The sequence below is a fragment of the Zosterops lateralis genome (assembly GCF_965231275.1).
Source record: "Zosterops lateralis genome assembly, chromosome: 3".
NCBI lineage: Eukaryota > Metazoa > Chordata > Aves > Passeriformes > Zosteropidae > Zosterops > Zosterops lateralis.
The window spans coordinates 19,658,955-19,731,043 of NC_139764.1; the positions used below are offsets into that span (position 1 = coordinate 19,658,955).

The window sequence follows — 72,089 nt, forward strand, 5'->3', positions numbered from 1 at the left end:
TTAGGCTCATCACTCAGTCTTGTATTTGAGCATTTTAGGCTGGTCTAAGGGTAAGTATTAGAGTCAAGAAATCCCAACAGTGGGAAAATCCCAGCCCATGTGATGGGGCATAAGAGGGGTCTGGCCGTGCTGCTGGGATGTCTCTGACAGTGTCACCCAATCAACTCCATCAATTTTTGTCTGTCTGGACAACCTGAAGTTGCCAGGAACTAGGCCAGTGGCTGAAGCACCGAAGGCTGAGGGGTGGAACAGCAGCTTGACCTCTTTGCTGAATGAAGAGCAGTTCAGACTTGGATCCACAATCTGTGTATCTATGGAGTCAGTGGAATTTGTGATTCCAGCTATCTGTAAGAGTCATCCTGTGTGTTTTACATATTGCCATAAACCCTTTTAAACCTGTACTTCTAGTTTTGATTACAAACCCACCAGGAAGTAGCTGGCTAAGCATGTAGAAGCAGTGGCTCAGGAGGCACATAAAAAGTAGACAAATCCAAAATGGGCACTAGATAGAGCTGCCCAAAAGAGGTCTAAGATGTGATATCAGATGTAGTTTTTTACGCTTTACTGTGACCACAATTTCACCCAGAAGGGTGAAGGAAAGCACCCACTGTCATGCATCTGTTGTAATGCACTGGTGGAACCTTCTTGTCCTGCCCTACACAGTTCAGCTGTGACCCCACTGCTCTGTCCTTTTCTAGTGAAAAACAGAAAGTGCTTCTTTTCTTTAAAGCAATAGAGGCACAGAATCTACCTGAACCTCCTTGTCAGATGATTTCCTTGAAGCTGTAAATCAGCCTGTGAAATTTTCTGCGTGCACCAGGAGCTAAATGAGCTAACCTTCTGTCAAGCAGTGAATTCTGGGACATTTTTTCCACCTTTGCAAACATTAGTCTGTTTAAGTGAATCAAGTACTTAACATGGCATGATGAGGAGGAACCCTGGGGAAAAACTAGTGAGCTCATAGTCCAAAACTGATGCAGTCATAGTACTCAAAGAAAAAGAACGAAAAAAGCACTCAAATTTTCCACTATGATAAAACCAGAAGCAAGTGCTAGAGTAAGTAGGTTTTGACATCCATTGTTCAGTGTTGCTAGAGTGTTATTTTTTTCTATATAGCAGAACAGTGGTTAATTCATAGCCCTTGGGATTTTTTTTCAAGCATAAATCACTATAGTTTTTTTTTCCCCCCACTATATCAATAAGTGGTTTGTAAAAATCTGCAGGGAAAAATAAACCATACAAGCTGGCAAGTAGTTTTAGTGGCATTTAAAACAACTGTGGTAGTTATAAACAGTAAACAAAACATAGTAACCAATTCAAACACTAGAGATTGTTGTATCATAGAAGTATAAATCATTAACTTAATAATTTCAGCAGCAGTGACTCAAGTACAAAATTAAGCCAACAGTACCCCCTGTGGCAATAATGAAGTACTGTATTTCTTACAGAAAACTGACACAACTGTGGTCACAGTTTGGAAACCCTCTGAATTCGATCCCTGGAAGAGTGACCTCCAAGTAGCTTTTGCACGAAGTACTTTTAGAAGGAGTAATATTCCAGACATATATTCATAAGCACAGTCCAGAGCCCACGAGCAATGGAGATGAGGTTAGACGTATTTCAAGAAGAGACGCGCAAATATGAATGTGATGGAGACCACTGTTGGGATTCAGTTCTGTGTTTTAGACAACACTCCAGGCTATTTTTCTGAAGAACCAGTGTTACAAAGCAGAAGATTATAACCTAGAAGGGCCTGAAGACGCAGTGTTCACTCTGGCTAAACTCCTGCTACGGTAGCGCTGACGGGTTCAGTTCCAAATATCACAGCTGGCCCTTTACGAAACACTGAAGCATATCTGAAAGGAAACTACACTCTCCTCCCTTCAGCCAAATCCATGCTACATCTCTTCTGACTGCTTGGAAACGAAGCTCAGAGTGACTAGGCTTCTCTCTAGGCATTAGTCATGGGTCAAAAGTTAGGTGGTTGAATCTTAGCTTTAAATCTCCTTTAATTTTCCAAGAAAACTGCAGAACTTCTAGGACGCATGAATGTTGCTCAGCCAAAACTGCTTTTAATTTTCATCTGCCGATTTTGATACCTTTTCAAAGCGATGAGAAAATTCACAAAGTGCTGTCAGAATTGGTAGGGAATGCAGTTCACTTTCAACTTCTTTGGTTTTTAATTTCTCTGCTATTAGTCTTTCCAGTACAGAACTTTGGTGACAGGAACAAATAATACATTTCTGATGTTAGATGATGCTATGGAGGGGCAGAAAAAAAATCATGTGATAACACCCTCACTTCAGAACTGCCTTTTCTTTAAGGATTTCAGAATTTCTGAGAGAATTCATGTAGAGTTCCAAACTTCTACATGCAGATTTCTACATATGAAAATACACAGAAAAGTAGTCTTTGGTCAAAGCCCAGACAGCAAAAAGTAGCAAATATCACTGTTGAAAAAAAAAACCAACAAACAAACAACAAAAGGATAAAATGCAACCATTCAAAAACAAAAAGACAAGACAACCAAGAAGCAATCAGAGAGAAGTTCCAAACTCCTTTTCCAAGTGATTGACATGTCCCAATTAAGTATTGTCTTCTTCTCCTTGTTTCAGTGTTATTTATGCACCAGAAGCCTATTACAGCATGAAATAAGGCACCAACCGATGTAGAGTGAAGTTATAACCTAACTATAAAGCAAGAAATTGAAAAGTTGAATCAAGGGTGAAGGGACACTTTTAACTTCCACACTACAGTAACAGTTCTTGAGTAGATATGGGTTTTCCTCATAGAAATCTATGTCAAACCTCTCTCAGATGTCCTCTGTGAAATTGCATGGTGGCGCTTTGTTATTTCAGCATAGTCCCATAATTAACGCTAGATTTTTCTTCTGTTACATATGTTCCCTGGCAAACATTAATGCTCACAAGAAATGTAAAGTCTTTACCCAAACCTTAGGGATGACACAGCCTGAAAAGTAGGGGACTAATTGCAAACATTTCTGCATGAGAATCCAGACTATTGACTCAGGCCAATACATCCCATATAACATACACTTTAGCAAATAAAGGTGACAAAAGGAATTTTCAGAAACAGGCAACAGTGCTGTGTACTCCAGGACTTCCCTCCAATTTCTAAGATTATATCTTAGGAAAAAAAAAAAAATAAAAAAAAAAAAAAAAAAAAAAAAAAAAAAAAAAAAAAAGACATAATCATTATCTACAATAGTTTTAACAGTATTACCTTATCCTCTTGCCTGAAAGCCATGGAACAATATGAGGTCTTTCTTCTTGGTGTATCAGAGAAGAGAAGATGCGGCAAAGTGCCTCTACTGCTGGTAAGTAATCTGAGTAACCAGTGGGGACTGAGTCAAGCCTCAGCTATCCAAAAGCCTTCCTCAGAAATCCTTCTCAGAAGGACAGCCTTCTGAGAATTAAAGTACAGAACAAGGAAAAGAGACAAGAGTCAGGATGAGCACTGTGAAGCTTGAGAGATAAACTTCTGTCAGGAAAAGCAAACAGTGGAAAAGCTGATGTCCCAAAACCGTGGCAAAGTCATCAAAGCCATCTGCAGGTGATACAACTGCAGCAAGTCCATGTACCTGAGGAGCCCCTGGGTTAACTGTAATGGGCAAATGTCAACAGCAAACTGGACCCAGGACTCTGCCAGCTAGCCCAGATGATTGCTAAGGACTGAGGGGTCATGAGTGGAAGGAGTACTTTGGTATTCTGTGAAGCTTTAAGATGATGTAATTTACATACTCAGAGGTAACAGAATAGAATCCCTCATCCTCAATGATCCAGAGTCTCGGATCACCTTCCAGAGTGATCACTCAGATCTAGATCCACTTAATACTACTTACAGAGTAATCAGTTGCTGCATACATTACCAGTTATCACTAAATCTAAAATGTATGTGAACTGTGGAAGTGAGATATGGAAAAGGAGGAATCCAGTTCATACACAAATACCATTCCATTGTGTTTACCAGTAACATGCACAAAAAATATCAATTACCTTACTTGGTCTGAGACTTTCCCCTTTCAGATGTGCCTTATTGTTTGCTTTATTTCTGAAGCTGTATTAACCAAGAAAATCCTGACAATGGCCAACTATCATTGCTGTGTATCCAAACTGAGGATTAAAAACACATTTAGCCAAAAGCAGAAGATTTAAGGATATTTACCAGCTGAAATATTTTTCTGGTGTAAACCATGGTTACAGATCTTTGCGCACAGAAGGATTTTGCATCACTCACCAGGAAAAATCCCATCACCAAGAAGATTTCTTGGAGGAGACTGAAAACTAAATGGATAGCCAGGCCAATTATGCAGCTCTAGTTATTAGTAAAAAGCTGTTTAAGAGGAAGAGGTGGTTTATGGACCTTTGCACTTGGACAATACATCCTGGGCTGGGATGAGTTTGAGATTATTGGAATCTCAAAGTGGTTATCTAAAAAACTGTAGATACTAACCAAGACTCAAACTGTGATCCCTTGGGGAGACTGGGAGAAATAAATAATGTAGAATTAGGTGCTCTACCTCAGGGCACACCTTAGCTTCCTGGAATTAGTGGGATTTCCTTTATCAGTGTAGACTATCCATTTTTTCACAACAGAAACCAGGTCAGCCCGCACAGCTGCACTGGGGTAGCCCATTATTTGCTTAGAGGAAAGCATTAAAAAAAAAAACAACAAAACAAACCAAAAAAACTGAAAACAAACAAAAAACCAAACCAACAAACAAAAAAACACCCTCCTTAAGTTCACAGGTTTGTAAAGCATTGTAAATTAAAGCCTTCCCTTTAAAATGTAGGCTAATGAGGATCACAGAAAAAAAAAAAAAAAAAAAAAAAAAAAAAAAAAAAAAAGCGCCTTGTTTTGATGTACATAGGCAGCAAACATCTTCACATCTTCAGACACTGGGGCTGGTTTAACACACATCCTTGTGAGAAAATAATTAGGTTGCTAAGTGTGAGTCAAATGTCACTTACATTATGAATAGTGCATGTCTGTGTGATGAAGAAATGCTGACTACATATGAGTTCAGCCTCTTTAGTAAATTTTCAGGCAAACCTTCTTGAAGTTACTTAATACATGTCAACAGCTTAAACTGTAAGCAGAATTAAAGAGAGAAATTTGGTCTCTGAAATACATCCTTTTAGGATCCAGAGATTGTTAAATCAGCAAGTTATGTCTATCATTAATCTTTCCAGAATGAAAGTGGTTTATTTGTGTCCAAGTATATGTGATAATGTGGAATAATGCAATAAGCAAAGCTGGGTTTCAGGCAACACTGTAAGGGTATGATAAAGGACACACTGCTGTTCTCCAGCTCCTCTCAAGAAACAATAAATCTTCTAAAAAGATTTATATTGGAATCATTGTGTGAGATGTTTAACAAAATGGAAAGCTAAATGAGGTAAAATTACAAGGTTGGTGCAAGACAAGATGAAAAATATCTTCATTTATCCACTTCCTTATAAATTCCCCTAAATCATGTTAATTTACCTTTAGAAAATAACAAATGTCCTTGATATGCCACAGTAATTAGTCACTGTGTGAGTGTACAGACTGGAAAACAAGACACTGTTCTGTAAGGACGCTTGTGAAAGCACACTCATGTTTCTCTTCCAAATTTTTGTCCAGGATGACATTTCCTTGCAGTTATATGACCTTCTTGTTCCCCCTCATTTTTCAAAAGAGAATGTAAAGAAAACTTAACCTAATGAAAAGTCTGTTTTATGATAACTCTGATGAAGAACTACTAGTAAGGACTTTGCAAACAATCTTGGTTCCCAAAAACATTATTCTGATCACCTAGAGAAAGAGCTCATCATCAGAAAGGTCTAAACCAAACCTGATTGCAGTTCATGTGCTCTCATTATTTTGGTCATATGAACATTCTGTTGCAGTATGGCCCTCTTTTATGCACATCAACACATCAACTTGTTTGAGTTGCTTTTTTTCCAAACATCTCACTAAAATTTGTACAACCCATATTCCATCTCTCCATTATAGATAAAATGTCTGCAGGAGACAAAGAAAAGATATTAATAAGCATCTACCCAATATTTAAGGTTACCTTTTGATGCTGTTTTGAAATGAAATTTGAATTGAATTTTTTTTGGCACCAGAAACACCCAATACAGAATGGAAAAACAAATCAAATGGTGTTAGAAGCAATCATTTTCTCAAGCACCACAATCCCTATGCTTTAACACTCAGCATTTCTAACTTGCTTCTTTGCTGAAACACTCAAACACTTCACAAATATATAAGGTAATCATGTATTAGCAACACTTATATATGTTCACAATAAAATTTGCATTGACATGGCAACTGGGAGTGCCCATTAAAGTCAGACCCCATACAAGGCACCATTCAAAGGAGAGAGAAAAATCTAAGACAAGTTGTCATAATTGCACAAAGAGAATAGTACAGCAAAGATAAAAAAAAGCATTATGAGTATCTGATTTTAAGAAATCACTGAATGGCTACAGTTAAAAGAGGTAAATCTACATCATCCTCTCCTACTCCAGCTTCATACTACAGCTTGATGTCTAGATAGGGGGTAAAACTTTTTTTGAGGCAACTGCCTTTTTTTTAGGGGAAAAGCAGGGACTTTTGCATTCCACTATATTATTTTTTTTGTCTCTGAAAAAATGAAGCATATTGATGATGCAAACATTCTCTGGGCATTTATACTGTGAATCAGAAAGGTGGAAAACACCTTGACATGGTCTAAGGAGAGAATATTGCCCTGCAGCCCTTTAAGAAACCCCTCTTGGGCCTAAAGCCCTGATTATCTCTTGCATAACTTACCTGTTCCAAAGAATTTGAATTATTCCATAACCTATGCCTTGCAACTGCCATGAGAAGTCATATGCAAATTTTATTCTAGTACTTGCAAAGTTACAAGAGTTTTTTAGCTTCTGTTGTACTCTTCACCCCTCTTTAATGTGAAAGCATCATGATCTATTATCTTTCTAATATCTTAATAAAACTAATGGCTACTCCATCACTGAAATGGTTATTTTATGTAATTGAGCAGAACTGACCTGGATCATATTATTCAGAGCTCATGCAAACTCCCTCTTTGAGGTCACTTCCCAGTTCATATCTGGTCCAGATAGATCCTGACTGATATTTGAAAGCATAATGACAACAAAGGGTCTGACATAGGATGGTCAAAGGATGGAAAATAGAAATACTGCTCACAAATGCAACATTGACTACAAGGCAGTTCTGCTGCTCTAGAATCCCTGTTTCCATGGATCATCTCCAACTTGCTCAAACATGGGACACAGTATATTATCAGTCATGCTAAAATGTGCATCCCTGCTATGTTCCCCTGCATTTAGTGGGGACGTCTAGAGTGGCTTGAGAACAACAGCTAAATATCCCATTCTACGAAACATGGAAGGATTTTTAAAGTATCATAACACAAAATAAATATAGTTTTGGTAATTATGCACCTGACTTTCTTGAGGGTGCATTTAGAGTACTCTTTTTGTCCCTTACTCCATTCAAGAAAGACATCAACAAACCAAAATGAACACTATGGAGAGACACCATAGCCTGGAGCATAGAAGTAAGAGAAGAAACAAAGAGGGTCACGAGAAAAGGAGTGTAAAATTGGAATTTAACTCCTGTCTGACATTCCTTGTGAAGGGCTGAAGATAGAAGATACAGAGCCAGACTTTTCTCAAGCAAAGGAAAAGGAGGCAACACAGATCACAGGAAAAATATCATACCTGAATATTAGGAAAACAAAAATCACAGAGAAGGCAGTGCAGCACTGTAAGAGTCCACAGGTATAAAATTTGACACCTTCACTTTTGTGAGAGGAGCCCGGTCACGGTTCACCAGCAGATTCTGGTCTGCAGGGCCTGATTTTCTCAGAGGGAGTAAACATCAGCTGTTTCCACTGAAGTCTGTAATATATGTCAACATTTATTACTTTGAGGAAATTAAAGGTAGGTCACTCAAGATTCAAGGACCAGATTTTTAAATCTCCTTTATGGAGTGTACTGGACATTGAAGACAATTGCAGACACATCCCTGTGTTTGGGTATTCTAAAACTGTTGCTAAAAGCACCATAGAAAATCAGCCTCTCATTGTTTGATGCATCTCTTTTGTTAGGTCAGATTTCTTTTGCTATCCCACAGCGCTATATGTGGTGCTGTGTTTATTTTCCAGGTCAAGGAGTTTCATGCACTGGAAACCTAACTTTGAAGAAATAATACAAGAGAAAAAAAAAAGAGATAATCTTAAATCTACCAAGTTTAAAGGGAAGAGAAAAAAAGTTCAGTTCACATGATTAACTGTCATAAGCACAGTACATACCATCAGAGGTGCCAAAGCCTGACTTGAAAGGTTTTAAATGTTTCAAGCTGTGCAAGCATGCGTTTCTTCAAACAGGCAGAACTGATTATGATGATCACAGGCAAAACCTTAGTTAAACAGAGGATGTGCAATTTTTGTAAATCGTTATACAGCAATTACTAACTATTGAAATAAATGGCTTGCGTGTTTATTAGCATTAGAGTCTTTTTTTCTTCCCTCTGTATCCCTGTGAAGAATAGGGAATGCTTCAGGTGATGAAGACAATTTTCGCCATCAGTACAGGACAAGGCAACAAGTCTGAAGAAAATCAAACTTGACCAAGAAGTGCTATTTAGATTTCAAAAAGTTTAGTAAACTTTGGGATAGTTTCAAATAACTCTTTTCTAACAGTTAAGGTCAAATTTTCTTTTTCACCTCTTTATTACCAAAAATATAAATACATTCTAGTCATACCAAGAAGCTGAATGAGCATTTGTTCCTTAATGTGTCAGGAACTGAGCACACTCCTGTACACACAACATTTTAGATGAATGCAAAGAAGCACAGAAATGATGGAAGTAGGGATAAGGTCATGCAATCCTTATTATATTTTACTATTTGTGTTCCTAACGCTAAACAAAACCTTACTCAGTTGAGCTTTATATCCTTTTTTAAAACTTATTTAAATTGGCACAGACGGTTGTTTGGACACTCCTAAATCTTATTTAACTTGCACGAGAGACTGAATTGACAAAAAGGTATGAAGCAACATAAGAGTTTAAACAGAGCTTTGTAAGGGGTCAATTTTGTCATTTTGAAACTTAAGTTAAACTGGCATTGCTTTAAAACTGTAGAGGAACATGTTATTCTAGCCACATAGTGCCTTCAATCAGATAAATGCTACAAAATGCCCCCCAAAACACCATCTCCAAAACACCATGTTCCCCAATCACCAGCAGATCAGAGAGAAGGAAGCATCTGGAGGCAGAAAAGGAAAACACCTGAAGATGGAACTTCTCTTTACATAGAAGATGATGGGAGTTCACATCTTCATTTTAGGTGAAGGCTTGCTCTCCTCTTTGCTGGCAGTCTCCATCCCATTACATGGCCAAAAAAATCAGTAGTTCCCAGGAACAGGAGGTCTGCCTGTGCAGATCAGGTTGCAAACTGAGTCTTAAAACATGTTCTTGGTGTGTTGTGCATGTCTGAGACAGAAAATTCAGGAACAATATTCTGAACTTGAACCTAGGAAAACAATAAAGAATCAATCTAACTGCTTTCCACAGAAAGACAAGGGTTGTTTTTTTTCCCCCAGAGAATCTTGTCTTATGATTTGCTCTCCCAGTTGGAGATAACTGAAAGAGGACTTATTTTTAATAAATGAAAAATTTATTTTCTCATTTTTTTTAAGTATCTGCCCTGTCTGTAGCCAGATTATAATGCAGCCCTCAGGTTGTGCTTCACAGAACTGTGACTTCTTAGGCTGGTCCACGGTTAAGTCCACTGAAATAAGGTGATGTTCAAACACTACACTCATTAAGACATGTTTAATGCTTTCCTGAGGGAATTCCTGACCAGTTAGTGTTAGAGCATCTTGAATAAGTTGAGATATTTGGTCCACTTTTATTGGAAAATGAGAAAATTTTATTTGTTCAGGGTGACAAAACAACCTGGCTCAAATGCCTGGCTCTTAGTCATAGTTTCTCCTTTCTTCTATTTCATGATTTATTTCATGAAGTACGATCTGTAACCATCAATAAAAGGTGGTCTGGGGTGGTTTCTTTTCTTCCTGTAGGCAGAGCATCTCATAATGAACTGAACCACCAGTTTACCAGTATCTGATCTACTCTCTAGGTACAGGATCTGACCTCCTCTTTAAATACAGACAAACACTCCCATCTATCTATGCTCAGCTCTTTACCTGTACTCTGTACACATATGTATCAACTTCTGCATGTGTTATTTAGAAGAATAATATACAACCTTTGGTATATTGAAGTTGTCATTCCACAGTATCCTTAGATTTGTAATGGAAAAAGCCAGATCCAAAGGGAAATCTAAGTTGATTAATACCAGAAAAGGAATAAATGAGATTGGAAACAGAGTGGATGCTTGAAAATCTTACTTGCTTCTACCCAGGGTCACTAATTTAATTTTCTCCTACCGTCCATGTGGTTTTTGTTTTTTAATTTCCAGGAATTCCTGACTGTTTATTCTATAGTGAACCAATGGGGTTTTGAGGCCATGCTATGTTGTGGGAAATGTCTCAGTAGTATGTGTTCTTTGTTAAAAATTGCAGAGGAGCTGCGTTGGTGTAATTGAACAAACACTAACTATCTCACTTTTAAAAGGGAGCATAATCTGCTCATCAATTAAAGCCAAATGTCTGCTTAATGGTTAAGACACTGCTATGTGTCATCCTCCCAGTATTCATCAAAGAAGTGTTCCATAAGTGCCTTGAAACCTAATTGCCAGTGTTAAGAAAAAAATCTTCAAATAGATTTGTGAAGGCAGATGGCTTGTTTATATACAATATTAATATGAACAGCATTTTTCTAATAAAGTGGCGTGTGATCTATCCAACATGTACGGCACAATGAAGACAAACAAGGAGTGGGCTACACACACATACATCACTGGGTTCTGGTCACACAAAGTGCTGTGCTCTCTGCCCGAAGCCTGGCCAAGGCTGTGCTCCCTCCCATCCCAACACCCCTCCTGGATGAGGAGGGGAGCTGGGGCTTCAGCCTCATACCTGGTAAGATGATGGCCACCCTGTTCAGTTTTGCCCTTGCCACATCCCTTCCTGCTTTTAACAAAATCAGAACGTTACATATAGATGAAGTCACACAAGAAGTAACAGAGGTGCTGCCAGTTAAATGTCTGTCCCTGATCTAGGTCCAACCTCACTTGTCCTTCCTTGCCTCCTCCCATTGCTAATATTCCTCCCAGTGCTTCACAGATGTTTTCTTATCATGCTACTGAGAGGTTATTTTTCAAGCGGCTTCTCAGAGCAGATGTTCTACAGACACGTGCTGTTTAGCCTTCTGTTGACGTTATTTCTCTTATAAAAGAAGTGTTACTGCCACATTGCCTTTTTTAGAAAAAAAGAAAAATAAACCCCAGAACTTCAAATAAAGAAACAAATCATTGGGGTTTTTAAACACCTGCTGATAATCTGATAATATTCCAAGAGAAGCCTAGATGCTGCATTTATGGCTGTACACTTCACAAGGCAGCTCTTTCAAAATATCTCTCACTCAGAAACATCTAGTCTTTACCCAGTTGCAGAACAACTCATCTAATACTTAGCAATAAAGGTTGCATAAAAAACAAACCTGTAACACAGGTATGTTTAGACATACACCATTCCACAATTATATTTTGTTTATTTGTTTTAACACACACCCCACAAAAAAAAAAAAAAAAAAAAAAAGGTCCCAAAACAAACAATGCATAATTTGGTTTTCTGACAGCAGGTGAACCAATTCATACTCTGTGAATCTTTATCTCTGCCCCTTCCATCAAGTTCATATACTAGGGTATGTTCTTCTAGTTACTTGGTCCTAGCAACTTTCAATTCCCATTTTTATAATGTTTCCTTCCCATTACTATTACAGATATATTTATTTGCTGCAGTTCTGCTCAGGTTTTCGAAGGGTGTTTGTAAGTGCTGCACTTGCATGCTAGTTCTCAGGTCAACAGTTGCAAATTAGCAAGGAACAACTCATTGCAGAGAAGTTTTGTTGGAGGCTGATTTTCAAAGAGAAATGTGCAGCACAGCAGTCATGTGGAAATAAAGCTACATTGGAGACACTATCTGGGTGGAGAAAATAAACAAATATTATACGAGTTTGGGAACTACAACCAGTGGCCAGATTTTCCCCAACAAGTATAAAACTGGAATTGCTCCATGAATTAAAACTTGGTTTCATGGGAGCTGTGCCAGTTCAAGCCAGCTGAAGATCTAGCCCACAGCCCACAGTTTTGGCTTTGACCAAATTGCACATCCTTTCACTACACGCCCTTGATGTGGAAGCACAGCCTTGAAGAATGAGCATGAGAGCAGAAAATCTTTACTCGAGCCACCTCATGCCCCTGCTCCAGTTGGCCTTTCTATACAACCAGTTCATTAAACAATACTTCAAGTGCGTGATTCATCCTCTTTTATGTCAGTGAAATTGTTGGATCCAAGCCAGCATAAAACTGGAGCCACACAGAGCTTCATTAAGCCCAAGGCTTTTGAAAGGGTTGATCAGCTAAAGCTTTTACAGTTCCTGTTAACACTAAGCACCAAATGTGTTTAACTTGCAGAGATTTTTTTGACTTCCAGAAATCTGGGATATGAAGCTGTGGGATAGTGGCAGTGTGACAGTGACAGGTAACTCAGTGAATGGGTTTTGAGACAGTCAATCCACCAAGCAGCCTTCTGTAACTCTCTGACTTCTGCTCTTAAAAGGCAGCTTCAGTTCTGCACTCATCTGTTTAGGAAAAACAAATCCAATGTTTTCTGTTTACGGTCTCACCCTTCTCAGCTCAACATCACTCCTTCCTCACTGTCCTACATACCACCAAAACATCTGGGGTGGTGGCCTGTGCCAGAACTCACACCAAGTTGTCCAATTAGTCAGATATCCCCAGGGACTGGACAAACGCCTTGTATCAGATGTCTCTCCATCCCACTAACAGTTCTTGCTACACAAAAAGAAAAGTGCAGTGGTTTAAAAAAAAAAAAATCCACCCCAAAACACAACAGTGGGATATAAGACATTTGGAAGCTGAGATGAGGAAAGAAAAAAGAAAAAGTTAAATATAGTTTCCTGTGTGCATGCATGTGCATAAATATGCCTGTGTATATTTACTCACATGCATACATGCAATATTTACTCACACACATACATGCAATATAACATTTTTTCCCAAACGTATGATGGTGAAGAAATGTCAAGGGTGGGCACAAAATATCACCAAAAAGCATAAGAGAAATAAAGTAGCTGACTTCAAAAAGAGTGGAAAGTACTTTTGATTTGGGTTCTACTAACTGTGGGAATGCTACTAAAGGAAAAGTGGGAAATGTTTAAGCAACTGTTGGAAAGAGTGCAGCTGAAATTCTTCCCACTTCAACCTAAACAGGGAAAAGTGCAACATAGGCCATTGTGGTTAGGTAAGGAATGAAATGCAAAGAGTTTTACAAGCAGAAAGCTGAAAGCTTTTAAAAAAGATAAACAAATCTGGTGCAGAGGATTTGGAGGCACTGTATGTAAAAATAAGCAGAAGTAAGTTAAAGGATCAAATTAAAGGAGCAAATGGAATTACTGAATGCTAAACTACATAAATATTTCAACTGACAACAATGAGCTCTTTAGACATTCTCACATTAAAGAAAAAGGAAAATATAATAGTGGTCTAAAAATGCACAAAAAATGAGAAACAGGGACAAAGGAAATGGTTTAATAATAATAATACAGAGGAGGAAGGGAAAAAACAAGAATTATATTACTGTTCCTGATTCAGAGCTGAGTCCTACAGGAATTGAAATGCAACTCTTTACTCTTTTTTTGGCAGATATTCATCTACACCAGGTAGACAACAACACAGAAAAAGCAGGACAAAGCACACCAATTTCTCCACCTTCGCTCCCAGTTGTGATTATGGGGCTGGCTCAGGCTCTCATGTTTTTGAAGGAAGACATGAAACTCCTACAAATTTCACCTGGCCACAGTGATCCTAAAGATGCCTTTTTGGTATGTGTGAATCACTGGGACTCACTCTTTTCTGATCACTTACAAAATTCAGCCCAACTTCATGCCAAATAGCAGGGCACACACTATAAAGCCATTACAACATGATTTAACAACCTGTACTCCAGAGAAACTGCAAGGCAGCTCAGGAACACTTAGGTAACTCTCTACTTATTTTCTTTACACCTTGTGTCCATGAAAAGAAAAAAAATAAACCTAAGTATAAGAAACTATTAAATATCAGTATAACAGACTGTGAAGAGCTATGAATAACAGACAGATAGATGTAGAATTTTTGGAGCCTAAATACTTTGTATTATACATGACTCTCTTCTGCCACATGGACATTCAAAGCAAAGTATTTCTTGCAGAGGATTTACAGAGGGAGTGGGCTCTGAAGGTGATTGTCCCCCCTTTGCCTCAAGACATGCTTTTGCTGTTTCATGGAGACAGACCCTGCACTGAAGTGGATAAACCAGTTGATTTTTCCTTCATGCTTTCTCTCCCCATCTGGCTCCACACCTGTTGTGTGTTAAGTATATTTTCAGTGAAAACAAAAAACATTTAGGATGACCTAATAGATGTATACAAAATAATGAAGGAAGTGATAATGATGTTTATAGTAAAACATCCTCCCATCCAAGAAGCCCAACAGCCATGAAATGTGGCAGAAGCATTCTAAACATAAACACAAATAAAATCCAGTAAGAACCTAGTTCACAAACATAATGAAACACCTGGAATAAATGTGGCACTGGACAATAAAAAATTGCAACAGTGTTCTAAGTATTTTTGTATTGTAAATAAAAATGTAAACTACTGAAAAGCAGGAATGAGATAATTATAACAAGAAAATGAAAACACTTGGGCACATCCATGAGCAGGCTGCATATGTAATAAAAGCAACTGTTCATTATTATTAGTAATTATTACTTTATTAATTCTTCTGATATAAAATGTAGATGAAGCCAAAGCCAGATATTTCCAGTGAAATTAAGTACATCCATGCTTACAAGGTCTGCAGGAACAACTCCTGATTTCTTAATATGAGCTATCACTGTTGAAGATGTTGGCATTGACATACTATGCCACTCAGGAAGGAGGATAACCTTACAGAAATAAGATCACTGTTGTCAAGAATATTTCCTGGTAAGAAAAACATGTCTAACCTCTCAAAACTGATTTGTTCTATTTAAAGTTAGCTCTGAACCCCAAATCTAAAACCCTAAAGGTGTGGTTCTGTCCCCAGTTTTGAAACTTAGCCCCTCCTCTGAGCCTGGTTCTCAATTGCTTTTTTTGGAGCCACATTGATTTACACTTTCTGAGTGTGTGATTCTCTAAAGATGAGCTGAAAAGGTAGATATACCCCATCCCCAATATACATACATTTTGACACAGCCTTTGAAAGCAATGTTAAATCCTTAATATCACTAAAAATATGGAAGTATATTTGATCTTTTTTCTTCAAAATCTCTAGGCTCCCTCAGTTCTCCTAATTTCTGCCCTGAGGCACAGCACTCACACATTCAGATACTGCCCAAACACACTGGATGAGAGCCCTCTGTTTACACACAGGACAATCCTCAGCCCAAGTTTTCCTTCCCAGTCTTCAGAAGATATTTCCATGTTGTTCTCAACAGAGTGTGTCTCGGGGCAAGAAGCAACAGGGTTTCATTAGTGCTTTGCTTGGAAGGCTGTTGATTTACCGCCCACTGTGGATGTGGGGGTTTGGGCTGTGTTTTGGCCCAAGCGTGCTCCAGCTCTGGCCCCATGTCCAGCAGCCAAACCAGTAGAAGATGGTGATGTTTGTCACTCCCCACTGCCCTCTGCCAGCTTGGAAACCATCCACTGAGAAGCTGCATCTCATTACTGCTGCTGGACAGTGCTGGGCCACGTTCGCCACAGTGATTAATTCAGTGAATTTGGCATGCAGAAAAGAAATCTCTCAAAATTGCATTATTCCAGCAAAAACACCTGGATACCCTTAGGAAACAAATATAACAACACTAGTATTGAGAAAAAATAATCACTAGGAATTTTAAAAGGAGGAAATAATTTGCAGTCAGAGATTTCATGGATCAGAACCAGCTTGGTAAAATAGATCCCTTTGTAGAGTTATCAAATGTTCTGGTACATGGAGACATGCAAACTGCAGGTTTCCTGTTCTGCTAAAATATTAGGGTGTGACTTCATTAACCAAAGGTTTAGCTTTAATATTAAAAATGTCAGTAGCTGTTTTCTACACCATACATATAAAAAAGTTATACTTATATGCTCCATAAAGTAGATCAAAACATAGTTTTGACTCATACAGTACATTATGTTCCTTTCCCCCTTCCTTCCCCATCTTTTTAACATGAGAAGGCAGCAGAGAATTTGAGCATCACAGTTTTCTTGCTTTTCCCTTAATAAAACATAGTAAAATGGAAAGCTTTAGTAAATTTACATGTCCATCTTCATGTATGGAAATGTGCTGACAAAACTTGGAAATTAGGGTGTCTAAAACAGTAACTCTCTTAGATTTTTTTTCAAAAAGTCTCTAATATTGAACATTTCAGCTGATTCAAAAGTTAATGACTTAATTGTGGCACAGATTTTTGGAGTCTTTCTAAACTTGAAGTTCAGAATTCAAAAGGGTCATACAATGCAAGAATCAGCAAAAAACCTTTGCCGAACAGTCTCATTTGTATTTCAGATATTTCCCATATGGAATGACAGTGACCAGGATGGAGAGAAGAGAATTTCACTCCAAAATCTATCCAACAGGACTTCAGTTATTGTTTGAATTAAAAAGAAAAGCACACAATGATGGTGTGTACTCAAGATCCCTACTCTGTATCTCTCAGTTTCCCATTTGAGGACAATATCCATTTGAGGACAATCTAATTTCAGCATTCTGAGCTAATTGAATCAGGGTCAGAAAGACAAGTGTTTCCAGTAGTTTTCTGTGGAAATGTCTCACAGCCCATTCTATTGAAAAAGAAAGATTACACTTACATCTTTAATTTCTGTATTCAGTCAGTAGAGTTGAGTTCACATATGATCTCATGGAACAAATATAAGCAAAAGTGATGATGTGAGAAAGTTGTTTTTTCCATGTTCCATTGCTGTGAAATCCTATCTTCTCAAGATCACTGCCTATAATATCAATTTAAATGAGATATAACAGGACATTTCATTCTCATTCTGCAGCTTTTACCCAGTTTGTAAAATCCTTTCAGTACTTCAAATTCCTTTTTTACTTTTCTGAAATATTTTTTAATTCATCTGTTTCATGAGGAGACCATTGTCTTCAAACTAAAGGCCACTAGATCACCTCTCTACTCATCAACCAATTACCACCAACCACCTATGATAAAATTACAAAAAAATCAAAATCTACAGTGGTTTTTTTTACGTGAAGTACAAGGAAAATTTGTACTTACAGTCACTGTGTTATGTGTACATAATACACTAGAATCTGAGTTGCACCGGTCTTGCCTACACAAAATAAATGCTTGCACCATCTTATGGCCTCAGAACTTTTTCTTTCTTTGTATTTGAATAGCAAAACATGTAATATAAAAGCCATATGATGATAAGCAACCAAAACTAAATTGAAATCCTTAAAAATTTAAACCAACATTTGAGCAATTGTAAATCAAGGTTTGCTTGTGCAAGATGTTACTGAAATATTTTGGGTGAGACTCTTCACCACAAAATACTGATTTTATTCATATTAATACAAGACCATGACAAAAATCTCTGACTTGATCCTGCACTGAACTTTTGCTTACTTTAAAATGTTAAAGCAGCCACATCTGATTCCATAGTATCTCTAATAAATAGATACACTTGTGAAAAAATTTCACCCCAAGTTCATCTTGGTCCTCTTCTTTAAAGACAAAAAAAATTAAAAAGGCTTATTTTTTCTTCCTGACCTTTTCCTAAAAAAGACAGATAGATTGTGTGCAGAGTTTATTACGAGATCGATCAAGATAATTGAAGTATAATTTTCTCAGCTATTTCTGTCATCATTTTTAAAGGCAGAGATGATTATGTTTCTCTTTCACCCATCTGGGAAAGCACACTGTGTTCTCATGTAATTTGAACATTTCAGCAAGGATGTGAGACCATCTTTTTGGATGTAGCTAATAGCTCTGCCATTAGGCCATCCTCCCCTGAGACTTAATTTTTCCTATTAATAATTGTCAACACTATCTCTTTTTCAGAAAAAAAAACAACCACACCTAAGTCTTCGCTGGCACAACACCAGCCAATATAAAGTTCAAAATGTTGTTACAGTTCTGAGGCTCCTTACAGATTCACTTGCTCCTTATGAGAATCTTCACACACAAAACCTTTTGTACAGCATACTTTTTTCAAGAATGATAGCTGAGCATTTATGTGATAAGAAGCATGCTCTTTTTATAAGGTCACCTTAAAATTAAACTCCAAGTCTCATATTTTTGCAGGAGTGACCATGCACAAATTCTCTTCTCATTTGTACCAATCTTCCAGAGCCATAATTTAAGTGAATTACTGCTAATTGCATCTAACCTTTCAGAGAACAAGATCCTGTCTGTCTGCTATGTTAGCTTTCACTCAATCTTTTTTTTTCCCCCCTGTTTGCCATTCCATTATTCTATTTCTGGTATCACTGATATCAGTTACCAACATATGATATCAGTTTCTTGTTATCAACAAGAAACCCTTCTGTTGCAGAAGGCATTTTTTTATATCCAATATTAGATAATTTTTCCAGTCTGCAATGATAATGCACTGTGATCACTTATATTTCAATCTCCTTCAACCACCTGTATTCTACCCTATATTTGTACAGGTATTTCTAGCAGTCACCTCCAGTCATTAATGCTTGACTAGTTAAGACTTCAAGTCAAAGTTTTTGCTTCTGTTTACCATTAAGGCAAAACCAAGACATTAAATAGGTATTCATGAGTGTGTATTACTGTGTATGTTGTTTGTATTAGTGGCTTGAACCCTGACTTTGCTATTTTTCTAGGACTGACAGAGATAAAATGTTCTTACTGCATTTAAACCCAGTGATTTTCAACTATGTTGGTGACATAAAAACCCCTACGATTCAGTGTACACAACATATCTAAGCATCTGTTCCCATAGATTCTTGTTTATATATAAAAAATATACAGAATCTTCGATGTACCTTTTACACCAAATCTCGTCACTCTAGTCACAGAGCTGCCTCCTCTGCATTTGATTGAGAGTAATAATATTAATCAATTTATACTGTTCCATCTTAGTCTTTCACAAGGTTCTTTTTTTCTTTATCACCAAAATTAAGGCATCTGAGTTGAATTGTTTGGTTAAAATAGTTATGAAACTGAAGAACCAGATCAAACTAAATAGTAAGCTTTGAAAATTTGGATCTTAATGGTGGATTTGGTCAAGCAGGACTTTTTCACGACTATCAAAATCTCTTTGAATAGAAATCACAAATTATTCACCATCTATCTGGGAAGTTCAAAGAACTTTAACATTTTACCCAAGAGTTTGCCTGCTCTGACTGGCCACAAAGTAAATATAATGGGTGGTCTGTTTAAGGCACCTGTCCAAGTCCAATCACATTGCATTTCCATAGTATCAACATTTGAAAACACTATAGCTGTTGCATCAACAAAAATGCATGGGAATATCTCCAAAGCAGATGGCAACTAGCACATCACAAAAACATGCAGATTCCTGAGCCAATCTGTATAGCAAAACAGCATCTACCACAGAGCAAAGGAAGAATAATTAGCATATTTAAACACTCAGAACTTCCCAACATCCCATGGTTTGGGCAAAGGACAATGAAAAGTAATTGTTCTCACGTAATATTGGCTTTCACTTGGACAGGACCTACTCACAGCAGGATTTATTCAACGGAATAATTTCCTTTGAATCTGAAAGAATACACAATTAATTTGAAAATATTGGCTAAATTTTGCATAATGGAAAACACAGGAATCCAAATAAGGAACTTCTTAATGAGAACATTTCATTATTTCTTAGTCAGTTCTTATAAACCAATGTGGTTCTAATGTCATGAATATATCAAATTTTATTGTAACTCACAGGTATCTAATACAGTCCACATTTCAATACAACATTTAGCAATCTGCACCCATATAACACAGAACACTTTGTGCCAGATTTGTTCATATACTGCATGCCTAGATCTCTGCAATTGTTTCTGAAAACACTGATAATGTTACACAAACATAACCTTCTATGTTTCCCATTGTCTGAAAATCTAATTATATGATTTTCTACATAATTCTCTCTGTATTAATTGACTGAGAATGGAGTGATCTACATAATTCTCTCTGTGTTAATTGACTCAGAAGGGAGTTATCCAGAGGTGGCTGATTTTGCAGATTTCACGTGTGAGAATTCATTCAGATGCATAATGGAAAAATCTGCCCTACAGCTAGGCATGCTTGCAGTAGATCCAACACCCTGTGGATAACCTTTCTACAGTGACCTGTTCATATTTTTCATACTCCAATTCCATAGTTCCTCTGCTGTGGGAAACAAAACAAATCCTTGTTATTGCTAGCTTGATGGTGCTGATTTGAAAAACATAGGTACATTTCAGATACCACAGAACTGGCTCTTAACTATTTTGTGGCCACTCATCCACCACCATTCCAACTAAAAGTGTTTACAGATCCAAACTGGGACCCAATTAAATTTCTGAGTGACATAATTTTCAGTGACCTCCTAATAATGCTACGCCCATGACATAGAATCCAACAATACAAAACGAAAGCCAAAATTTAGGATCTGCGTAATCTCACCTAACTTGAGATATCCAGATTTCATGCGGACATAGCTGAGTTCACAGCCATAGCTGAAACCAGGACTCTTTACAGATCACAGAAAAGACTCACTTTTTCACTTTGCCTCTACTGACTACAGAAAAAGGACAATGTTACAGACTCAGAGTAAGATACACAGGTCCTTAAAGTCCAACTATAAAAAAACAGTAACAACCAGGCACAGATTTTATCCTCAGCACACAGACAAAACTGTACATACAAAACTTGTTTACAGAGGTTACAAAACTACTCTTTTGGGATATTTAATTTTACAGAATTAAATAAAATATAAAATATGTTTTTATCATAGTCATTCTGCATCCTGCTTTCATATTCAAGCATAAAATCATCTGTAGGAAAAATGTATTGATGCACAGTGCATGCCCTTCTGCTACCTCTGGTCTATGACGAAAAAGACTCACCAGAGTGTTTTACTCTAAGGCACCATAAACATCACCTTAAAAACTTGGAGCACAATATTGCACTTTTCATCCTACCTCAGTATTATATACGTATTTGTTTATAAACAAGCTGCACACTGTTTTGGAAGAACTTGGTGGAGTGACACAGAAGTAATTTAAACCACAGCACATTCAATTTAAAGAAATAGGAGTTCCATTAATGCACTGTCTAAAACTGGAATTGAATCTTTAGGACAACCTCTGATTTCCAGTTTTCCAAAGGTCTTGGTGGTTGAGCTTGTCAAATAGTCACAACACTGTACTGGAAATGTGAACAGAATATCATTTTTCCCAAATGAAGTGCTACAAATTTAGGCCCATGTAAACCTGTCAGAAGTATCCTTCTATATCCTTCACCCCAGGGTGTGGTGCTGCACAGCTGAGGAGCTGAGCTAATAAGTGTTGAAAAAAAGGAAAATGCTGCTTTATGGCATCATGTAAATTGGCACACAAAATTGCTTGCACCTACGCCCCAATCTTGACAAATAACAGCCAAAATGTGGAAGCCATACAAAGTCCCACTGGTATGAAAGCAGGAAGAAAGAAACAAACAGTTCTGTCAGGGAGTTCTATATTACATGTTTCCAGTGTTCATATAAATTTCTACATTTCACCTGCTTAGGCTCAGAAAAGGTAAATTAACCAAAACCAACGTGAACAAAATTACCTTCTACTTGCATATTAAAAAAGTACCTTCTGCAATTTCCATGTTTCAATGGCATCACAAGACTGTGAGTCCAAAGGACTTTTGTTGCATTCAACTTACCTTTGGATCAACCAGAGAGTTACACTAGACTGACAGTAATGTAACCAAAACCAGATTTTAACATTAAGAAAGCAAATGTCGATTTCGTTGTGACTGTATTAAGTCTTGCCAATATATTTATATGAGCAAAGCTCTCTTTCAGACTTCCAATTTATACTGGCAAAAGCACTCCACATTGGCACAAGATGCTTCAGTTGGACAGACTGCATTTCCATGGAGAAAACGAGAGAGCTTTCTAGCATAGCTGTTATTTGAGAGTGTGGCACGTTCAATATGCTTGATTCACACATGTACACATGAAAGCAGAACGGGGCAGCAGTGCTCTGGGCACATTCATTTATGAATTCCAGTGCAGAAACCTCACTAGAATATTCCTAGTAATTTCAAGAATTTCTGTTTTGAAAATCAGAACTCAAAAAATTGAATCAAAATTTTAAGAGTTTTAAAATAGCAGTCTTGGGACTATTTTCATGCATGTCTGGATTTTAAGATTCATGTTGTCACAGCTTCTTTCTCCATTTATAGTGCCTATATCCTTTTAAGGCAACAAGAACCTGAGATTTGTCTTCAGTACATATATGCAAGAACATTGGTCCTCGAGAGAAATACCAAAACACAACAAAATTATGAGGTGTAACCAACTCGCTGCATAAACAGATTAAAATGATGAAGGATCTTTCACTCCCCATGAAGCCAAAACCTTTCACAGCACTTTAATCTTCTGCAGAAGATCATCCACGCTCAAGTGAGTTCACTACCAAGGAGAAGAGTGTTTGAAATAGTCTGATAGTAACTTTCAAACCCATGTCAAACCAGTCACACCAACATATTAAATAAAACACAGACACCTCTAGTCCTCATATAGATAGAAAGTACCTTCACTATTTGCTGAGAATACCTGTCAATACAATTTTGGTAAGCCCTGAGCATGTCCGTAAAATTCTTTGGGGAGGTCTGGTCAAGGAACATCCCACCAGGCTCCAGCAGGCTCTGAGCTAAACAAGATGGGCCAAGAAGCCTGCCTGGAAGGTGCCTGCAGATGCAGCATCTGAGTGGACATCCAAATGACTCAGAAATAGCAAACCTGCTGTGAAGAACAAGCAGAAGAAACACACAGGCACCACAAACATAATCAAGCCTGGATTTGTTTTGGCAGCTTGCTGGATAGGTGCAGGCCCAGATTCCTGAAGAAGGGAACTAACTGCCTTGTGTTGTCCCTGGGACACAGCCCTTGTTTGTTTTTAAACAAATTGGATGGTCTGCAGTAAATATCTGGCTCCTGCTAACAAAATTATCTCACAAGACCCTAAATACTGATTGCGTCTTGGGCCAAGAAGAACATGATCTGTTTATTTATTACTTGTTTATCTTGTTCTGGTAACTAGAAACATTGGGTCAAGATCCCATGTTGCCAGACACTATTCATACTTGCTTTTCTCTTGTGGACTGATATCCCTTACCCAACTCCACACTAAATCCTACCTATGATACACACAATGTTATTGATGTAGCCCAGCCAGGGGTCTTTTTTTCTACTAAGGAACAATAGAATGCAGTCCCAAAATATACTTCTCCCTGGACAGAAAACAACTTTTCAAAATCTACATATTTTGAAAATCGATCATTTGCTAAAGACTCAACTGTTCAACTAAAAAGTATGAATGGAAATACATTTTTTGTTTGGCTTGGTTGGAGTATGACTAGTTTTGCGTGATAAATGGACGACTAGGTTGTATGCCTGTAGTAATTTCTGTGGCATTCCTACCCCTACTGTGGCAGTTGTGCAGAGAGCTCTTGACAAAAACTTTTCAGGATAAACTATGTCAAGATGTCTACTGAAAGCAGAAACATCAAAAATATAAATTCCATGTCAAAGTACTGCCACTGAGTTCCAATACACGAAACCACCTGCAAATTAGAGGACAGTTTCTTGCTTTTATCAGACCATAGTAACTGGCATGAAGGTCTAAAAAAATAGGGGACATACTCTTAAGCCCTGGAAGAAGGGTAGAAGAGGAAAGAAATGTACAAGAGTCAAATTCAGCATTTAATTTTTATGCTCAATAATGAAGAAAACGAGTATAGGATAGCTTCACTCAATTATGCCATCTCCTGATATGGTGATGATGATAATGCCACACTACTGAGAAAGAAATTAATGGGGGGATGTGAAAAGTTTCAAACACTTGATATTTTTATTTCCACACTAAAATCCCTGCTTCTGTCAAAATCACCTATATATAATAATTACATAGTAATATAATCATAAGTATTATGCAATAATACAATCAATTAGAAATCAGATATGATCACCAGTGAAGCATCTGTGGATTTGCTCAGCTACTAAAAAACCCAACAGTAACTCTACAATGCCTGAAAACTATTTTTCAATATCAAGTGCAGGACCCTTAGCTCTGCATATACAGCTGTAGCAGTGTTTCTGGATGTTATATATATGTACACATGCTGAACATAAAAATTACTCTGCAACATAGTGCTTTCAGTTAAAGTCAATTTTAAAGTGAAAAGCCATTTTAAATGAGAAAAAGTATCAAAATGGTTTCAAGTAAATTAAAGTCTTCTTTATTTCTGAGCTGAGTTAGTGTGAGAGAACAGACCCCAATCACTGAGCACTTAGAGCAAGGGGTTATACTACGGAACAAAACAAAGCACACAATTAACATTTACTTTCTTTGGAAAACTTAAATATGGCCACATATTTACATTTCCATATTTATTTAACATTTAAGTCACAATGTAATACATTTATTTCATTAAGACCAAGAAAAAAAAAAAAAGGGAAACAATTGCAACAGAATATGTTTTTAAGGGTGTGGGATCACATTTTATTAACACCGTGAAATGTAATGAATTCCTTTTGGAGATGGTACATGTCAGCAGCGAAAAACTTGTAAAACACCATAAGCATTAGAACCTAAGCATATGTTAGTTTAACAAAATTTGCAAGGTACTTTACAGCTTTGGCCCAGGAAAAGAGTTATAACTTTCTAGTTCTTACTCCAGGCAGGTTTCCTCCTTCCCCTCCTTCAGGTAGAAGGCAAAACTGGCAGGGAAAGGGACTCTTATACCTCTAACAACAGAAAACTCCCAGAAACAATAGAATCATCTACTGGCCAAGTCTAAGAGCTTGATTCAGACACATTACAGTAGTAAGGGGTTTTTGCTGTAGGGGTGTTTTAAAAAAATTAACTAAATTTCATAAATCATTAAATGTAATTTAATATCTTTAATATTCAATATAATTAATACACTTCAAAAGCAACCCAAGAAAACATTTTCCTTCGGTATAAATAACAAGTTATTACAGTATATTTGTTGTCGTTTCAATTGTAATGCACCACTTTTCCAATTATGTTTGTTCAGGGCTCCTACTCTCTCACAAGTTTCTATGTAGCTGTCTGTTTTGTCTTTTTTAAAAAAATATTAGCCTTTCCTCTGAAGCCAGCCCTGTAGTCCACTCTATTCAGGGAAAGATTAAGTTAGTTTTTCTTTGTTTTCTGACAGGGAAAAAAAAAAAAAAAAAAAAAAAAAAAAAAGCAACACACAAAACCCTCCAAACCTTGAGTACTATTTTTACATGGTGTGATATTTTATTCTTTGTTTTGTTCCTGGCATCAAGCTTTATTTGTTGGCACAAAGAAATCTTGTACCTCCAAGCTTGTAACTCAGAGGCAGGGAATGACAATTTATAAGCTTTAAAAAAAACTTGATCATGGTTTGTTGCCATAACTGGGCAGAAGAGCGTGTCCAAAACCACACACCATTGATGTACCTTTTTTTAGTAACTCTTCACATATAATAACCCTCAAAAAATGACATTGCTCATGAAAGATGGTAAGACAAATTAAAATATTGCAAATAAGCATAATTAAATGAGTGATCCTGTCTTATAATAATAACAACTAAATTTTCCTTCTAAGCTAATAAAATAAAGGCTCAAATACCACAATTGTTTTTGTGTACTGGAAGTCAAAGGAAAAGAAACGTGTGGCTCAGGTACTAAACACCATCCAAACTGACTTGTTCATTTTGGCACTACATTGCTGAGATTTGGTATTCTTCAACTGGGCAACTGACACTACAGAAAATTTTAGCTGTAACCTTTCATCCCTTCCCATCATGCAATTTATTCACTTCCCCAGCTCTGGGAATTCACGAGAGTGAGACAGACTTAATTAGCATATCTAGTCTGGTGACTAGGATGCCATGGCAAGAATAAACAGAACTTTGAGTTTATGAGAAGATGGGATTAGAAACCTGCTTAAGGAAGAAGATTCAATCAACCCCCTACGATGAAGATGTTGAAAAATGCATGAGTTGTTTGTATGATCTTTTAACCTAAATATTGTAATAGAAATCATTAACCTTACTGAAATGGTATATAAGTTCTTGGAAAACCTGAGTAAAATCGAATTCTGATCATGGTCAGTCTTCCTGTCTCTCCATCAATCGCCGATACCCAACTGCTAGAATTTTGTCCTTCTCTTTACTTCTTGGCCTCGCTTGCAGGATGCTTTCAGATATACTAAAAATACGGCTGCACACCTTCTAGAGGGCCAAAACAACACGCTGTTTGTTAGTCTACATTTACCCAGCGCCCTAAGATTTCACGGCCTAAATAAACAGGAACAGAGTAGCCAGGACAGCAATTTGCACAGAAATACAAGCACAGCATGGTCCTCATACTACACACACACACACTGCTGTTTCATCTACTTAACCCACGGGCCATTCTGAAGGTAATAACATGCTACCTCAAGAGGCTAGGGTTTCATTACATGTTTAAGGACTAGCAGGTGCGCCCTTACGGCTTGCCAAAACCCGAGTCGTGATGAACTGCAAAACTAATCCGTGCGCCTGGACAGAGAAATGGCAACAGCGCAGTGCACGGACATCCCATCCCTGGGCCGCTGCCGCCGACCTCAAAGCGCTAAAATCAGGTGGCTAATCTGCACAGCACCAGTGGAAAAAATAAATAAATAAATTGAAATAAAATAAAATAAAATAAAATAAAATAAAATAAAATTATGACCTTGAAGGTGTATAGGTTACCTAAAAGTGCAAAAGCTCGTGCTCCTTACACCCTTATGACAGGCAGTTCAGTAGAGAGTAGCAAGAGCATCAGGATGGCTTTGTTTAGACATGGGTTACGGTCAGACAAGTCCTCATATGTCTGCGGGACCTTTCTCGTGGTGCTGCTTGCAGGTCCCTCTGTCTCTGCAGCGGCTCGAAGGAGCCCCCAGTGCCCCTGGGCTCCCCTGGGCTCTCCTGGGCTCTCCTGGGCTCCCCTGAGGTCTCCTGGGCTCCCCTGGACTCCCCTGAGCTCCCCTGGGCTCTCCTGGGCTCCCCTGGGCTCCCCAGGGCTCTCCTGGGCACCCCAGGGCTCTCCTGGGCTCCCCTGAGCTCCCCTGGGCTCCCCAGGCCCCCCCTGGACTCCCCTGGGCCCTCCTGCAGCCGGGCCTCGCCCTTGGAGGGCTCCTCTGCTGAGCTGCGGCCCGGCACCCCCCCGCACACGCGTGTCAGGAAAGTCCGCAAACGCCAGAGTTTTATGTCCAGAAAGGAGACAGAGGAGTCCTGCAACTTTATTCGGATTAAGGGAGAGGTCCACCGGGACACACGCCCGCGGGGTTTTCTCTCTCTCACGTGTGACACCAAAGGCGCGGGCCGGCCTCTGTCACACGGCCCTGCCAAACACGGCCCCTGGAGCGCGTCCGCGCTGCCTGTAACCAAGATTTTCTATCCCAGGGCAGTGTCTAGAGCAAGAACCTCCCCGCCCCACTGCCAGGAGGGCTGAGGGTGCCCCAGGAGCAGCGCAGGGGGCGGAGACAGGCCCGGAACCGGCAGGGCCGGCCCGGAGGAGGAGGAGGAGGAGGAGAGCTCTGGGCATGGCGGCGCCCGCAGCGCTGCAGCGGAGCGTGGTGTCCCCCGCGGGCAGGCACACCGCCTCCCTCATCTTCCTGCACGGCTCAGGTGCCCGCTTCCCCTCCCTTCTCTCCCCGCCGCCCCTGCGGAGCGGGTGAAGCGGGCAGGGCCGGCCGCCCCGGCGCTGTGGGAGGGGAGCGGCGGGATGGATTGGGGAAGGGCTTTGGGGTGACCCTGTGCCCGCGGCTCTGCCCTCCTCGGACCCGGAGGGGGAGGCGGTGGGCGGCAAAGCCCCCAGAGCCGTGTGTTTGTGCCCGGAGAGACTCCCACAGGGATAGCGCTGGGCTCACACCAGACCGGCCTGCTTGGGAACACGGTTGGAAGGGGCGCATCAGGATCATCACAGGTTAACTGCTGTCCCCGCACAGGACTCCCCGAGAGCCACACCGTGTGCCTGAGCGCTGTCCAAACCCTTCTTGGGCTTTGTCAGGCTGCCCTGCTGCTGTGACTACTTCCCTGGGGAGCCTGTTCTACTGCCCAGCCTCCCTCTGGGTGAAAACCCTTTTCCTGACACACGACCTTACACTCCACACCGTTTCCTCGAGTCCTGTTACTCCCTAAATTGCCTCTCGCAGAGGGATTGCCCCATTCAGAGGATGGCTCACAGTTACAGTGGCTCTTGCTGTTTGGGAATGGGCATGAGAGTGCTGTTGGCACCCTTGAAAAGGCAGTGTTGTTTATTTACTGACTTCTGATTGTTCAAAGGGCCCTGTCCATGTCCAGAGTGGCTTCATGGCCATGTACATCAGTGACTGGGCTGAGGGCAGGAGGGGAGCGTGTGTTTTGTTGGGTTTAATTCCTTAAAAGTTCTTTCTGATGAGCTAAATAACAACAACAAGGTCCACGTAACATATAAGAAAGAAAACCCAGTAATCTTAGGTCTGTACTAGATCAAGGCCTTGAGAATCAATACTGCTGAGCTGCCCATGTGCATATGGCAACATGTTCAACACTTTCCCTGTCTTTTGCTTACTTTTGCTTTTACCTGGTGCTTCTGATTAGTTTAACAAATATGTGTATCCTAACTAAATTAGTTTCATTTTTATACTCTAGTTTAATTTTGCTTTGTAAAAAGTCTATGACTAAAAGAATGAAAGTGAAAGAGTTTATGTGTTCAGCCCTCTTGTTAATGCTAATGCTTTAATGCTTGAGGAAATAGTTTTCTCTAATGTTGGAGGAGTAAGGGAAGATTATGGTTAGAGGTTGATTCCACATGTGGTTAAAGTACTCTTCAATTTTTCTTTTCTTTTTTTTTTTAAAATATGATTTTGTTCATAATGTTTGTAATGGGGTGATTTTATTTGGTTTCTAGCAGTTCCACAGAATAGAATCTAAACCAGAAGTCACCACAGTGCTGTTGCTGTGGGCTGGCCTGTAAACCTGAGTTGTAAACCTTTGCACAGCACTTGTGATGGAAAGTGGCAGTCAAATGGCATGAATCCATTTTGTTCATAATGCTTGCTATAGACAAACTGTAACAAGTGCAGAATATAAGTGCAAAATGGTATAGAAAATATTAGAACACTCCTGGTACTGTGCATCAGATTTAGGCAGAGGTTCCATTTGGTAGCTTGGCAGGAAGGCAGATGGACATAGCAAGTATGTAATAGCTTTTTAGGCTGAGGATTACAACTTTGCATGTTGTAACTAGCACAGAATCGTAGGCTGGGAAAGACCTTTTAGAACATCGAGTCCAACCATTTACCAAATGCTGCCAATTCCACCACTAAACCATGTCCTTAAGTGCCACATCTACACATCTTTTAAATACCTCCAGGGATGGTGACTCAGTGACTTTCCTGGGCAGCCTGTTCCTTGTGCTTGAAAACCCTTTTGGTGAATAAATTTTTCCTAATGTCCAGTCTGCATGTTACATGTTGTTAAATTTAAACTGCACAGAAAGAAAACTATATTTGAAAGGAAAGGAAAGAAGGTCGTATTTTACTTGAGGAGGGAGAAGAAGATAATATAGCTGCCATGACTTTTTCAGTTTGTAGACTGACTCAAAGCAGGATCACCCATCACTTGCTTCTTTTTGTAGTGTTCAGGAAATATAATGCTAAAATTTCAGAAGGGCCTGAAAGACTAGCATTTCAGGAGGTTTGTTGGCTTTTGCTTGATGTCACATCTCCTCTTTTCCTTCCTCTCCTCCAAGTTCTGTTCCTAGCAAATCAAAATACATTGTCTGAGCATACAACTGCTCACATTTGAGTGGCATTTGCACCATAGCAGTTCTTGACACACAGAGATCATTGTTAAATTTTCTCTTAACTGAGTTTTCTGTGACCTTTTGATGGACAAATTGTCTTCAATAACAGTAAATATTTCTGCAGATCTTTGCGAAGTTTAAGAGTGGGAATAAATAATAGAATAATGATTTATCCTACATCATTAAGGAATTTGTAGAGAACCTCAGTCCCAATTCTGTAATCATTCAGATAGTTGGTTGACTTACCTAAGTGTTCATTCTGTGCAAATATTTGCAAGACCTAGACCATGGCTTTCTAACTGAAATTTTTTAAAAAGCAGTTTATAGGAAAAAAAGTTAGTTCAAGCCTCCCTAAGATACATTGTTTATAAGTGAGATGACAACAGCCTTGAGGAAATCCTTGTATGTCAAGAGTGTCTGTGAAGAATCAGAAGTATGTTTGGACTTCAGACTACAATACTTGCATAAGCAAACTGCTTGTGGGGGTGTGTTCTGAAGCATCCAGTTAAGGAGGTAACTTTGATTTTACTGTTTAACTTAGCACAGGGTAAGATTTGTATCAGTTTTGCAACCCTGTATTTTATATGTCACCTGGAGTGTTTAGGTCAGAGAACAGTTAGTTCTAGTCATGCTAATTGTGTTTACCAGGGAATAAATTGCTGGGTTTGAATCCTTCATGCCTTCTTTTTCAATTTTAAAGATACATTATTTATGTTTATAAATAAAACCACTGAATTTTGTTAGAGTGCTGAAGAGCAGGTTTTTCTCTGTTGGAGAATTATAATAATTTTAACAATGAATTGGTACATTCATATGGCATTGTTGAGATGAGCCCATGTAGTGTGTCAGTAAGCCTGGCTGAGGACAGTGGCATTTTTTTCTTTCAGTTTGACCATTTTATTGAAAAGAATGGGGTGAGTTCTAAAGTCAAACCAAACAACTTGAGCTGAAGTAACAGAGAATATTAGCAATTTGAGTTGATAATATGTGGGAACCTCATAATTTGCAGTCTTATGATGTATGGCAGTAGTGAAATTCCAGTTTGCTGAGCCCCTGTTCAATTTTTTAGGTTGAACATCCTTCCTACTGTAAACTATATCCCTTGATGGACTGGTTTCCTTAAGCTTGAAGTATTTGTATTACACTGAGGATTGTGTGTGGCTGCTCTTCAGAGGGGTGGCAGTGAAGTTATGGCTGAAGATACCAGTGGTGCAAAGACAGGCTGGAGACACTGTCTGGTGTATATGTGTATATTTGTTTAAAAGGAGCAAATGTTACCTACTGAAGAATTCATCCTGTTCATTGCACTTCTGTCTGCAGGGGTTTTGGCCATAGGCTGTATTGGTAAGACTAGGAAAAAACAGAATGGGAGTGGATCTCAACTAGTTTTCAAACAGAACTGTGTGGTTAAGGTTTCTTTAAAAGTCTGCTAGATATTTCAACTGAACCTGTCTCTTTACAAATTGTCTTTTTACCTTCAAGTCTATGTGCAATGTTAGCATAATTAAATGTGAAGATCTTTTTTACTGGGTTCTGAAGTGGGTTAACATAAAATTCTCTAGTAAAAGTAATTAACTTTTCTAAGGGGAGCAACAGTTATTTTACCTCACTTTTTAAGATATTCAAGATGTTTTTTATCACTTAAGAGCAAATATGGTAAACTGTAAATAAGAGATAACACCTTGTGTCTGCTTGGGAGATACTTAAGTTGTTGAACGTAGTAAAGTATTGATTAAACTTATGTTGTGGAATCTCTTAAATAGTCTTTTTCGAGGAAGTTTTGAGTCTATTGGAGAGGGGACTGAAATTGTTCTAGAAAGTTCTGGTTTAGCATTTCAGTGTATTCACTTCATAATTTAAAATTCAGTCAATCTGAAGTATATTTGTCACTGTATAATTTTCTCGCTAAATGCACAGAATAATTTTTGTATTCTTCTGTGTGATACAGGTGATACTGGCCAAGGAGCAAGAGCATGGATAAAACAAATTTTGAATCAAGACATGGCATTCCAACATATAAAAGTAATTTACCCAACGGCTCCTTCCAGGTACCATTAAATGTATTGTAACTGTAGAATTAAGTTCCTCTGTTCCAGTGCTATAAAATGCAGTTCTGGATATTGGTACAGATTGTCTTAACAATTCTTTCTTCTTTCGCATGTATATGCTTTTTGACAAAACTGTGTATTTTTGTCCAGGAACTGTGATTTTAAGTGGTTAAGACTCTAAATGGTTCCCAGGAGTCACAGCCTCTAGTTGAAATTTGGGTATTGTCCTAATAGTAGCTTTCCATTTCCTTATATAAATAGAAGATGATCCTGCAATGTGTGTTGTAGTGGCATTAGAGAGTCATGATCCAGATCACAATCCTACCCATAATAACTCCCATATATTGACTATTAAAATATTATGTTGTATTTAATGGCAGGTTTCAGTACTGAAGGTGGTCAGTCTTTTTGGCAAGTAGGATGTCAAAGATCCTCAGCTCCTGGAGAGAGGACTGGGAATTCAAAAATGCACATTACTTCTTGTTTGAATCCTGGCCCAACTATTTAAAAGAGAATTGAGTTCAACATTTCCTGTAAGCTCAAGTCTAGTTATTAAATGACACTGTGTGTTCAGTGGTAGATGGAAATATAGATAAAGAATTTTTCCTCTAGGAATTTGAAAGTTTATGTGGTCAAACCTAGAAGCTAAAAGTTGGACAGCTATCCCCGTACTTCCAAACGATATCCAAATATAATCCAAATATCCAATATATCCACATAATATATAATATTATCCAAAGATAATATTAAATATAGAATATATAATTAATTACAAATATTATGTATGTAACATATATTAAATATATAATACTAAATTTCAAAGGATTTTAATTTTTTCTTAATACATTTTTTTAAGGTGTCTGTGGCTCTAAGTTAGGCAAATGTTTCCTTGAAAGGTAATGGGGTTGAGTTTCTTTCTGAATTTGTGCATAAGTGCAGATGAATGCTGAATGGAAAAAGGAAATTGTGACACAGACTTTTGAGGTACAGAGGTTTCAAAGTCAGAAAAAAAATTCTTGGAAGGTATAAACAAGTATAATAGCAGATTTTGCCTGGCACTCACTAGTACATGAAAAGAAAAAAAAAAACCCAAACCTTTTCCTTGACCATGTATTTCTTATGGTCTACTTAGTCAGGAAAAGCAACTGAGAGATTGCGGTGGGAATGTGTTCACTGTGTTACAGAAAAATCAAGCCCATGAGTGGAAGCCTTTGAAGCAGTGTGTTCTGGGTTAGCAGGGAGTGAATCCCATTTTCTGTAAATAATGTGCTTGTTACTTCACTGATGACAGGCTAAAGTGATGCTAGAGTTATCAGCAGCACATCACACATGCTGAGGGGCTCCACTGCTTCTTTACCAGCGCAGCAGATACTGGGGAAATGCAGGAGGAGCTGTTCCCTTGGGAAATGATTTTTCTCCCTATGTTATATGCAGCCAGAGCACCTCAGGCCACATCTGCTGGGCCTGGTGCTTCACTTTTCCATCCCACTGCACTTCTGAGGTCCAGTCCTTCTCTTACATGTTCTGGTTTCTTTGGGTAACTACAGATGTAAATGATGTATGAATGATTAACCAGCAAGATCTTCTGACTCAAATGAAGGAATTTGTTTTTATCTTCCGACTTTGAATTCCAGTACTTTGGTAAACAGATAGAAAGATAAATGTTGTTATTAAAATACGTGAATAAACAGTTTATTTCACTCTCTTTTTTTTCTTTTTTAAGTTGAGGTTACTCTTGTTCTTTTCTAGAGCAGGTAGAGTCATGCATGAGCTGATTCAGAACTGGCTTTTAGCAAAGCAGAAAAGTTGTATATGCAAAGAATGTGAAATACCCACACTGTTTGTCTTTAACTGGCAAAGTGCTCTTGTGTACAGCCCTCTGTTGCTGATAAACAGCCCTAGCTGACACAGTAAAATAAAACAGATGCTCCTAAGCACTGTTTGCCACTATTTGCAGCAAAGCTGAAGTTTGTGATGATACGTGTTATTGGTTGAAACCAAAATAACGAAGCATTTACCGACGTATTTCATATTGTTTTGGTATTCAAGAACAAACCACACTATGCTTTTTTGAAATGGTTTTGTAACAGTTGCCTTCCTTTCTTTCACAGAAAATAAAATCAAGGCCTAGATCTTCCAAATTTGAATGGCAGACATTAAAGTAATTAAATTTGAATATATATGTTGGCTTTATGTATGTGTATATTTATATGCATATATGTTCTGATAAGAATTCAAAATGTTTCTGGTAGCAGGGGAGGAATTCAGCACCCTTGTTAATGAGACCTGTAGCTGGGTGGTTATGGGCATGCAGATCTGCTGAGAAGATTCTGAAACCAGGTTCTTTGCTCACGTAGAGGCCGAGGAATGTGCTGGCTGAAAGTCAGGCTGCTGAGAGAGAGAGCCTCTGTGGGACTCTAACCTGCCACTGCACTGTCAGTGCAAAACTTGCCTGCAGGTTGTTGTGCTGATGATGAAATCAAAGAAAAGCTTGAAGCTTGGCAACACCCTCCTAGGATTGGCTGATGTACTCTTCTGGCAAAATACTGTTAATATGGATGTACTTCATACTCTGAGCTCCTGTCTTTTCCAGGATAACTTTGCACATGCACATTGAATGTTCTCTGTCAAAGTAGTTATGCCAGTAAAAGCAGGTTTGATGATATAACTGCAAAGCTGGGGACTTTGGTAGGATAAACTGCAGGTCAGGAATACCTCCTCACATTTTTGATGGAAATTATTCTGCTGATAGATCCATAGATATGATCTTATACATTCTTCACATCTGTTCAACAGAGTTCGAAAAGCAGTGGAATTCACATTTTTCAACACAACATTGATTTTTTTCCTTTTTTTTTTTTTTTTTTTTTTTTTTTTTTTTTCCTGAAGGATGGATTTAGGTTATATTTATGTTTTGTTTAGATTTTATCCCAGGTGCTGAAGCAGGCATATTTTTAATTTGTTCAGCATCAGAGGTTCAGACATGTTTTGATTCAAGAGTCAATGTATTTCAAAATTATTTTGGAAAACCAGTCTAGCATATAATCAGGAAGAATTCTGAAATATGTTCTTTGGCTTCACTAGCGTTGATTTCGGCAAACACTAGAGAAGATTATGGGTAAAAGCAATGGAATGTTACTGAACTACATTTTATTAAACTGTACTCTACAGGTCTCTGTAAAAAGTCACACTCCTTTTTTTAAAAGAGATTTACTTTTCTTTAATAATTTTTGTGATATTTGGGGTTTTGTACAGAGGGCAATCACCTGATGCCCCCTCAACAGTCAGTTTGCAGCATTTTGTCTCTCTTATCCTCCATCACATTGGAAAGCGCAATGAGTCTCATATTTGGTTGTTTTTCTGAGCAAAAAAAGCAGAATGTGGATAGTGAAATTTACAGTTAAAAAATAAAAACTTGCAAAATTACTAAGTAAACTTCATATGGTAAAAAGCATGCTTAGATAAAAATGGAAAAAAATATGTGGATTCGAAGGCTTGATGTGATGTAGTGAGAGTAGTGACACCTGAATTTGGAATATGTTCAGAAATTATTAGTTACTAGTGCCTTTACCTGGGATATGCAAATTTTGCTTTACAAATTAAAAGTTTTACACATTGCTTAGAGATTTAGGTGGTTGTTTTTTTTTTTTTTTTTTTGTAATATAGTCTACTGGGATACTTAAAAATAAGTAAAGAACTTGTTTTAACTGTATCTAGCTTTCTGTCAAGATTAGTGCTTCTGCGCATAGATTAAACTTGTTAAATACAACAGAACTCTATTTTCTCTCCATTCCAATGTAATGGTAATATATATCTTTAAAAAAAACCAAGCACAATTTGGAGCCCTAGTAGCTGATGCAATCCCTAAAGCCACGTCTACGCTAATAGTTTTAAAGGAAAGGGTTTCCTTTTTCCCTTTTTATTTGGGTCAGGATGCCTACAACTTTAAATACTGTTTCAGCTGCTACAACTGTGACTTAAACATTAGGTTTCTATTGAGTTTCTAAATCAGAACTGAATACCACCCAATTTAAACTTTTTTCTTTTTTTTAATAGAAAGTGATAGTTTAAATTGGCATTGCAGGAGCTAACGTGGTAAATTTAAAACCATTTAGGTCTGCTTGTTTTAATACATATACCTTGCCTTCTATAATTCCCTGAAAAAATCTAGGCCAAAGATTCTTTGCGTTGTCTTGCATTCCATTCTGACAGTTCTTCTCTTTTGCTAGTCAGAAAATCAGCTATAAATACTACTTTTCCTATTTTATGGATCTTTTTGACATTCACTCAACAAACCTGTCTATGGGACGTACGTCTCTGTGCAGAACTTGTTGTCTGGGATGGGTGGCCCCAATTTATTCTAATTTCCATTATCTTCTTGTTGTTGGTAAGGACTAAAAGGCCCAGTTCTCCATCTTTTCACCTAAATTCACATCTTTGCTCAGCTGTTGGGTGGAAATGAGCTTCATCTCACCATAGTCCCCACCTGGCTCTATCACAAAACCACCAGACAGTTTGGCACCACTCAGCTCCACTGGCAGCCTCTGCCTGTGAGAGGCCTCGGATTGGAAAAGCAGCAGGGGCACTGCAGCTCGGACTTGAGATGGATTGGAGGGGAGCGTGCACAGTGCCTATCACACTGTTTTTGGCTCAAGCAAATGTTATTAATCCTTGACTTTTCTAAGCCCTAACCTCATTCATAAATTTAACACAAAGGAGTCTTTTTTAAAGGTGGGAGCTTGAGGGAGAAATGGGAAAGGCTTGGGTTAGTATCATGGGGTGGTTCTTTCATCTCCTTTAAGTAGAAATTCAACGTATTCTGCATCATAATGCTTGAAGTATGCTTGGATAAACTTCGTCTTTTCTTTTTATTTCTGCTCTGGAATTAGGTGAGGAAAACTGTATATATCTAACGCTTACATCAGATGCTGAATAACACGTGAGATGCACTAAACACTTGTCAGAGATAACTGAAGTCATGCTTGGAGAAAACAAATAATCTTGGATTTCCAATCACTTTTACTACATTATGCTCTTAGGGATCCTTCCTCTTGTTTTTCTTCTCTCAACACTTTTCCAGTCCAGAAGAATTGGAGACAGTGGTTTTTATGTCACCCTTCCAGCAGGCAGTTGTGGATTTCTAAGTTATGTGCCATTCTGTGCTCTTGCTTTTCAGTCTTTTCAAGGGTTTCTGTGCTTAGCTAGTGTCATTCATCCATCCTCAGTGTTGTTTGCCACCAGCTTGTGAAAGATGCCACTTTGAATCCCAGAGAGCCTTTGAGACCCCATAATAAAGAACTGATGCAGGCTGGACCCTGGTTTGCCTCTTGCCACTTTCTTTCAGTGAATTTTTAAGGCAGCCACTATTGGTTGCTGAGGAACTAGCAATGTGTATTAAACGTCTTTTATGGTCTTTTCAACCATAAAATTATTGCTGTTCTCTGATTAGTACCAATCTCCAGAATTTACACCACCCTCTCCAAAAAAAAATCCCCCAAACAACAAAACCAACCCAGCAAACCAACAGAAACAAAGAAACAGAAACAAACTTAATTTCTCCCACTGAGTTTTATGCCAGACTCCATAGCAGCTTCCTTTGTCTTGAATGAGTAAGACTTGCCTCAAATAACAAAAGCTGTCAGCATAGTATTTCTTCAGGTAACTGTTCTGTACGGGCTCAGTCAGCTCTCATTTCAGACAATGTGCATCCGGAACAACTCTATCAAAAGCATTTGCATGTGGTTGAGTGAACAGGCGCAGCCTTTTCTGGAGAACAGCCAAAATTGCTCCTCATGGAGATGACTCTTGCCTTGCTTTTGATTTTTATTTTAAAGTATAGTTCTAAGTTAAAGTTGCTTGAATTTGGACGCATTATATGCTCTGTTACCACACCACAAAGCTTCATTGTTAAGATATGTTGACCTTCAATTTTAACATAAGATGTTCCTTGGACTAGAGTTTCCAGTTTATACTTCTTATTTGACTAGCTGGATTCTTTACTTTCTTCCCTTTCTGCTTCAAGCAGACCATGGGAATTAAAAAGCGTATTTTGGACCTAAATTTTTCTATTGAAATGTAGTACTGAAATTCAGCAGTGACATTATGCTATGAGAGAATTTGGGATTAGGGAGTAATTTGCTTTCATTCAAAAAACCTGCCATCAGCTTTAAGAGAGTCAAGACTTGCTTCTAGAACCACTCAAGATTTTGGATTGGAATGGACCTTTCAAGGGCACTAATTTAACCCCCCCTCAACAATGAGCCCAGACATCTTCAACATGATCATGTTGCTTGGAATCCCATCCTTAAATGTTTCCAGGGGTGGAGCATCTACCACATCTGTGCAACCTGAGTTGGTGTTTCAGCACCCTTATTGTAAAAAACAGTCTTCCTTATATCTTGTCTAAATCCAACCACTTTTAATTGAAAGTCATTCCCCCTTGTCGTAATGTAACAAGTCCCTCTAAAAAGTGTGTTTCCATCTTTGTTACAGACCCTTTTAAGTACTGGAAGGTTTCAATAAGGCCTTCCTGGAGCCTTATCTCCTCCAGGCTGAACAAACCCAATTCTCTCAGCCTTTCTTTGTGGGGAGAGGTGAACTGATCATTTTTGTGGCCCTCCTCTGGATCTGCTCCAACAGGTCCATGTTTTTCCTACTCTAAGGATTCCAAGACTGATTGTAGTTCTCCAGCTAGAGTCTCACCAAGGCTATGTGGAACTACTGTGGTACTGTGCCCTGTAGATTTTTCAGAGCAGTGCACAGTCTTCTAAAAGGCAACATTAAAATTTGGGAGGCCCTACCTCCTCACTGAGAAGATGGTGGATTTGTGAAGCAAGAAAATTTGAGGATTTCAGTAATTTTTTTATCTTTCTTTGTCTTTATTTCAATCTGAACGCCCAGCTTCACTATAAATTTCCAGTTCTGTCTGACATTTCGGGAAGTTCTGTCTGGGAGCCTGTAAGCCAGCACCAGTGGTCTGGGTTTATATGTCTGCTAATGCAGGGTGATTGTAGTGCTGAAGGCAGTGATAAAACTGTGCATCAGGAGAAAGAGTCGGGGGAAGAGTATTTGCCATTTATCAGTGTGCTGTCTTCTACTCTTATTTAAAGCAGCTACAACTGCTGGCTTGTCTTCTAACTTAAAATGTTGGATAGGGACAGTGATTTATTGGGTAATGAACAAAACCACCTGTAGTTTTATGTGAATCACTATGCTAATAGCATCATTTTGGAGATGGAATTTGCCATGGTTTGAGATTTGAATTTGAACCTTGTGTAGCATCATTGGTTTGCTCTCCACTTCTGTTAAGATGATTTCAGACTAGCTGGCACAATTCTAAACATGAGTAAGAAGGTCTAGAGGATATATTCATGCTTCAGAAAGGTGGACATAGATGGTGTTGCTGCTACTTGCTTTCATCATGTTTTTTTCATTATCACACAACTCTGGTTAGCAGAAGCTGATCTATCTTGAGTTTGTCAAATCTGTAATATTTATTGCTTTGAAACTTTGCAGTGAAATCAACAGTGAAAATTACTTCTGTCTGCGATGGAAAGGATGATAGGTACTTACAAAGATATAACAGGATATATTTTCCTTTTAAGACATTGAAGTATTGTGTAGAATCTTCTCAAGATTGCACCCTCATGCAAGAATTGTATTGATCTATGACACCCTTATAAATAGGAGCTATAAAGTAATCTGAAAACATGATTTAGAGTGATTTGGGAAGCATTTTAAAGATCCTAATCCTCCTAATCCCTGTAGTTTCTTAAATAATGCTTGATATTAGCCATGTCTCCTTCGCTGTCTGTTTTCTTAACTTTTAAATGTTAAGAGAGAAATTTGTACAAAAAATTTAAATTTTTGCCAACTGTTTCTTAAAAATGGTTACATGTTTGGAAGCTAGAGAGGATTACTGAGTCTTGTTTTCTTATATGGATTTGAATCTTTTATATGTTCCAGAACAAGCAAAACATACTCATGCACACCCCTTAAAATCAAAGAAAAAATGCCCACCCAATTTGGGGACTCTATATTTTCATTCCCACTTTTAACAGCACACAGTATTCTTATTTCTAGTATCCTTTTTTTTCTGATATAATTTTTAAAAGAGAATAAAGGAAGTAAGGCACAGATGGACTAATGGTATGAGTTTTAAACTTAAAAAAGAAAAAAAATTTCAAACTTAAAGCTGATTATTTGGTCTGACATTGTCCTTAACTGACCATGTTGATCTTGTTGGATGGAGTTTCCACTCCACTCTGTATTTTTTTGCTTTTGCAGATTTCAATCCAGCTTCTCATGTCACTGTAACATAGGAATTTTTTTTTTTTTTTTTTGGTGGTTTAATTGTATGAAAAAATTTGGTGCTGTATTCTTGGAGCTGTACAGATGGTTCCACGCCAAACATATTTGTTTACCGTGGTAATGTCTGAGTTGTAGAGTGCCAGCTAATAAAGGGATTATTTAAGGAAAAAGGTGAATGACTAAAACAGATGTGCCAGTTGGGTGAACCATTAAAAGAATCTTACTTCTCAGCTTTATGTAAAGATTATTTTTAATGCATTTCTGGGAAATCAAGAGTGCTTGCAGGGATGCTTTTGAGGCAGCTGAAAGCCAATTCTATTTGCTTGGGGGTCTTCTCCTGTGGGCTTTAAAGACATTGGTCTTTCATCTGTCTTATGAAGAATTTGCAAAGACAGCAGGTAGAAGTCCTGAATTTCAACATCTGGTCAAGCATTATAATCTCATGATGAATTTTGACCTGTTTTAAATGTCATGATCTTGTCATTTAGTTGTGAGGAAACATGTTTTAACATTTATGGAATGTAAAAGTAAATTGCTGTAATGCAGTATATGTATGTATCCTTGTACCATGTAAATCCTGAAGGTCAACCCACTCTATTAAGAAATCCAGGTCAACCTGCTGCAGTAATACTAAAACCTTTCATATCTTTTCTTACACAAGTATTAGGTACTCTGACTTTACTAGAACATGATGCGCTCTGGCTGCTAAGCATTTTAACCAGGATTGATGTAAAAGTGTTTGAGGGAAGCTAAAATCATGGATTAAAAACTGTTTGCCCAGGCATTTCGTCTGTTGTACATCACATTGTCCAAGTGACTTCCAGAAACTCCATTGATTCTGCTCTTATAGATTTGACTGGAATATCTCCTCTTAGAAACTGACTTTTGTGAATTAAATATTTGTAATCATGTTTCTTAGATGTTGATCAATTCATTTGGAAAGAGTCCTGGAGACAAAATTCTAAAGAGAAGACAATAAAAAAGCATAAGCATCTTAATGCCATTTTTTAAATGTAGCTTTGGGTTCCTGGGTATATAAGATATTTCCACTGAATTTCCTTTAATTTCGGAGTTAACTTTTTAATAGACAGGTAAGGGCTACCTTGAAAACTAATAGCTCAATTTTTTAAATTCTGGTGCTTAAGTATACAGTTTGTTTTGAATTAAGGAAATGAAGGGTTACTTAAGGCACTTGACCACATATTGAATGGCACTTTCAATAACAGTACATTTTAGGTACCCTGAAGCTCTGCTGAAAAAGATGAACCTGTAGTGTTTCTGTTTGTACCTATCTGTTGCTGTTCAATGCCTCTTTTAGTATATTTTTCTTATCAACTTTTAAGTCACGGACTTTTTTTTTTGTATGTTCATGACAACAGGCAAAAGAAACCCTATGTTCTCTCATGTTTTACTTTTATGACTGAATAATGCAAATAGTATTACCTTGAACACTCATCTTAGGGGCAGTACTAGTTTAGAAATGGCTGTTTACATATGTGAAGCCTCTCTGGTGTTAATAAAGGCAGAATTTGTTCATTAAAAATAACTGAATTAGTGACTTTCTCATTTTAGGTTAGTTGTGGTTTTGTTTAATCCTAGTATTGAAAAAATTCCAGAGACAGCACAGAAGTCAACTTTAGCATTTTCAGTGTGTTCCCATCCAGAAATGTATCAAAAGCTGTCTGTTTTGTGGACGATGATTGTAATCTGATCTAAGCTTAAGTAAAAATGAAGAATTTGCCCTGGTTGAACATAGCAAATAAGGGTTTCAAGGGGCTTTGTTTGGGATGATCAATCTCAGAGCAGTTCATATTTTGTAATATATTGTAGAGCCATTGCAAGGCAATTAGATCACCTTTCTTGGGATTTCAGGGCTCTATTAATCATCTTTATTTAAAACCAAAGAAAAGGCTTCTTTGAATTGAAGTTTTCTTGATTATCCAAGGTTTGGGCAGCCTGTTGAAATACTTAAAATAACATTCCAACAACACAGTATTATGGTGGAGAGTATCATATCACTTGTTTGTGCACCAGTCCAGTAAGCACATGGCATTTCTTTCAGTTATGTTTATGAGATACCTGCCCATTAAGATGAGGATGGCTGTATTTATTTCACAAAAAGAAAAATTGGCAGGTTTTTTTAATACCTAGAGGTTAATAATACCCATGCCCTGTCAGTTTTGTCAAGAATTAGGCAATTGAATTCCATAAAGTCAGCTCCTGCAAAGCTGTCTTGTTTAGAAGTTACTTCAGTTTGTCATATTCCAGCATGGATTTCAACCCTAACTTTGTTTAGGATTAAGAACCTCTTGACAGGTTTAGGATTTAAAATGTTCAGCTGACCTAACCAACCTTAACATTGAACTGGCTGAAAATTGCATTTTACATAGCTTCCAAATGTTGGCTTTGTTCTTGGAGGACCATGACTTCAATGCAAGGAAATGCAATGTGACTGGGTGTAAATGGAGTTAGACCTCAAAGAGGTTTATTCTACCCTTTGCTGGAGATATACTGAATTTTTTTTTTATTACATATACTCAAGGCTTTTGATCCTGTGCTTGCTTAATCATTTGGTTTTTTGCCTTCCACCACTCTAGGCCATACACACCTATGAAAGGAGCCTTTTCCAATGTGTGGTTTGACAGGTATAAGATCAGTAATGACTGTCCTGAACACATTGAAAGCATTGATTCTATGTGCCGGGGCCTTACAGACCTGATCAACGATGAGGTTAACAACGGCATTGCCAAGAACAGGATACTCATAGGTAAGAGATTTATTTATAATGTGTTTATTCTAAGAGTTTTTTTAATGGTTAAGAGATCATCTTCTTTGAATTTACTCTATCCTGAAGGCTCTTGAGCATGGCTTGAAACTGTTGAACAGCCTTTTCAGTAGCCAGTCCTCAGCAATATTAAATCCTTATTTTAACCCGTATCAGCTGGGGAATGTGGCTAACAGTGAGCAGTATCCTCAAAATGCAAAACTGTTTTTATTGTCTACAGTCATTTGTAATCATTATTTAAAATAGAATGGGCAGTGATCTAGTTTGAGAAGTACATAGTTTTACTATTTCCTTTAAGCCGTTTTCAAGGATGGAAAAGTACACTTTCCAAAAATGACGTGCATTTTGGAGAATGGAGATGTAGCATATAAATAATCATGAACTTTTCCTTACTGCTCTAATCATTTTGGGTTAAATTAATTCATGCAGGAAAAATGTGCATGCATAGCACTAAAGGTTAACACTTGATAACAAATGAAGTATTAGCTGTAATAGTTTATATATGTCTATCTTTATTTCTCTTTCCACAAATTTCCAGTAGCTTTCACTGTACTTCAGTGAAATAGATGGTAGGATATTGAGGCACAGGAGTTGAGGGTGATGAAATAGCCTATGCAGAGAGGGAATCTGAATTCATGAGTCCTTGGCTCCCTGTCCCATCTCTAGACCACAAACTATTTCAGGTTGGGGAAAAAAACTCTTAAAGTGGGATTTTATAAATTTATGTCCCACTGAGTCATGCCATCAAAATCTTGCATGGTTGAGCCACTACCATTCAGCCTGGAGTGTTTTCCTGCTCCAGCCCCATGTTGTTCTGTGAAGGCCTGTGCTTGCTTTCCCTTTCTGGCTCATTGCCCTGGCTGCAGAGTGCATTGTTTTGGATGGCTGTCAACAGAGTCCCTTTGATCTGTCTTTCCTGTGTTGTTATACCTGCTGGCTTGGAAGCAGCTGAAGAAGTGCAGGTGCTTTGCTGTTGAGCAAGCTGGGAGATGCTCTATGTACAGATCCAGTGTGCTACTAGGCTGTTTTCCTTTCCTCTGTAGCCTTCAAAATTAGAAATAGCCAGACTGCAAAGTATGAAGGTTGTTTTCCAAGTCATAAGCAGAGTAAGGAAGTTGGCATGCACTGACTATTTCATCCCGTAGATTCTTTGGAAGTCCCCGTCTCTGTGTGTTTGCATTCCTCCCATATAAATCAGAAATAACTGTACTTGTTTTGTCACTCTTGAGAGCTCTGTTTCCCCACCTGACAGAGACTACAAGCATACATCCTTGTGATGCAGCCCAATATTTATGCAAGAAGCAAAATACGGCAGCCCTGGATTACTTCGTCCGAAGTACAGAAGGGGACTCATGCAGATGCATAAGGAACTTGGTAGTGGAAAATTGTATCACTTGTGGCTATGCAAGATTAAGTGTTCTTCCACAAGAACTTTGTGCCTTTTCTGCCCTGTTTTTGATGATTAGCCAGTGTATGATTCAGTGAAGAATGAAGCTTAGAGATCCCCTAAGGTCTCTGTGCATAAAGGTGACATTAATTGTCTTAGATAGGATTTTGTGCAGATAATTACCCATCATCTGACATTCTTTCTTACAGGGACTTAGGACTCTCAAAGGCACTCTGCAGATTTACAGTATTCAGCTTGGAGAACAGAAGGCTCTGGCGGGGGGGGGGGGGGGATATTGCAGCACCTTCCAATACCTGAAGGGGCCCACAAGAAAGCTGGGGAGGAACTTTTTACAAGGCCATGTAATGATAAGACAAGGTGGAATGGCTTTAGACTGAAAGAGTGTAGGTTTAGGTTAGATATTAGAAAGAAATTTGATACTTTGAGGGTGGTGATGTATTGGAGCAGATTACGCAGAAAAGTTGAGGATATCCATCCCTGGAAGTGTTCAAGGTCAGGTTGGATGGGGCCCTGAGGAACCTAGTGAAAGGACTTCCTGGCCATGGCAGGGGGTTGGAACCAAATGATCTTCAGAGTTTCTTCCAACCCAAACCATTCTGTGATTCTTTTCATTAAAAAAAAAAAAAAAAAAAAAAAAAAAAAAAAAAAAAAAAAAAAAAAAAAGAGGCCAAGTCAGTATGTCTGCACCAAACTGTAATGCCCACTTGAAAGGGAGAAATGTGTGGCATGAACTTTTTCTAGCTGTAGGAGATTGGTGTGCAGGAAATAATGGAAGATTTGGTTACTTGCTTAGAATGTCGGATAACTAAGTTCTGTCAGATCTTTTTAGATTTCTCTTTGAAAATGTCAGGAATATCCACCTGGTGCAAGAAGATGAGGCCTAAGGTAACATGGTGTTCAGACAGTGGGTTTGTCACTGCTGGTACCATGGAGTTGGAGGAGGCAGCCTTTGTGAGGTAAAGGAAAAAACAAGACATTTATAGCAGGAGAAACCAGAGTGAAATTTTGCTGTGAATTCATAGTGCATTCAGTGCTGTTGTATCATGTTGGAGTTCCATCATGGAAATACTGGTACATATCTTATTATGGAAAACAGAGACAAAATAGTTGAGAGAAGCAACCGGAGAACTTGGGAGTCTGTGAAGAACAGTGGGGGCCTTTCAGGGGAGGGTCACAAAAACCAAAGAGCAGAGCAGTCATATGAAGGTACTTACAGGGAGTGAAATTCTCCTTAAAGGGTTAAAAGGAGAATTGGGTTGAGTGACCATTTTGTAGTAAGTGGGAGTTTTAATGACTGGAAAGAAAACAAAATGACTATGAGGACCGTAACAAGATTGAAGGTTATGGTTTTATATGGAATAGAGGACTAGAAATTACAGGCTGAGGGTGAGTGTCAGATATTGTTGGATAAGGGCAAGTGAGGTGTTAGGCAAGCAGGAAGGTGGGCAGCTGCTGACGGCTCAGAGGTGTGGCATAAGAAGGCAAGATCTGAGGGAGCACTGTGCAAAGGTGAGTGAGTGGGAAGAGACAGGGAGCAGCAGTGGGCTCTCAAACATGGAAAATGAGAAGCCCAACACCTGGTATTTTGGAGGATGATTCCCCTTCTTGAGCCATTCAGACTTTCCACAAGGCTCAGGACAGTGGGACAGTAAGAGCATTTTCTCTGAAAGAGATTATAGCCGGCATTGTTTGCTTTAATAGCTCTGAAATCCTTAGGTGGCTGCTTGTAGAGCAGAACTCTAAAGCTGAGGATAGAGTCCAGATTGTACAGCGCCACTCCTCACTTTTTTATCAAGAAAAAAGCTGGTGCAGCCTTGCTTTTAACAGCTGCTCTATGAATCTACTTCTAAAGAAATAAATTACTGAGTCTACTGAATCTAAAGGAAGTCTTATTTTTAAAACATCCGTATTAATTTTGTGGCATAGCTCATCTACCATTCTTATCTCCTAATAGTTTCATGAGTTGCTTTCCTTTTAACACAGGTCTTTTGAAGGAAGTAGACTTCTGATTAAGCTTTATTTCCCCTGACTTTGTAGGAGGAAGGAAGGGAGACTAACAGCAATACATAATTATTCAAAAAAATAATTATATCATCCCCAGAATTTGATAATGGTACTTAGTTTTTAGCCAGACATTCTTGTTGAGTTACTCTTACTGGTCTTCCTGGCTAAAGCACTCCTTACAAATAGTCCTGTAAGTAGGTTTGTATTGACTTTGGAGATAAAAGAGTGTTATAAATTTAGTCAAATTTTGACACTTGGAGCTTTAATAGTATTCTTTCTTTAAAAACAGGATGTATTTCTTCTTTATAAATGCCTGAATTCATTGCTAAATTGGCCAAACAAGCCACAGTTTAAAATGTGGCACAATAATTTATTTTTCTATCTCAAGCTGAGTTTGTTTTTTAGGTGGCAGTGGTTTTGTTTTTCGTTTTCAAGTGTTGATTGTTCTGTTGTTTTGCCTCCATAGTAGTAGTGCACTGTAAAATAAGTCCACTTCTGTGAAAACTGTTAAAGATTTCAACAGTCTTATTCAAGAATATGTTAGAAGCTCTTGAAAGAAATGGCCCTCTGGTTTTTTGAGCATTTTGATAGGGCTCACTGTAGTCAACTACACTTTGGTGAAAAGCAGTCTTTTTGTTCTTTTTTTGTTCTTAATTTAGCACTGCTTTCCTGCTTTCACAGGTCACTTTTTGTGTAGTGCAGAAGTGCTGATCCAAGCGCATTGGTCTCTGCCACCTGTAGTCACTCGTGTAAGCAGCCAGTGAAAATAAACTTTCCATAACAGTCCTGTAGATTTGACTGAATGCCAAAAAACACATGCATGATTCCTGACCCCTTGTGCTGTAACAATAACACGAGACACACAACCACTTTTTTGTTTATTACTGGACTTCTTACATAGCTACTGAACCACGGTGGAAGTAACATGAAAGCTCTGTGCTTCTTGTAAATATTAGCATTTCCTTCTCTCTCAGTGTGTGTGAGAATGGGAGGGGTGGGGGGTGGAGAAATATCTTGGCTTTGACACCCCAGAGAGTGAATCCTATAAATATGTGAAGATAAAAACTTCCATCAATAAATCGTTAAAGTGTTGAGCAAACTATTTCACCCACAATCTTGGTATTTTATGGTTTTGGCTTCTAAGCTTTTTACTGTCAGTCATCCTGTCTTGTGTCTTCTGTCTTTATTAGGAGGACGTGGTCTTCCATTCAGAGGTTCTTACTGCCTTGTTCTTACAGTGTAAATTTGTGGAATTATTTTGCTGTTTATCTCTGCAATTCAAATGAGATTTCTCATTCTGTACCGCACATTACATGGCTTTGTGGTTTATCTAAATTGTGCCTGAGATGCTGGGCTCAAAGCAGTACTGTTAGTCCATCTGCCCCATAATACTTGCAACATTTTATTAATTTTTAGTGCATCACTGTAAATTTGCTTTGCATTTATACTTCGGGGTAAATGTTTGCTCCTCTTGGTTTTGGGAGGGTTTTTTTTGTATCTGAACTGACCATGTTTCTCTTTTGGATCTCTGCTACTCTAGCTCACACATCAGGAAGTAGAAAGAAACATTAACCAATTTTTGTTTCCTTCATCTCTCTTTCAGTAGGAGATACAATGCTAATTTTTACCAAGAGTAGTCCACTGCTTGTTACTTGTTTCCCAGCATTGGATGGTGTCAGTGTTAATGTATCTAAAGACTCTGAAGAGTGACACATTCTCAGTATGGTGAATGACAGGCTTAGCAAACGATAATAAAGATTATGAGTGAATAAGACTCACAGCAGTAAACTCAAATATAATTCAATCACGATATTGTTATCACATATAAGATAATGACTTCGGTAAGAAAATAATTATAAAGTGATTCAGGTTCTGATCTTTTCGGCCTTACTAGGAATTCTGTTGAAGACATGTCCTTACTCATCTTTAATAAATGCCTGAATTCAGTGTAAAATTAAATGGATGGATGGACTTTTAGAATGCTTGAGAGTTGTGCAGACATGCCACACAGTGCAGGTTAACCTGTTCTTTCTTCACAGTTGTGCCAACAGAATCATAGAAGAATGAGACATCACAACATTTGCTATTCCATTGTCATGTCCCAGTGCAGGCTCAGCTCAATTTAGGCAAATCCTTACCATTGCTTTTCGGACTTCTAAAGGATCTCTGCTAACAGAAGGTTCACAGCTCTGCAGGACAACAACCTGTTGGTGTGCCTCACAACTCTTTGCTTTAGAGAGCTATTTTCCACTTTCCTTTCTGTGATTCTGTGAGTCACAAATATTGTGAGCATAAGGGATAAGTTGTTCTCTTCCTTTTCCCCATGTTGTGCTGACTGTAAAAATGACAGGTAAGTGTTGCAGCAGGGTAGTGCTGTCCTCCTCTTCAGGAACAACCAAGAAAACACACTGGGTAAATGACACAAGCCATAGATTGGTGGAGTAACATCTTAATAAAAATTGATTAGAGACTTTTCATGGATTTTATTTCCTTCCAGTGCTAAAAATTATGACCCCTTAGGTACACATGTTGGGTTCTCCTCTATTACCCATAACAGTTGAAAATAAAAGTGTAACTGGTTCTGGTTTTACTGCGAGTTGATATGTTAGCAACAATTGTACACTTGTTTTTACAAGAAAGTGGTAAAACTTGTACCACTTAAATATGCATTTCAAAATGTATTTTGACTGGTGAGAAAGTTGGGGAGCAAATTGTTTCAGGTTCCTAACAAGAGCAAGTGGCTGAGCCACTCAAGGGAAGTTGCCTTCCTTCTTGGTAATGACTCTCAAGTTTGTTGCTCTTGTAAAGACTAAGTAACAAACAGAATAACAAGGCTATCAAAGGTGGAAAGTGTTCATTGCAGTTCTACTGGTGTGCATGGTTTTTGTTTGATGAAGTTTCATGAAGAGATTAAAAGGAGAAAAATCACTGCTGTGAGGAAATTCACTTGAGACAAAGTACATGTTTGAGCACTTAACACAGGAGCAGTGTTCAGAGAGTTCTGTGGAGAAGGGAATTTGCTGTTGCACTGGCATTTGTACTCTTTCCTGATATTCATTTGTGAACACTGTTAAATGTATATAATACTTCCATTCATTGATGAAAATGGAAGGTCAAAACAGAAAGCTTCTTTGCAGATGATGTGTAGAACAAGGCTGTGCTGTTAGTGTTAATAGAAGGTAAATCACAAAGTCCCTAGGGAGAGGGGAAAGTAAACTGGAATGTAGCTTTAGGGAGAAAATCCTGATAACAAGCTGATTAAAGCAACTCTAACTTGAAATACTAAAAAAGGAGAAATTGAGAATGAAAAATGCTGTGAGAATGGAAAGGAGGCAAGAGTATGTAATGTATTGTAATAATAACAGAACAGGCCAAGACAATTTCTGACTGTGCTGGTGTAGCCTTATAGAACAGAAGAGTGTTTGTCTTGTGCTGTACTGGCACAGGCACTGTGTACTGGAGGATTCATTTCTTGCCACTTGGTTACCAAAGCTGTGCTGACAAATGTGAAGAAATACAGGAAAGATGAACTACTACTACAGAGAAACTAGTGAAGAAATATTGCTTAAAACAATCACCTCAATCTACACCCCTACACCCAAGTCCAAATCCTAATCTCGTCAAAGTCTGGGGTTTAGCTTCTTCTGTTCCTTTTTTACTTCAAAATCAGTGCACTAGGTGTGATTCATACCTATTTTTTTTCTCATGGCTGTGATTTCTTGTATGGCAAGCAGCTTTGAGCACATGTTAAACTTTTACTGAAAAGACTGAAAAAATGATGTTTGTTGCTTCCTAATTCCTAGTCGTTATAATAAATGGACTAAGGCTTTTTACAGTCAGAACTGTATGATCCAGGATGCACTTGGCAATTTCAAAGTTGTGTGTGCTAGAGAGCTGATTTTTCTGTAAATGAGATTGAACACATAAAGGACTTTAGGAAATCGGGAATAACTCACTGCAGCTACTGAAGTGATGCATGTGGGAGAAGGCAGTTTTTAGCATTCTCTTATGTATACAGGACAGGAGATACAAAATAAACCTTTGTGCTGGATAATTAAGTTAGTCATTTCTGAGATGCAAACACAGACATTGTTAGAAAAAGCACAAAGAAACAAATAAAGCTGAAGTTTGACTTAAGGTAAATACTTGGTTTTCTGAGCCCCATATAATGTTCAAGTGTCATGGACCAGATTATCATTTCAGACAAATACAAATGGGAAGCAAGTTAATACAAATCAAGATACTTTGCAAAAGTGAGATGGAGATTTGTTTACAGGGCTCCTGAGGCCATTTAAAAGCTCTGAAAGGATTGTTTTATCACTGAAAAATGGCAACTGTGTGGTGAGGGTTTCTGTTTTATTCAATCAGGAATAAATTCTGTATGAGAAATTCAGAGTTTCTGTTCACATTGTGTTACATCACCCTGTGCCTGAGAATACCTGAATTTAGTTACAGATTATATTCCAGAAAATAATGTTTTAGTTTTAGTGAAGTATTGCATTGGAGTTTCTTTCTGATTCAAAATCCTTAATTTGGAAGTGTGACACACTGTGTGATTTCACCAAATCTTTCTCAGCTATCAAGATGGGTCACAAGCAGCTTTCTTCTTATTGCAGAAGGGTGTTACCTAAAAACCAGCACTACAATGAAGCAGATTTGAGGTCATAAATGCATCCTTGAGTGAACTTTCTCTGTAACTGGAAGTGTTTTACATAATGGAATCTTTTGTATGTGCTCCCCTATTAGTCTACACATACGCCTCCTTTATGAGTCAGGGAAGTTAACACAAAGAGTTAGGTGCTTTCCTGAACTGCCATCCTGAGCATTGTCAAGCTAACCCTGTTTAACTGTTGTGAAGCATTAATCACACTTCTCATTAAAATAGGTATGAGGGGAAAACTGAAAGTGAACCTACTTTTAAATTCAAAACCTACTGGCACAGTCTTTATGTGTCTTGGAAGTAGATTGGTGAAGACCTTGCGATGTTCTGCCCATCTAAGGATAAATGAAATGTTGCTGTGTCACTTTGATTTTGTCTAACACTCCTGACATGATCTACTTAACAATGCTGTACAGTTTATGTATTCTTCATGCTGAGGTCATCTGTATACGTGTACTTTTGTGTTTTGTTTACTCTCTGTCATTTTATACATTTGTTTTGTCTGATATCTCTAACTGCCTCTTATTTTTTCTTCATCCAAAATTTGAATACTTGTAGAAGTTCTTGACTGAGAATGTCATTTATGTGTCATGTCAAACATACACTTATATTGAAATTGTTCTTATAATTGAAAAAATAATCTGCATCTATAAATGCTTATTCAAATTGTTATTTTTGAAGTGTTTTTTTTACCATATGGCATTTACTCAGGGATGGTTGTGGTATCAGATGATGAACTTCAGGTATTCCCATGCAAATCAAATGTGAAGAGCTAGTCCTTTGTATTGCATTTTCTTGTCGTAGTATGAGCCACATAAAAGAACCATTACCTAATATTCTTCTAAACAGAAGGTGACTGCATTGTCAAAGACTGCCGGTGAGTAATTGCAGACAGTGTGCCAGATTGTGACTAACTGGGTACAAAATTTTAAGATTAAATCATTTACAAACTAGTAATGACTTTTCAATGCAGCTTTTCTTCCTGTAATCTGAAATACTTAAAATGGACTTCATTTTATGTGTTGACAAAGCACTGTCTCTATTTATTTCTAAGCAAATGCAAAATGTTCTCTTAAAGTACAAGTGCTTCTTTTGGGGTTTGGGGATGACAGCATTCTTCAGAATGATCAAAAGGAAATTAAATAAGTGACCAGATTGTGCATAAGAAAATAAAGGAAACTTTATTCTAGTCATTATCTGGATACAGTCAATATAATGGCCTGTGTACTGTGTCTGTGTGAAGTAATGTGGTAGTCTGGATTTCTTTCCTAATGAATAAGCATTTGTCATATAAAAATCATCCCTGAGGAATTATCTTCAGTAAGGAATTTATGTAGTTGAAGAGACATATGGATCTTAATTTAGAGATCCTCTTAGAACTCAGGGGGAGTACATTGTATTTGTTCCCTATTTATTATATATCCCAAGGTATAACAAAATAGGGATCTTTCATGTGTGAATGCTGCTAGCCTAGGAGAGAAATAACTTGAGTACAAAAAGCAGTGAGAATTACCCATTCACAGAGTTCTCAGAGTAAGTATGGCCTCAGTGTTCAGCTACCTGGTAGGGACCATACACAAATGGCTTCTGAAGCAATGGCATTTTGGCTGTTCGTTTTTTGTTCTCCTCAGTAATGAATCCTCAGCAGTGCTTTAGCTATCCAGTGTCTTAATTGCATCATGCTTTGATTTAAACCTCAAGCTGTGGCACATAAAGTTCAGGTTGGATGTCAGAAGGATTTTCTTCGCAGAAAGTTGTTAAACATTGAAGTGGGCTGTCCAGGGAGGTGCTAGAGTCACTGTCCCTGGAGGGTTCAAGAAATGACTGAAGGTGGAACTTGGTGCAGTGGTCTACTTTCCAAGGTGGTGTTGGGTCATAGGTTGGACTTGATGATCTTACAGGTCTTTTCCAACCTAAGTGATTCTGTGATTCTAAAATCATTGTAACCTTTATCATACTCAAGATGGGTTTTTTGTTGTATTATGTATAAAAGAAACAAGTCTGAAGATAATAAATTGTACATTGGGTTACAAAGACTTAGAGAAAAATCCAATCTTTGTTTCTTTTGTTGCATCCCAGGAGGCTTTTCGATGGGAGGTGGAATGGCAATGCATTTGGCATATAGGTTTCATCAGGATCTGGCAGGAGTCTTTGCCTTGTCTAGTTTTCTCAATAAAGACTCTGCTGTTTACCAGGTGAGTGTGTAGTAGAAATAGTGGTAATCCTGCTTAGCTATGTGGAAAACATGGTGGTTCAAATTCAAGATACATGTTTATACATCTGAGGCAGTGGATTCATATTAAACTTATGCCATTTCTGGGAAATAGATAATCATAATATTAGCAAAGTGAGGCTTCAAAGCTGTCATTAAATATTTTATTGCACTTTTTTGCACAGACTTTAATATACAGTATTAAAATGTAGAAGGAAATTAAAAAATGAAATGCTTTACTAGTTGTCCTTAATTGTTAAAGAGTCTGTGTAAGCATAAACTATTCTTTGAAAATGTGTGATGCATTAGAATACTCATGAACTACATTTGCTGTCATGATTTTTTTCTGTTTCTTTTATTTGGAGAGGGGTATAGACCTTAAAGTAAACCCTGTCATTTGTCAAGAGTTATTGTGTTGTAATTTGAAGGGCAGTTTTTTCCAATATTTCCTTGTTCACTTCTATAGAGATAGTACAACACGGCCCCAGATCAGTAAGTGCAATAAGTTATCACCATGTAATTGTAAATATTCTTTTAATTTTTTTGTCACTGTCTGACAGTGTCTCCTTTCCATCTAGGCTTTGAAAAGAAATCAAAGTGCTCTTCCAGAATTATTTCAGTGCCATGGAACTGCGGATGAACTTGTTCTCTACTCATGGGGTGAAGAGACCAACAAGATGTTAAAGTCTCTGGGAGTATCAGTATCACTTCATACTTTTCCAAACCTCAATCATGAGCTCAGCAGAACTGAAATAGAAAAGTTAAAATCCTGGATTGTAAAGAAATTGCCTGCTGAAGCATGAAAAGCAAATGAATAAATAAAGATCCAGCTTCATACTTCCTGATTTTTCATAGTTTTAAAATCATATGTGACATATATATGGGTGTCCCATATCCCTTATATAAGCACAGCTTCAGGCAGACACTTTTATGAACATGAAATTCACCTAAGTGATGAAGAAATGGTACTGACTACTAAACCTCACTTTATTATAGGGGTGGGTTTTTTCTGTTTTCTTGTCCAGTTTTAAGCATACATCAGTCTATAAAAAATAATGACTGATGATAATAAAACCATTCCAAAATAATCAAAGCAATATTCAGGAAGCATTGATGTAAATCTCCCAGATAATTTTTTTCTTTTGGGGGGGTGGGGGGTTTGTGCAGAGAGGTGTTCTAAGATAGAAAGATATACAGTTGCATGGTTGTTTCTAATGGCATTGCAGCAACAAAAAGGCCAATTATTAAAATAATGCAGTTTTACTTGTAGAAATGCATGCATCTATTCAAGTTAGTTTAATGAGAGAAGTGTATTGGCTTCAGTTGGATTCTCAGGATGTGGGAACAAACTTGCCTCAAAGCAGAGCCTTGTATGTCACCTGAAAAAAAATCAGATTTGTGTTATATTTTAAAAAGTCCTAAGCTATGTCCAGCTATACCACATACCCTTGTTATTGCCCTTTCTCATTGTTTTGTTACTCAGAGGTCTAGGTTTATGTGTGTTTCTTGAGCCTTCTGTGGTTTGCAGTGTAGATTTAAAGAAAAAAGAAGTACCATCATGATTGCTAAGATCTATCCTGTTTTTGAAAAAATCATTATTTGGGCCCTGTTCCTGTAGAAACTTATTTTTGCCAAGAGTTTTCTTTTGGCATGCAAGACCACATTTTAAATTAAAAGATGAGGATACTTGACTCCTCTGTGAATATTTAAAAGTTGTAAATAATGATTGTGATATAAAGAAATCTTGTATCCTCTTATTTTAATGGTGGATGATTCATCTCTCTGTCAGTTTGATAAATTAACTCAGAGTATAAATATCTATTCTTATGTAATTGTAATGCTTTTTTTATTTCTCCCCCCCCTCTGCCCCATTTTCTACTCCCCAATTTCAGTAATTTTTTTAGCATTACAAGTTACTCAGCCTTTTGCCAAAGCCAATAGATCCAAGTCTCTTGCTTAATCCTCTCCTTTTCCCGTTTTTGAGGAGTGGATCTGGGACACTGTTGTTTGCTCTGTCACAGCAGATTGCTGCCAGTACTGACTGTGACTCCAGAAATATCAGCCAGCTCCCAGGGACTAAGTTTTATTCAAATCCTCATGCCCCAAGAACTCAGCCAGCTTTTACCTATCTTGAAGAGTAAGCCAGGGGAAAAAAATGTCACTGTTCAAGTACAAGGCATGTAATTGGCAGTAGCAAGTAACAACTTCCTGCTGCTAAAAATATTTTGCTGTATTTCATTTTCCTAGCATTAGCAAGTCAGCAGTCTGTCCTGAAAAACAGCATTTTAAATGGCACATGAAAACTCAGCTATTTGAAACAGCAAATGAACAGCAGTTTTTCCTGGTGCCCTAGGCTTCCTAATTACTGCAAATTAAATTGAAACAGGTGTGTTCAGAGGCAGCTGAGCTAACATTGCCTTGGCCCAACTTTAATTGCAGCCCTTGACAAGTGAAGTAGCAGCATTTTAGGGATAATGCATCACTTTTGCCCCATTTTCTGTTCTTCCTGAGCTCCTATCAGGAGGCTTGTTGAACCACTAATGCAATATGGCAATTCATTTTGGTGACAAGTGCATTCACATGGGAAAGTGGCAGGTTTCTGGCAAGATGGCTTTTAACAGGGTCAGAGAATAGCATAAAATAGTTGAAGGAATACCATGGAGGGAATAGTAAATGTTACCAAACCCAGCTCTTTTGATTGTTTTTGAAATGTCAATAATTGCATATACAGTGGATACAGGATTTGGCTTATTTCCCTTGATATAGGTTGAGAAGCGATTACAAATGTTATGACACCCTTAGAAAACAATAAGTCCCCAGTTTATATCTCTTTTCTTCCATATTCTTGGCTTGTGAGTGAAATGCCAACTAATCAGGAGATGCATTGTGACATACGACTGGATATCTGTTACAACATATCTGAATCTGGATTACCAGCTGAATTTAGATTTAGATATGTTGCAACAGAGTCCCAAATCTCAGAGGTTTTGAGGTTGCTTTTGAGACCAGCAGTTTTCCTTCAGTCTGCAGAAAGTGAGGACAGTGGGACTCGCCTGTCCCTTTAGCTGAGGATGGTATGGCTCTGTGTCCCAGATGGTGCCAAGCTCATACTGGACAAACAGGTTGAAGCTTAGCCCAGAAAAATTTGGGTTGCTGGTTGGTATTGAGAAGCAGCCAGAGGCAATATTAGTCCTTGAAGACAGTGGGCGTGCGATTAAATATCTAGTCAAATGAAAACCTTAATAGTCAAAATTAGCCCAGCTGCTTGACAGCATGTTTCAGAAGTAATTCAAACAGCTTTTTGACTGAGTGGACTCTTTTTTTTAACCTGGCCCTTTTTTGCTACACTTCAAACAAATTAATTTTTAATTTGATACTGGAAATAGGGTAAGAGTTTATTTGCCAGAAGGCCGTCTCTGCAATGCTTATGGCATGGCAGCTCAGGACCTGCCTGTTGATTTCTGGGTAGAGTTTAAAGTGCTTCTTAGAGTCTTTAAGAATCAAAAAGACTTCCATTTTGACCAAATGGTTGCCTTTTGTTGGGACAGACTTCCTGTACCAGGTGCCAGGACATACAGAGCCCTGAACTGGAATGTCTTACCAGCTGAATTTAGATTTGGATGAAGAGAATGATAAAAATTGCAAACTTTCTTGTTCATCCTTAACGTTTCACTCCTGATCATGCAAAAATGTTAAGGCAAAAGATGTCCTTCCCTTTTAGGAGGAATCAACTTGAGGTGCTTTCCTTTTTTTTTTTTTTACTTTTGTACATGAGCTTTGTCCTGTTTCTGTCCTGTTTAAAGGTACAGTCCAGAACAGCATTTTGAGGAAGAGGTTGCAAAGTTTAGGTGCCAAGCCTGGATCTGTACTACTTACTACTTGAGCTACTGAAGATACGAGAACATAAACTAGAAAGAGGGTGGCTCTGTCCTGCTCCAGAAGAGGCAGGAGCACTTAGTTGGCAATGCTGGTTTGTGTTCTTACTGTAACTCTTTTGAGGTACTTTTTTCTTTCCTTTCAAGGTTAGATAAGAGTTTGGCTCTGAAGTACAAACTTTTAATACTGTTTAAAAATGTAACTGGAATAACTGAGTAAGTCCATTCAGATTGATATTATTTTCTTGGAGCTTGCTACTCTTTTGGTGAAATGCACAATTCACTAGTCAAAAGAAAACTTGTTTAATAAAATCTTTAACTCTTGTGCTCAGTTAGTGTGTTCCATAGTGCTTCAGAAACAAAGCACTAGTGTTTGGACCTTTTTTTCTTTCTACTTTTCTGACACTACACATTTGTATTTCAGGTATTTGAAATTTGCTGTGAATTTGGGTGCCTTCTGAGTAATTCATGTGCTGGTACAGATATATAAGCCAGAGAACAAATACGAATAAGGCAGAAATTGGTGGAACAATGTGGGAAGGCCAGAAGTCATTGGTAACATAATTTTGACATGAAAGCAAGAAATTCTCAAATTAATCTCTTCTCATGTTAGATCTTTCACTGCTTTTTTAGTAAATCATCTTTAAAGCCATTTAACAAGTCTCTACAGATGAAGCGAGCCAAGTGGGTGAAAGTAACTCGTATTTATAAAGATGAGATCCAGATGGCAAAACACGGAAATGGAAGCCTAGTGGACAATGTTAGAACAAAATTTGTTAAGACATAGATGGAGGAAAGTGGATATGAGTTTACTTTGCAGTTGACACATGTTCTAGAACAGCTGTGAAGATTGTTTAGGAGAACATAGAAGAGAAGCCTGTTCCATAAATTTTCCAGCTTGACTCAGCCTTCATTTGAGATGCGGCTGGTTAAAGGTGCTCTAGAGAAAGGAAATAACAATTACCAAGTCAGCTTCCTACTTCTGTTTCTTTTCCAAATCTTCTTCCACTGTGTGAACCTGATATCACTACTCAGAAGAGAAACTAGCAGTTCTGTTTTCAATATCACATCTGTTCAAATGTTTCTCTGCACACTGCACTGGACTTAGCACTCATCTGTGCCTTGGGTGAGTTCTGTATTTACTGAACAGTTAGATTAAAAAGTCATAATTTAGAAGAGCCAGTGGTGTGATTCCAGAAAGGCCTCTTATTCCCCGTGGCACAGCGTTGAGCCTGAGAACTGTAGCAAACCTGCTGTCATTAAGATAAGTTTTGTGAGCTTGAAGGACAGAAATTCCACTCTTCTGTTAAGTGTGTAAGGGCTGTAGGCACTGCTTTGGTGAGGAGGCACCTAAAATCTTTAGGATCCTTTAAAAATGCAAGGAAAAGTTGGTATCTCTTTACTAAGTGCTTAAAAACAGTTGTGTAGTGAGTGTTAAACATTAGTCTTGAACCATTAATTGCTAATGACAAGAAATTTGTCATTTGTCATGATTCCAGAGAAAAAAGCCAATGAGGCTTTGTAACTTGTGTCTTAATACACAGTGGAGATTGTCAAAATAGACCAGAGAGTGTAATTAGAACTTTTCCACCACTTCATAAGGCCAGTGCTTTGTGGTTGGTGGATATACCCTGGCTTCTTAAAAGTAGTTAGTGTTTTAAATTAAATGCAACACAAAGCAGTAATAAATAATCTAATAGTCTGCAACTCTTAATAAAAGCATAGAAGAATTAATTGCTTGCTTGTGCTCTCTTGGTTGGTTAAAGGTGTTTGTCACCACAAATAATGTGCAGTGATAGACATCAAGTATGTCAGATAATAGTTTGAATCAAGGAAGCCATCAAGATATTGTATCATGTATGCAGTAAAAAAATTATAAAAATATGACTTCTACTGGTTCTTGACCTTTAAAATATGCAAAAATGAATCAGACCACAAGCAATGCCTGCTGTCATAGTTACTCTTAATAGAAAAAATGCTTTCTGGGTCACGTTTCAGCCAAACACATACTCAAACATGTGAACAACCCCTGCTGCCTTAGAGCCTATGGTTCCCACTGATGGATCTATGTAGAAAGCCTGGCTTCAAAGGTGAAGTTTGTTCTGTTAGAGTTAGGAGAGTTGAAGGGGTGAAGTTCCTAATGTAGCCAAGGTCTTGTGAGGGGAAGCCAAAATAATTATGAATCTTAGTCACACTAGGATGCCAAAATTGCAAAGGCAGTGATTTAATGCTTCCAGAGTAACAAGAATGGTTGAGTGCTTAACCATGCTTCCCCTTCCATAGCTTCCATTGCTAATGTCTAGTCCACATAAGGTATGTTTATATATCAGAGGACAGTCTCTCTTTTGTGTTTGCTTTTTTATGAAGTGGAAGTTGGAATAATTTGCGGGTTAATGTGATGCATGATTTAGGAAACAAACTTCATCTACACTTAAAACAGAGCTTCCTTCATTGTCTTTGGACTCCAGAAATAGTAATGGCTGACTGATGATCTTCTGGGCAAGAACTGTGGCATTTTCATCACTAGGATTTTTCCAAATACATGATAATTTAAATCAGGTTTACCCAAAGACCCATTTTGGCTTAAGCTTTGAGTCTGCTATTTTCAGAGGAATTAATGTTTTTTAGTGTTTCCACTGAACAGGTTACAGTCTAAATTGGCTAAATAAATGGTCAGTGAGGAACTCAGGGTTCAGAAATGGAATTAAACCTTTCTTTGGTTTGCAACACAGTATTTTTCAGTTAGGACTTACAGGTGCCTGTCTGACTGCCCCCTTTCCTTCCCCACTGGTTTGGGAAGGGGGAGGAAGCTTGTTTAGAAGTAGGTTCCCTCTCCTTTCAGGCAGTCAGCCTGTGGAGAAACATTTAATTTCATGACACATCACATCAAATTTATACTTGGAACCATAACGATTTTTGTCCTATGACCACCTCCAGCATGTACAGAGGTGGTGTGGAGTGCCACGTGCTAATTTAACATAATTTCCTGAGGAATGAACTGGATGGCAAGTGAAGGATAGTGCTGCCAGTATTTATAATAATATATTGATATATTTTTTTGGAAACAATGTGGCCTCTACTTCTTTTTGTATTTATAATTTAGCATGAATCACATCTAGAAGTCAGAACTGTGCTGGTGAAAAGAATGGATATAAATATTAGAAGTGCCAGGGCAGATTTTGTATATCGAAAGCTGACAAAAAAGACAATTTGCAGAGGTTTCAGTAAGAGCATCATTAAATCATCCTTGGCTCCTTCTCAGTTGTTTTTTTAAACGATGCTTCTCTACGCAAAAATATAAACATGTGAAGCACTGAAGGTGACTTTCTTGGAAGAACTGGATTTTTTCCTCACTAAGGAAATAATTTTTTCTGAAGATGTCCAATTGATTAATGGCAGACCGCATGGAATTGCTGAGTGAAATCCTCAAGATGTTTTAATGTTTTTATAGCACAACTTGGTTGTCATTGTTTTTGTGTATATGAAAATATTTGGCAGCTTTGTTGACCAGATAGGCAATGGTATGTGAATTTCACATTTTATATAAAGGCCCTTGGTTTCATATCTGCAATTAGGGGTTTAACATTCAGTTGAAACAGGGATTAAGTGATTGCCTTCATAATTTCTGTAATGTCATGAGAAGGGAGAGCCTTGTGTCATGTTCCGCTCCACCAGCTCTGAATGTTTGGTTTTCCTGAAGTCATTTTTGGACCCAGCAAGCTGTCAAGCCTGGAATTGCCTGTAGTCTTGCTGGCCTCAGCAGCTCACCCAATGGCCCATGAAGGGACATAGATCAGCTCTCCTGGTGATAAAAGCAAGTTCCATCCTCATAGTAAGGAACCCCCTTACTATGTTTGGCATGAGCAGCACTGAGAAACGTACATATTGTATAAATTCCCTTCTTGAAGTACTACCAGTACTTTGGTTAAGCCACTGTAAAACTACTGGTATGCATTTGTTCATAGTTTGGAAAATACTGTTTTCATTACAGTAAACCAATATAAACATCAGCAATATTGCTATCAAACAAATTAGTTCTCATATGAAATGTATGGTAAGTTAATTTGTTGTGTAGCTGAATACAGTGTTATTTAATGGAACTTGGTTTGGTGCCAAGCAAACATATGGATCTTTAAATGCTTTCCCCTTGGGGCTGTGTTGAAATCATCCACCAATAACATGGGCCGAATTCCCTTCCAGATTTGCAGGCTGGCTGCCCTTATTGTATGAGGTTTGAAATGCAACTAATGGTGCAACAATTTATGTTTTGTTAGTTTGGGGTTTTTTTTTAATTTGCTTCACTAAAGCTGTTTCTCTGACACTCCCCACCCCAACAACCTTCCTTTCACCCTGGAAGAGAGTTTTATTTTGTCTTCAAAGGCCACAAAGGTTCTTCATTCCTTTGGGGATTCTTGTCTTCATTTCTTTTCTAGTTCTTTTCTTTTACCAGAGAAAATTGATATAAGGGGAGATAAATGAAAGACAGGGTAATACAGTTAAACATTCTTGTTATTGCCTCTTTACAATATTAAAATTATTACTTTAGGAATCTACGTATTTTGGAAAAAAAAAATTCAGAAAATACTGCAATTTTTTTGTTGTTGTTGTTGTTGTGATAGTCTGTGTTCTTTAAAAGGAAGCAATATTGACAATGCTACTTCAGCCATCATATTTGCAACCACAGGACTTTAATGGGCTGCCACAACAGGTTACATTACACTTGCAGCAGAAGTAATAGCATAGATGCTCATCTATGATCTTGCTATTGTGTGCACTTGCTTTGCTTGCTGGATGTAGTAGTACTTGAAATCAGTGTCATTCCCTTCTTGTAGGGAAACTCATGTGTGAAAGCTTAATACAGTGTTCCTCCATAGTAGTGACTATTGAAGTAGTATTTTAAAAGTATTTAAAAATGACTGTAATTACCTCAAGTCATTCAAATTTAATTCATTGCAGTTTCCTTAAAACCTACCCTTTGTACCTAATCAAATGCTGAAGTGGTGCTAAAAAAGGATGGGCTTCATTTTACTTTGTCAAATTCCCTCCAGTGCTACAACCACAAGCGAGTGTGTTAGAACCATTTACTTGTACATCTGCATGTGCTGATGTCTCTTGCAGGCAAAATTGTGTTTTGGCTTACTGAGACAACTAAATGACACAAAATGTGTTCCTAGATTTGTGCCCAACACAATCTCCAGGGCCTTGAACATATTTACCTTCTGGCTGGCTGGCCAGACCTGGTAAGGTTACCTGATGGTGGCATGCAGAATTTTCAGTCATTCAAAAACAGCTTAACATCCAGCTTCAGGCACTGGATGGAGACCACCTTGGAGGGACTTGGTTTTAGGAGAGCATCAGGAAAATAAAATGTTCTTTCAATAAATAATTAGGAGGACTGTTAATGCTATACAGAGTAGAGCAGAGTTGTCTGTGCCAGTTCCTTCTGTATATTGGTGGAGCTCACTTAAGACCAGTTGAACTGTGCCAAAACACATCCGACAATGTTCTTACATGAGTGGAGTTACAGGGGGCTTGACCCCATGTCATCTGAGGATCTGCTTCTCCTCGATAGTACAGATGATGTCAAAAAGTTCAGTAGTATGCTTTTTATTATTATTTTTTTAGGAACCTCAAAAAAAATGTAGGTGAAAGGGTGGCATAATGCTGACAGCTGGAAGAGGGGGCTCTTGTGTTCAAATTCATGCAGCCACTACTGGCAAGCTGAAAGATGTTCTTACTCCCTCACAAACAGAGTTAGGGGCTAATTATAGACCCACTGATGTAATGAGAACATTCTGACCCACCATTATAGTCCTAATCATAGTTGTAAGTCTGGTAAATTACAAAGTCTGTTTTTCTTGCTTTCTACATACAAATTCCATTTCATAATAACATTTTGCGTTATTTCAGGGAAGTTGCAGGACTCTGAAGGTGATTAAAGTTACTCAGTCATCAACAGCATGACTTGTAACCCACCCAAAAGCTGCTTACAATAGTATTGCTTCATTTTGTTACTTCTCTTGAAAATTCCTTAGCTGAAGGTGAGATGTGGTCTAGGGAACCTCAAGTGTTAGACTGAAAAATTCAAGCTTTGTGCAGCTACTACAGCCTGCTGTCTGTTTTGTTAAAATCTTGGTGGGAAGGGGATAATGAGGAGAGGGGCCAGCCTGGGGGCACTGAGCCCTGTGTGAAGCGTGGAGCAGTGTCTGTACTGCAACTCTGTGCTCTGTGGGGCACTGTCCAGAGCAGGACTCACAACAGAGGAGTCCCTGCAGCTCTACGACTTCACTGTGTAAACCCAAGCTCAGTCATCACGTTTGATGGCACATGGACTTTGTGCACTCTTTATACCAGGTAAGTGCACCAAGTCTGGCACTTCATACTTAAACCCACGTTTTTGCAAAAAATCTCGGCTTGTGTCTGATTTCAGTTGACTGAAATGTTTCAAGGCAAACCCAAACTTTCAGTGCAGTCTGTAGTGTCAAAGATAACTTAAGCCGAATTATTCAGCTGCTCACCCTAGGTTCCCTTTGGTCTTATCTGGAAAGAGTTCTCTAGTCCTTTCCTGAAGTGTTTTCACCTCGGAGCCCATCCCAAAGTGTTTTCACCTCGGAGCCCAGCTCTCTCCATGGCTGCTTTGTGTGAGCAGTGTTTTGAGCTCAGAGTAGAACTGAGAGTGGAAGGGCAGGACTCAAATGTTCAAGAAGTTTCTTCTGCCTGCAGGGGCATGATTGGCACATGGATGACCCAGTTATCACATGTGCGGTCAGCAGCAGACTAAGATGACCCTGTCAACATGCTTTGAGGTTGGGTGGCTGCAGGTAGGTTATGATCTTGCTCATTCACTCAGAGATACACTGGGATTTCCTTGCACAGCCCAGATGCAGAGACAAAACCTCTAGGTCTTGACTGTGTTTGGATCTGCTCTTGCAATCTGAGACCTGAGGCACACTGAGAGATGAGCTTTCATAGCAATATGCATGGATGAGAAACAGGATACCATAGGATTTGACCTTCTTGGAAGACAAATGACATGTACTACTGTTTTGTTTTGTGGGTTAGTTTGGGGGTTTGGGGGGTTTTGGCTTTTAGTTTTGTGTGTGTGTATGTGTGTGTGTGTGTGGTTTTTTTGGTGTTTTGGGGGTTTTTTGGGGTTTTTTGGTCTTTTTAGTAGGATCAAAAGCAATGGATAATGCGTGGAGCCAGAATAGTGTTTGAAGTGAGCAGTTGGTACTCGGGAATGAAATATCACAGATACCAGGCATGATGCAATCCAATGAGACATGCTTGGAGGGGGTGAGGGAGGACAGCAGAGATGGTGAATAACCTTCAAAGGAAAGACTCTGAAGGATATAACCACATTTCAGACAAGATGTAATACTTAAGGGGCAAGAGGGGCAGTAGAAAATGTCAGAAGCTTTTGAGAGGGCCAGAAGGTTATGATCTGTTCCCCAGCCACTATTTGGAGATAAGCTTCTCTTTAGGAAAGAATCAGAAATATTTAACATTTATGTGATGTGCATTAAATAAAGTGCATTGTCAGCTGATCTCTCAGCCAAATTTTAAACATGGCCAGAAGCTTTTCAAAGCTTTGTAATCTTTTAAATTATAAATCAGTGTTTTTATACTGTATTAAAATTACTGTAATTTTGTGATAACCCACCAGATAAAGAACTAGAAGCCAGCAAATACTTCTTGCAAATAATTCCAGAAGTTCCTAATTCTTTCCCAAAAGACTGAAAAAATTTATTCCCAAATTCAAATCAAACTGGTGTGGATTATTGCTGCTTTGGATATAGAGGGTATAATTCTTTGGGTAAAGGTTAGAAGATTGCTGGTTAAGACACTTGAAAGTATGTTAGTTTAGCAAAGTGAAAAAAAAGATACTCCGTAAAAAAAAGAAACTGCTTAGTCTAGTTGCTCTATCCCAAATAAAATGTGGAAAGTAAACCAACTGCATAATGGACTAAATGCAGAGCTAAAAAATTGTGTTATTCTATTGCAAATGTAATGATTTTGTGATGTATTTCATAAAGCTGTAATACATTTAAAGTCATGACTCTGTGAGAATTTTGACTTGGCATTTCAAGTTTTTAGTCTGAATTGCATGAAAATTAAAAATATGCTCTAAAAACTCTAGAAATCCAAAGCAAAGGGGGAAAGAAAGAAACCACAAATTATCTTTAGTAAAAAAGATAATTTGGGGATTTTTTTAAGCTGGTCATAAAACCTCGGGGTATATATTTGAGTGCTATATCTGAGTAACCTGTATTTGAGTGCTACATTTCACCACCAACTTCAAAGTGATTATCCAGCCTCAAGAGGAATATTTGCTAAGTAATATGACCAGGTCAATATGAGGGTGATTCCACTGCATGACTTCACTGCCATGTGAATTTACTGACATGTAACTTAAAACTTCATTCTTGCAGATAATTTTTTTTTTTCCTACGCCTTTTGAAGTGAACCTGGAAAGCATCTGATCACCACCCTCCTTGCAATTTCTTTTTTCTTTTTTTCATATTAGGGAAATGATTGTCACTTATTCCTTAATATTCGGTTCCTAGATGAAATCTTAGTTCTTCAGACTTGCCTTATGTCATGTTTTGTACATCTATATAATTTCTATTGCTCAATGTTGAACTTGGTTGGAGTCCTCTGGATGAATTCTTGCAACAGCAATGTTACCCAGAATAACCACTGCCCACCTCTTAGGAATGTTGCTCACATTTTTAATGCAAACCAAAAAGAGCTTTGCCCTCTTGCAGCCTAATGGTAGTGAATTATATGTGGTTCATCTTATGGTATAACTCCAAATCCTCCAAGATCATCTATAGTTTCTGATAGTACAAAAGGTAACAAAAAATTACCTTTTTTTAAGTCAGTTGGCTTAAAAATAACCAAATTCAATTTTACCCTCTGCTTCAAAGAAAAAAAAGGGAAGGGATGGGGGGGGCAGGGGGGAGAATTATATTTTTGGGTGGAGAGCTTTTATTTCTAGCTTCATACCAAAGCAAATTTTTATGGCTGAGTTATAAACCCCTGAAAATTGCAGTTCATAATGGAAACATTGGCAGATGCTGAACGGTGCTGCTGTAAAGTAGTATGAAGCTTTAAGTTTTTCCACTTTTAGACCTGGAATAAAACTAAATTACAACACTTTCCATACAGGCATTTGATTTTCCCCCCAGTAATTTCTTCTGGATCTGTCCAGTGTTTCCTGACTTCCTATGTTGCCATTGGACTTTTTCCTATTGACTCTGCAATTGGTTTCATTCAATCAGTAGATTTACCGATGGGGATGCTCACACAAAGTGTTGTTTTCTGGGGCAGAGGGTGTTGGGGAATGTAATGCTGGCTTGAGGAAAGCTACACTGAAGATTTATGGAAGAAATTTACAGCAAATGGGGTTGGAATGAGTGTTACGGGACTCACAAAACATGTGGAGTGATAAGGGTTCTTACAATATTGTTCTGCAGAAAAGAAACGTTCTTTCAGACTCCATCCAAACCCATTGACCAAGTGGATGAAAAAGCACTTCAAGATGGGAATATCAGGATTGTTTTTCTTTCCCAAGGCTGGAGAAGCAGAGCAGCAATGCGATTTTTCATAGCATTGCAATATGCTAGAGTATTCCAACAGGAGCAATTTTATCTGAAAGTGGATATGAAAGCAAAAGGCAGAATGGAAGTCAGCAAGTGGACAGGGCTTTTTTCTGGAATTGTTCCTGGAGTCGTTTCTCATACTGGCGCAGGCTGCAGGAAGCTGAAGATCAACATGTGGGTTATTTATAGCCATTTGCAAATGATCTGTTTAGCTACTTCAGTCCTTAGGGCAAGACTGGCAGAGCCACTTTTTTGGCCCCATGGTATTCCTGTTAAAAATTATGGAGCCAGAGCATAAGCAAATAACATAGCCTTGCTTTTCTGGTTTGGGTCTCTCCTTGAAGATGAAATGTTTTGTTTATTATTATTGTTGCTTTTACTGCATCCCAATGGATTTGTGGTGCTTTCTGGCATGAACAGCTCAGGGACATGATATATTCCTAGCTCATTTGTATTTAGCTATTTTATATGGGCAGATTTGCCTTCAGCTCTATAAAAACTCCCCAGGCTGTTGGGGCACTTGGGACTTCTGGAGTTCTCCTTGGGGAGCAGTTAAACTTCCTTGGACTGTAATGAGAATGATTTTAAATCAAGATACAAGAGACAGGTGCCTGAAAATTAGCCTTAAGGTCATAGATAAAGACTCTTTTAAAGGGATTCAGATCAGGAGATAAACACTCCTGTCCAGATGTGGCTGAAAATTGTACCTACCTTTTGCCAGAAGTTACAGTACCTGTAGGTCTTTACTGGATGGCAGTGTATGAGAGCTCCATAATCTGCTGCAGGAAAAGTTCTTTAGCCTTGACTGAGGAGCTGAACTGTTCCAGCTGACTTTTTAGGAGAATTCCAGTAGCTGCATCTGAAAAAGTGTCTCGTGTTGAGACCCCAGTAAGGAAAGTGATGAACTGGAGCAAGTCCAGAGGAGAGCTGTTACAGTGGTTAGAAGGCTAGAGCATGAGATGCTCTAGGAATTCCTGATGGAACAGGGTCTGCTTAGTTATGGGTGGCTGAGGGGGTCCAGTTGCCATCTTCCATTGTCCAAGGGAGTTTTTCGAGATTTTTTCAGATTCTGAAAGACATCATAGCAGACAGATAAAAGGCAACAATGACAATTTTTAACAAAAGAAATTGTGTTTGGATGCAATGACTGTATTCTTCATCATGAGAGTGGCGAAGAACCATGAAAAATCAATCCCTGCTTGGGGGTTTTCAAACCTCAACCAGACCAGACCCCACTTTGAAACAGGTGTTGCTCTGAGGAAGTTGGAGAAGGTGACTTCCTCAGGTCCCTCCCAACCTATATTTTTTTTCTATGAATCTGAATTCATTTTACCAAAGAAGAAATGGAAGAAAAAGAAGCAGCAGAATTGAGGATTTGAGAAACAGGCATGTATGTTTATGACCAAATGAGAAAAACAGGTTTCCAACTATTTATTTTAGTGGTTTTGTTTTCCTTTGGAAAAGAAAATTAGGAATAGTCTGAAAGTGAGAAATACAGTTAAATCAGAAGAGTTTAATATTTTTAGCTCCTGTTTTTCAGAAGTAAACCATTATTTTGGAAGAGTATATTTCTGTTGCAAAGCAGAGAATGATGTTAATGTTTCTTAATATACAGTGAAAAGTACAAAGGTTGCACTCTGCAAGCTTTTGTGTAGATGTGTGTGTATTAAATATATCTGTATACTCATGTATGCATTTTCAGTCAATATACTTAATTTTGCATTTTAAAAATTGTGAATATGGGAATGTCAAATAGGATGTTTTGGAAAATAGAACTCTCAAAAGATTATACAGCATTATGAAAAACTAAGGTGGTTTACACTCAGTAGTGACTTTTTTTTTGTTTCAACTGAAGGACTGTTGTGGAAGGCGAGGAATGTGGAGAACTGGGATTTTGCTAACACCTCCTCACCACAGCAACCAGCCTTGTCACTTTGCAGTGGTTTTACTCTAAAGCTTGCCAAAAAGATCACCTGTCCTATAAAACAGTCAGATTTGAGTAGATAAATAAACAACCAGGGACACAGTAATAGTTTCTCCATGGTGCCTTTCTTGTATGCCAGGAAGTGTATTCGGGAGCAGAAACCAGGTCCTCTGTGGGCTGGTTTAACTCACTTTCCTCTGGCCTGCTCTGTGTATTTGTTGTTAATACAAGAACCAAAATCAACCCAAAGAAGATAACCTTGTGTTTTAGGATCCTGATTGTTTTTAAACACTGATAAGGGCATTTTGTAAGATCAGCTTTTGATTTGTAGCTGTTTACATTTGGAAGAGACTGAGAGATGCTAATGTCCCTTCTGACATTTGTAGCTATTTTGTTTTCTGAAGATTTGTGGGGTTTACATGGCATAAGATCAAGCAGTAAGAGAGCTGTGACAGGCAGGATTGCTCCTGAGGTACAGAATGAGCCTTTAGGCTCCAAGCAAGTTGCTTTCTTTACAAGTCAATGTCTGCTCTCTCCACTGACTCCTTCTGCACTTTAGATGGAAGATTCTGTAAAAAAATATACGCAGCAGGGTTGCATCTGTGAGTGCAAGAAAGAAGACTTTGAGCTGGGATTTCTTTTCTGCTCAGGTAAGACTTCTTCCTACACCATAGATGTCCTCAGAAGACAAGCAAGTATAGTCTCTGTTACTGAGCCAAAGGGAGCAGATAAATCTGACAAATTTTGCTCTTCTGCTGTTTTTCTCTTCTTGGTTTATGAAAGGTCACAGTGTGAACCACTTCAGTGTCTTCCACTGTTTTCTTTTACATTTTACAGTACTTGCATGATCTCAGTGAGGGAGCACATTTATTGTGCATGCCACTCAGTTTAGATTCAACTGCAGCACATGATTACAGCGACTTAGAGGGAAAAAACTGGAAAATAAGTCCCTGATGTAAAACTGGTAACTGAGCCAAAACAGTAGTGCCAGTTATTTCAGTGCCTTATATAGTGATTTACGAATCCACTGCAAACACATTTAATGATTTATTGGGACAACTGTGCATATTAACTAGCCCTGTCAAAACCTTGGATGCAAACTTCTTTTGATGATAATTTTTCCTTTTAATATTTTACAGCGAGGCATTAGAAGGTGACAGTAGTGAAAGCTTATGTTTGCATCATACTTTTCAGTGCCACCCATGAGTTTATCCCTTCAGTCTCCACTGTATTATTTTATTTGGGAAAATATATGCAATGTCTCATGCAAGAATGAATACCTACAGGACTGATCTGAACCCTATAAATATTTAGTAGGCTGATTCATAACCCATTTTTTTTTCACACACACGTATTGCACATGCATGCACCTACTGTCTACGTGGCTCTTTTAGGCTGCTAAAGACCGTGAGAAGTAGTTTTAGCTGGCATCAATGGTTGTCTTTCAGCCTTCGCCTGCTCTTTCCTAACTTGCACAGATTAAATCCATAGGATTTACAAAACAGGCCATGGCTGAATGGAGGAGGATGGAGGATTGCAAGTAAGGAAAAAGAAATTTTTAGGACATGTCTGTTAACCTCTTCACTTTATGGCAGCTCACACACAGGTACGTTTATTTTATTTCAGGCAGGCATTTACTGAGCCTTAAAGTAGTTTCTATCACAAGCCTCTTCTCCAAAAAAAGTACTTTCGAATAGTGCTTGCCTTGATGCTAAAACAGAAGCCCTGTCAACCTTTCAAACTGTGTACGAGGCACCAAATAGCTTTCCACAGGAAAACATTGCAACTGTTGTCTTCCTACTAAACTTGCAACAAGGAATGACTAAATGTCACCTGCAGAAAGTTTTAAAGGTAAATGGAATTACCTTTACCAATGAAAGCCCCAGGTTATTTATTTATTTATGTTCCATTTAGAGCCTGAGAGAGGCAATAAATAGGTCAGATTCTTTTTGATCCAATGAAGTCCCATCCCATGACCTTATCTGTGTGCTGGCAAGGTGAAGAAGAACAAAGTGCCAGCACAAAGCAGACAGTGAGAGCTGTCTAAAGGCTGTAGGAGGAAGCTGGAAGACTTGTTTTTCACACACACTGCAAAAGCTTGGTCTTTTTCCTCCCTCCTGGCTGTTTATCTGTAATTAAGCCAGATACCATTGTAAACATTTTTAGGAGATATTCTTATTTTTTTGTAAATGTTCAGTGTGGTTTGATTGGTACCAACTCTAGAAAAGCTCCTTTTATTCTCACTGCTCCATGTGTCTAGGGCTCAAGTATCTCAGTCCTGTTGCATATCTGTTTTTAAAAGCCATATTTTTTATAGCTTACATACAGAGTCTCCAATGCACATTTATGTGCTACAATGAGGTCATTTTTCTGGATAATTGGGAAAGTCAAGTAATTGCTAGCAAAAGTAAACATTTCTTTTAACGTCCATGAAGCAAGTCTTAGAGCTGTTAGATACCTACACTTTTGAAATTAAACAGTGCTTTACATCAATGTGAAATCCATCTTGAGCTATGCTATGATGTCATCTGGCAATACCAGGGCACATGTAGGCCACTTCAATACCCTTCATTCATGATGGGGATCCTCATTGTGATTTCACTTTTCCCTTAGACAGTGAAAGGTGATCTATAAAAGGTGGTATTCATATGATTTGTGTGTATTTGTAGCATGCCTGTTCTCAGCTTAAGACACCAGTGGGATAGGCTGGCAGTTTTCTCTCTATTTTTTTATTGCCTTTATGCTCTCCAAAGCATGACCTTGTGGCTTTAAAGTAATTTATCTGATGGCAAGAAGATACTTTGGATTAATCCCCTTTGTTACATTTATTCAAGACCAAACAGAACAAATTTTGTCTGTGTCTAGGCTTCCTTATTTTATGTAGTTTGTGGTCATCGTTTCCTATTTCAGCTCTGGTGGCCATTGCAGTTTCTCTGCTGATACACCCAGCTTAGTCTGGGACCCTTTAATATCTTCTCCCATAGAACTTCC

General features: G+C 38.2%; 1 protein-coding gene across 1 annotated transcript; it reads left to right on the top strand.

The window, feature by feature from the left end:
* Positions 1–27,988: 27,988 nt before the first annotated feature.
* On the top strand, positions 27,989–54,947 carry LYPLAL1 (lysophospholipase like 1). Its single transcript, XM_083857462.1, has 5 exons — positions 27,989–28,106; positions 32,216–32,315; positions 43,223–43,392; positions 53,562–53,677; positions 54,273–54,947. Exons 1-5 carry the CDS (start codon positions 28,022–28,024, stop codon positions 54,495–54,497), a joined length of 696 nt encoding a protein of 231 aa, XP_083713588.1. The 5' UTR covers positions 27,989–28,021; the 3' UTR covers positions 54,498–54,947.
* Positions 54,948–72,089: the final 17,142 nt, after the last annotated feature.

Excerpts from the sequence above, each read along its gene's own strand:
- LYPLAL1 (XM_083857462.1), top strand. The coding sequence starts at position 28,022 with ATGGCGGCGCCCGCAGCGCTGCAGCGGAGCGTGGTGTCCCCCGCGGGC. Across the intron at positions 28,107-32,215 it reads CATCTTCCTGCACGGCTCAG|GTGATACTGGCCAAGGAGCA; the intron begins GTGCCCGCTTCC and ends TGTGTGATACAG. Across the intron at positions 32,316-43,222 it reads TACCCAACGGCTCCTTCCAG|GCCATACACACCTATGAAAG; the intron begins GTACCATTAAAT and ends CCACCACTCTAG.